Raw genomic sequence first — 60,948 nt, 5'->3', positions numbered from 1 at the left:
AGATCCTCTGGGCTGCTAGCGATAAGTGCGCAGTCGTCTGCATATTGAAATTGAACGGGTTTTTGATCTGAGGCGCTTCAGGTTAAATAGGCCTCCATCAAATCTGAATCTTATTCCAACACCTTTTACAGGCATGTCAGCAATTATCGAGACAGCTATGGCGAAAATATTGAACACTAAAGGCGCTATAACACGCAGCCTTGTTTTATTCCAGAGCTGGTTAAGAGATGGTCGGTTGTAGAGCCATTATGCTGTATTCTATAGGTGTTGTTGATATGAAGGCTTTTACACACTGCTAAGAATTTTTCGGGTACACCAAGGCGTCCCATAATTTTCCATAGCGCTCTCCGATTCACCGAGTCGAATACCTTGCTTAAATCTGCTGCTGCTGCTGACGTAAAATTGCCGGATCAAACCTGAGAATTTACGTTTATAATAGGATAATTGATATACCTCCATCCCGGCATGCAGGAACTATGAGGAAAGCGCATTCCTAACGAACATTTAGTCATGAAATTACCAACAATTAACTTCGTAACTAAATAAGATTCAGTAAGCACCTGTTATATCGAAATCTATATCGTAACTTTCTCGTATACTCATCGAAGCCCGCCACTGAGTTCGAGGTCTTTTTAATGTAATTATTGACTGATCCCAATCGTTTCGTCATTGCGCAGATGTGAGCAGTAAGTAGTGTTTACTTAAGCATACACGACTCAATTTGGATTCCTGATTTTTGTGTTTATATTTTCAAAAGCAAAGTGCGTTTATCCACAAGTGAATAAAAATATGTGAAAACTACCTTACGATTAATTCGGGAAATGTGAATGTTTCAAGTTGGAAATCGATGTGTACAGGTTAATTTATTTGTGTCCGAATATTCCTCCAGCTCTTGTTACTCAAGGTGAGTTCTTTCTACTTCTTGACGTCTGATTCGAATTTAAATCCGGACTCCGATTCCTAGAAAGAGTTTTACCTACTCAAATGTAAAGACTGCAAGTATCAGAATGAACCTAAGGTTTTGTTGAATCTTTTTAGGTCACAAAAAATTGATTGTCCGATCAATCTTCTAACAGCCTTTCCAAACTACATAAAATCATAAAAATGAATATAAATTTATCGACCATAATTCGTCGATGCGACAATACTATTCTAGAGGTTCAAATCTGAATTATCGAGAACTAATCGATAGGTGTAATTGATAATCAAGCTTTTGATCGCCAGGGTAAGACAGGGTATTAGGAATACAAAATAGGTAGAATTCACTGTATTGAATTTTTCCCTTGCAGTCTGAATGCAGAGTAAAACTACTTTTATTGATTTGGATTGTGTAGGTATTATGACATTAAAATTATTTTCACTAAAAGAGAAAGCATTGAACTCTCACAGATGTTGTTGCATAAGTTGAATGTAATGGATACATAAGAACCAAAAAATTCTTCCTTCATTTACAATCCCCATTAGTTCCTTCGAATTTAATGTTTACTGACTCATTTTTAGCTAATTATTTATCAATACGAACTCTTGAGTACAATATGAATGGTCTATTGATTCGATTCCGGACTTTTTCAAATTCTCTGCCATATGCATAAAGGACAAAATAAAGGGCTCGCGACGTGGAGAAACCTTTTCTAACTGAGGGCAGTGAGGGCCTCATCTTAGTGAGTCGAAAAAATGAAATACATAATAAATATCATGAATATGAATTCACAATATTATCATGAAAAAAACAACTTTTGACCACAGTCCCACATATATTCCAACAAAAACTGACTGAGCAGTTGGCACGTACATTAAAAATACAGTGTGTCGCAATGATATTTCACATAGTACAATACAATGATAAGCGAAATTTGATAGAATGAGTTATGAATCTGGGATTTTGAATATGAAAACTATATTTATTTATCATCTCTCATATACATTTGCTCCCAAGATCTCATTCCACTCGACAAGAAAATGGATATGCAACTATAGAGCGGTAAAAAAATTAATAATCACATGAGATTCAGTTTTTAATGAAAAATAGATCACAACGTTTAATTTTCTACATAGGGTCTGAATACAGAATACCACCAATTAAATCATTTCATTTGTTTTATTGATTGAATCTTCTTCTTGTTTTCGAGATATCCTCTCATGTATTTGACGTTTTTTAAATTTATTTGTGTACCGTATATTCCAACTCCTGGATCGAAATGAATGAAATGGAATGAATGAGATTTTTTACCTGTTATTAATGCGGTATTTTTATCTTTTTGGTCTACAAAGGGTTCAGGTTGGTTAGGGAGTTTCTATTGTGTTCGGAGATTCTGCCTTTTATACAGGGTGTCTGTGAAGAAATGCGAAGGACTTAGGGAGATGATTCCTCGCTGGAAATAAGCAGAGGTATAAATTTTTCTCGAAATCGACATCCCCTCCAAGATACAGCCTTTGTATTAACGCGATGAAATGGAATGAACAGTGATCAGAACTGCTTGCAAGTTTCTATTTATTCCGAGAAAAGTATCGATTGTATCGAAATTTTGCAAGAGACTTTTTTTCTTCAGAGTTGAATGGGAAACCATAGGTCGTTTGCATTAAAAGTGTAGCACTTTTCTACACTCGATTTTAGTATTCGTTTGCTGATTGAATTTACACCAGTGTAGAGGAGGTGTAGTTCATCTACATCTCCTTTTGACTATGTGTAGATAAACTATACTTCCTCTACACTGGTGTAAATCAAATCGAGTGTAGAAAAGTGCTACACTTTTTATGCAAACGAAAGGACCTAATAAGTATAAGAGATTTTTATTTTTCGAAAATATATCACACGAAAACAATTTTTGAAGGAAAATTGTAAGGGGTTGTTATTTTCAACCCTTAATAATAAAGTTATGAGATCTGAAAAAATTGTGTGAGTAACATCTACTTAGTGCTTCATATTATGTATAATTTTATGACTCAGTGTTTTTTAGAACCCGTTAAAAAAAAATTAAAAACTGTCAACTCGTCATCGCCTTCCAATATAAGTGTTCCATAGAATGACTACCTCCCGCTAAAATATATGCATCAACTCTCTGCCTCATAGACCTTCGTATACTGCTTGTAAGTTTTTATATATTCCGAGAAAAGCATCTACTGTGTCGAAATTTCGCATGAGACTTTTTTTCCAGAATTGAATGAGAAACCATAAGAGAATTTTATTTTTCGAAAATTCGAAAACAATTTTTGAAGGAATTTTAAGGGGTTGATATTTTCAACCCTTAATAATAAAGTTATGAGATCTGAAAAAATTGTGTGAGTAACATCTACTTAGTGCTTCATATTATGTATAATTTTATGACTCAGTGTTTTTTAGAACCCGTTAAAAAAAAATTAAAAACTGTCAACTCGTCATCGCCTTCCAATATAAGTGTTCCATAGAATGACTACCTCCCGCTAAAATATATGCATCAACTCTCTGCCTCATAGACCTTCGTATACTGCTTGTAAGTTTTTATATATTCCGAGAAAAGCATCACTGTGTCGAAATTTCGCATGAGACTTTTTTTCCAGAATTGAATGAGAAACCATAAGAGAATTTTATTTTTCGAAAATCTTTCACAAGAAAACAATTTTTGGTGGAAATTTTAAGGGGTTGATATTTTCAACCCTTAATAATAAAGTTATGAGATCTAATAAAATTGTGTGAGTAACATGTACTTAGTGCTTCTTATTAAGTGTAGTTTTATGACATTCCCTGGGTTTCATAAAGCTTGATCGGGGAATCAAAGCTTGATTGACGAATGGACGTCAATTTGTTTTCAATCGATAATTCAGTCGTGATCGTTCAAAATATCATTTTTGCATCAAATTATTATGTTCATACGTCCATTCAATCATTCTCAATTGCTTCTTCTTCAATAGATTCAGAAATGAAGTGGATTCAGTGATTTTGTTTTAGTAATCGAGTGAGTGTCCAATCGTTGATCGGACAATCAAAGTTTTATGAAACCCGCTGTCAGTGTTTTTTAGAACCCGTAAAAAATAATTGAAAACTGTCACATCGTCTTTCAGAGGCTGTATCTTGGAAGGGAGGTCGATTTCGAAAAAAATTCATAGGAACTACCCCTGCTTATTTTCATCGAGGAATCATCTCCCTGAGTCCTTCGCATTCGTTTACAGACACCTTGTATATCGATTAGTTTAGCCAATACCTACATGTCGTTTAACAGTGAATGTGAATTATTTTGTGTTTATAATTCCACGGTGAATTTCGAACCTTGATTAAAGCTATTGAATGCTACTAGAATTTTTTTATCTAAATGAAGAGACGTGACGCCTTAAGTTAATTTTTCAATTGCTAAATACTGAATTCCACCACTACTTTGTCGGATGTTTCTGAACATACATACTGAATTATTTCCCATACTTACCTGTTCGGAAAATTTGCTGAAGAAATGTATATTTTATATAGTATGTACAGATATGAATAAATACCATATGTATAACTATGCATGAACTGAAAAGTTGTAAGAAAATCATTAATTGACAAAGATGTGTAAGACTCAATTTTCCATATTTTTTTTTCGATTATTGTTACATATAATTCACTCAATATATAATATATAATTTATATTATAATATTCTGAATAATGTTTGTTAGACTTTTTATTTTTTGTTGTAGTGATGCTATGTCATTTGTGGTCCAACAAATGCCAAACGGGTAGCTTAGTGTTGCATAGGTATATTGATGGCTTCACTCCAATTTTTGCTGTTCGGGCTATAATTTTTGATATTCGTTTCAATGTCCATGGTGAACTCTTCTGTTAATTCTTCTTTAGTTAATGCGTCGTGCCTTGGACGTAGGATCCCCTAATTGAAGCTGCAAAATATCCATTTTTTCAGCCTGAAAAATATAAAGTAATATCATTATAAATAGCCAGGAAAAAGTATATCATGTACATCATCAGTTATAACGCCTCGTACGTTCTGCATTCTTCGAGACAATAATATTTTTGCATCCGTTTCAATATTTCTGTCATTGAATGATGAATGTAGCTGAAGAGTTTTCTATTCCCTGTCAACAGTTTTGGAAGATGTGAAATCACAAAAATTTTATTGAAAACACCAATTTTTTGTTTTGAAAATTTGACTATCCAGTTTACAGACGGAGGTTGGAATGACCTTCGTCAATGCATAAAACTTGAGTATCAGGAACAGGAATTTCAAATTAAATGAATATAACGATAAGTTCATGAATCACATGCTTTTAACAACTAACGTTATTATGGTTATATATAGGTTGTGAGTACTTATAATGAAAATCTGTTCGGCTGGTGTTGAGAGCTTGAGAAGACTTGAAATATATCCCAAAATACCGAATAAAATTATCAAAATTCAAGTGCAACTGGCGAAGTTTGGCACATGCTTGTTTCATTATTTGTTTTTCGATGAGATATCGATTGAAATTCAATCTGGGAGGACTCTGCATCTTCTGAAACTCTTAAGGGTTTTCACTCCAGTCTCTGAAACAAACTTGCAAGAATTTACGCAGGAGAAAATCAATTATTTCAATTTTTTAATTTATTTTGATCTAGAGACTGGGAGTATAAACCGTAAAGAGTTTCAGAAGATGTTTCTGATGATATATATGAAGCTATTTTTCATGGAAAATGATGAGCATATTCCAAAAATAACAAGAAAAATCGCAAGCTTTGCATATAGGTACAACATCCATTAGTTCCCTGCCTTCCACAAAAATGTCAATAATGCTCTTTGTTGAAGATGCAGCAGAATTCAGGAAGTCTCAAAACATTAACATGTCGTGAAGAAACATGGAGTCAAATATGCACTCCTACCGTGATATGATGACTTTTCCACGTTTCCGTTGATAAAATTGAAGCAGCATTAGATTTTTCGGTGGTACCAGGTACCACCACCACCCCCTTAAGTTCTTCAATCCATTTTATTTTCTCAACAATATGCAAATTTGTAAGTAGCTGAGAACTTCATTCGGCTCATTCTCTGAATCCTTGAAATGTTTGTCAACAACTGTGAAAAAACGCTATTTATGGGTTTTTATCTCTGGTACATTCACCGAACTGACGTTTATTTGTCTTCTATACGAGTAACTAGCCTATTCACAAGTTCCGCATTGTAAATACACCGAGTATATTATTGCAACTATGAACCGGGTGATTGTTTATATTTTATTCACTAGCTATCTCAGTTAATATTGGTCTTGCAAAAACGTTTAAATGGGCAAATATGAGGTATTTTTTTATTGGAATTCAGTATTCCTATCAGAATTCAGTATCTGCTAGGAAATACAGAAAAGCTAAAAATTCTATGTAATTTGGTATTCTTTGAATTAAACCCCCTGTTTTTTGTTTTACTAATCGGTAGGATTCTTTCTTCTGATTTCGAATATTTATACTTTATTGGGGTTATCTTTGTCAATTTTCGAACAATATAGATTTTTCATCTCAATCTGAGCTGCAGAAAGCAACACGACTGTAGCCATAGATAATACAACAATTATTGTTTTGTTTGACATTGACTTATTTTTATTCATAATAATACTGAAGTCATCTGTTCTTACGATGTGCCAAACGTTGGTTTCATAAAAAAAAAAATTTATAAAACCTGACACAATATCAACTCTTTCTACCTCAGAATATATCATTGTTTATATATCAACACTCAAATTTTGCATGAAAAGAAGATTTAATAGTTTTATTATCCACAGCTACTGTTGTGTGACGTTCTACAGCCGCCTTAGATGTAGACCAAAAACTCTTATTTTTCGGAAAATGACAACAGAAACTCCCTGACAAAGATAAGCTCGATAAAATGCACATACAGGGTGAATCTTTAACTCGTACAAATATTTAAAAAAAAACACTTTCATCCTTCACAATTTTTTCCAAATCGGATCGGTTCAAGAGATACAGGCTGTTGAAAAACCATAAAAAAATTATTTTTAGTTCTATCTCTCAAACTGTTTTATCGAATGAAATGAATTTCGGAATATAGTGTTTTTCATTTTTTTGATGAATCTTCTTCGAACACAAGATATCCCGCACGTCTCCCAATGTTTTCATTTTCATTATGACCTTTACGTGCCATTAAAATACAAAAAATTCAAAGAACCCAACTCACGAAAATAAGTTAGACGCTATCTAATGAATATGTACTTGACGTTTTAAAATAAAAGATATCTGTGAAATTCGAAAAATTGGCTACTTTGTCCGAATACAACTTTCTTTAAAAGATCTACTAGTTTTTCTGAGCTAATTTTGTTTTTATAGGGGTGGCTTACAGCTCATTATGAAAATTTAAAATGGCATCGGAAAAAATGGTATAGGAAAAAAGTGTTTTTTTTTGACCTCAATAATCTTCTGTTGAAATATTTGTAAGAGCCAAAGACTCACCCTGTATACAGGGTTAGAACTATTTAGAGGGGGACTACAGGGATATCGAAAACCGTTAGAAATACAGGGTAGCTCAAATTACGAAAAAGTTGCGTTATTCCATAAAGTAAGTCAAGATGGGTGTGTTCTGTGCGTTATTCAAGGATGAGTAGGTTGGTGTAAACGGTTCCCAAATATCTCTGACGGTTCCTGAGGTATCTCAAAAAAACTGAAAATCACGATTATCATTTTTTTTTCATAACTCATTTGTTTTTGGAGATAACTACACGAAATTCGGTTTGTAGTCATAATCCTATATAGCGATTATACTGGTGTACTACTTTTTTGTAATTTAAGCCACCCTTTATTTTTAACGGTTTTCGATATTCCTATAGTCAGCCTCTAAATAGTTCTAACCCTGTATATTCGAAAGTAGAAGAGGGAACTTCAACGATTAGGAAAATTAGGTACAGAGTGTCCCATTTGAAAAATACCAGGCTACATAAAATTTATAATGAGTAGGTATTGAATTCTGAATGCCCATAAAGAATACTTAATATTTGCCCTTTTGGACGTTTTTGAAAACCACTATTGACTGAAAATGGTTCTGAGTAAAATACATAAACAATCACCCAGTACATTACAACTATGTATGTTCACTACAAATGTCTCATTCGGTGTGTCATGAATCAATTCGAAAACTTCGTCTCTAGCCAGAACATCGAACGTTTCACCTGATCTCCTTCACTCCTTCTAAACATTGCAATGCATTGCTTCCAATCTTTGACCAACTCATGGTTTTTACAGATGTAAATATTCAGAATATTTATATTCGCCATCGATAAAGAACCCGGAGAAAATATTTCTGAAAGATCGATATTGTATTCAAACAACACAGTTTCATTAATACATTGCACAATTTTGGTACTCCTCCTCGTAGGAGTTTCGCATGGACGTAGATATGTAGGGGCCAGGGCGGGCACGGCCCTTCCATGGTATGAACATAAATTCCTGTCTGTCTTTTCAATTCACGATAAGCAATTGAGTAAGTTCATGAAAAGAAGAAAGTACAGATTAGGTACTGAGAAACATGTGTACCTGTATAGCTCCAGAAACAATTGAGTATCATTCCATTCTCCTTGAATCCGGCTCTGTAAGAAAACAATTTGTGCGTCTATTTAATGACTCACTTTTAGAGTAACTATTTCGGAATATTTGGTTATGACCGTTCATGTGATTGTTATTATCACTATATTTTAAATTCCTATTTTATAGAAATTTCATGGTGTGGATTTTCTGGAGGAATGCCCTTGAAATTGTTGATACAGATGTCAGTAAATTGTAAAAACCGCTGTCACATGTAATATACGTACGATTTCACATCATGAGAAAAATATTCGGCTGAACGCACTTTTGCGCGGGAATCTTTAGATGGGCCTGGCTTGACGTTGGTTGAAGCCGGTGAAGGCCCATATGGGATAAACATTTACGGCCGGTTTCATAATCAAACCTAAAGTCGCTTTAATTTTAAAGCTTCCTTTAAACCTACTAAAAATGACAGTAAAGGAAGCTTTAAGCTTAAAGTGACGTTAAATTCGATTATGAAACTGGACGTTAAATATTTTTAATAGTTCCATTGAAAGGGAGAATGGAATTCAGTAAACATAAAAATGAATCCCTTAGCAACCGAAGCCGTACGCTGAAAACCCTCACTTTTATGGAGAAATTTGACTTTATTTCTGAAACCACGAGGTCTTCGTATGGGAGCATGATATACAGCGAGTTTTCAAAGCTGCTGCTTTTTTTTTGACAGAAGGTAGAACTCATCAAAATAATTCAAATAATTCAACCAAAAATTGTCTATATAAAATATCTAATATGGCTGAGATACAACCCCTAGAAGTTCGACAAAATTTCATTGAATTTCAAGTACGGGACTGTGGAAGATGACTCCAGCTTCTAAAATAAACATATGGCTGGACAATGAATAGTTCAGTACCAAGTTCATCGGATTAGATGCATCAGGTCACTTTTGAGAGAATCATAATTGTTGTATCGTGCAATTCAGGATGAAAAAAAATTTAGAAAATCGAGGCAGTTTCTTGAAAGTGCTTATGTTAGTTATGTTGAAAAAGTGCTATGCTGTTTCCCAATTTCATCCCATTTTTACGACGATTGTTGGAATGTTCGAACAAGAAGATTGTGAAGCTCATTGTGAAAAAAATCGTGAATAATTTAGACGAATTTTATTAGTGAGATTTTGAAGTATTATTCTTTTAATTACACTTGTGTCCTAAGTCTCTTCTATCAGTTGGTATCGAAAAGAGCCATTTCATACAATCGTGTTACTAAAAAATAATGAGAACAATTCAGCGAAATCGTAAGTTTCCATTTTCATTATCACGTAAATATTGAACGAGCCAATATCCTAAACGAAACCACATGGTCGAATCAGGAGATAAGTTTTTTCCCACTGCTTTGCGATAATTCAGCTAACAAACGGTCTAGAGTCGTATTAGGATCTATTTCGGTAATCATTTCCAATTTTTTTTCAACTTTGCCATTTTGAAAGTTTTGTATAGGTGGTTTTTGGTGAAATGCTTCATTTTGACCTTGACCAGTTCTACCTTCTGTTGAAAAAAAAGCCTCACTTTCAAATACACCCTGTATTATTAGAGACATCTTTTGATTTTCTCTGAAAATTTCAGATAAAAAGTAGTGCGTTCCATTTGTAATATCAACTTTATGCTTGCTGAGTGTGCTGCGAGTGAGAAGACGAAGAATTTTGAAACACTCTGTATATCACAAACCCACTTTTTTCTTCTACACGAAACCCATCATCGGGAGCTCAGTGACCCATTTTCAAAATTTCAGCTTCCTTAAATATAAAATGTCCTTTCTATGCCTATCTCATTGGATCCATGTTTTGGGCAATTGTTTTGTGTAGAAAATTAATTATTATAATTTCTCCTAAAGTATCAGGAATAGGGATAGAGAAGTGCTAGTCAAAAACACTCAGATGACGATTCAAAATTTGAAATAACGAAGTTCGTAGTATTTTTTCGTATAAAATACCTATTTTCTTGAACTTTTCAGATTTCTCTTAATTCACTTACTTCTCAGATTTTTTCTTTCAGTTAAATTCGGCCCTGAAATAATGAGATTAACTAGAAATTATAATCTCGGAAATTCGCATGAATTTTGGATCATTATTATAATTATGAACTGTTACAGAAGTTTCCTGATGACTGATGAGGGAATTCCAAAATTTTTCTCATAAATACGATATTATTTACAAACACTTATGACTGCCAGGCCCTTCGAAGATTTCTTTGAAGACTTATCTGACTAATGGATATTCATTTATAATGATGGTCTTGTTCTAGTTCGTGCTTATTGCTCCACTTTCTTCATTCTCTATCTTGGTGTTGAAGTCTTAATGTTTTGCATTCCGAAATAGTTCTGTTTCGAAATATAATCTTCGCAAGTGAGTACCTTATAGTTCTTCTTATAATTTATTGAAAATTAAATCGATTTATGTTATTCAGTCTTGTACTGTTAGGGTATTATTATCACCTCGCATAACAACTTCTTTATTTCAATCTTTCTAATCCATCTTCATGAACTTTAGAAAGTGCACTGGAATAATAAATTAAAAAAATGACTATCATGGGAAACCTTTGATCTAAATAATTTTAGCGCTATTTTTGTAAACGGTGCACAGATTGTTCATGTTCCAGGAAGTGGTACTATAACAGTAAGTTTATACAGAGTGTCTCTAAATTGTATTCAATAAATTAATGCTTTATTGAAAGTCGGAGCATAGAACGAAAACTGAAATTATACATTGTTGTTGTATCTCCCCGATGCAAAAGTCAGGTAATTTCATTGAGCTTTCCTTACATCTTGTCTAGGTAAAATAATTTCATAAGTCTTTACTCATCATGCAATACACCGAAGAATTATTGTAAGTTGGAATCATCTTTACTACCCTATTATTAAGGTAATTTACCCTATATAACGATCGTAACAGTTTCATCAAGAGTTTTTCTTTGAATCAGTTGGCATTTTCATCTTATCACATAATCTCTGATATTTCGAAAACATTGTGGTGTTTTTTCCAAAATAATTTCAGGGAATCCTGGTAACTTTTCTACAAAAACCTCTTTGACAATCGCTGCTCTTGAATCTAGAACGAAGCTGTATCATACGTCGTGAAGCATGCAAGTTTCGATATATGCAAAAGCTGTCATTCACTATTCACACACTCTAATCATACGAGTATACTATCATCCGAGATATGCGATAATAATTTCGAAATGCATTCGATGACAATGAGATTAATAATAATATAAAAATTCGAATATGACAATATCTAATCAAACCCGCATGTTCATTCGTCAAAATATCACAAACCACATAAGACTCATAATCTGAAATTTAAAAAAATTGAGAAGAACTACAATTTTCAAATTACTTGTTGGTAGTATTGAGAATTTGATATTTGAAATTTTTTGACACCACGTATAACTTTCTAGGTTCAATAGAATACATTTTACAGGCTTTTGAATTTGGATACTTTTTGACAGACAAATGCTCATAAGTCAAAAATAATAACTCACAGACCCCCTTTGACCCATATATTTGTAAATGTCCTTTCAAGCTCTATTCAAATATCTAATAATATATTGGATGTTCCATTCAACAAAACAACTTTTTGCCACCACCCTGTATATAATTGATTGTCATTTCAAATTTCATAAAAAAAATAAAGTTCGAAAGGGCGTGAACAACTTCCATATGAAATTTTTTTTGTAGCTATTATAATTTCCTAGATAAGGGGATAGGGAATTTTAAACAGGTCACCCTGTACATATACCTACACAATGCTTCATTTTTCCTTATGATCAAGAATATAGGTCCTTTCGTTTGCATAAAAAGTATAGCACTTTTCTACACTCGATTTGGTTCACACCAGTGTAGAGAAGTGTAGTTTATCTACACATAGTCAAAAGGAGATGTAGATAAATTACACCTCCTCTACACTGGTGTAAATCCAATCAATAAACGAATACTAAAATCGAGTGTAAAAAAGTGCGACACATTTTATGCAAACGAAAGGACCTACTATAAGAAGAGTTGGGAAATGATCATGCTATTGTTAGCTGAAAAAGTATTCAATTGAAATTTTGAAATGTAGATTTGATTTGTTGCAGTGACGTTACTTTTGTTTGAAATAAAGTTATGCTTATTTTTAAATGAGCAGTTTTCCTCATTTTAATTTTTTTTTTCGAATGTGGTTCAATATTTAAGCATGCAAGGTGAAAATTAGTCAACGAAATCACTGAAACCTCTTCATTTCTGGATATATTGAGAACGTAGCAATTGAATGGATGTATATGGATTATAATTTGTACATATAAAATAAGAATTCGATTAATAAGTTTAATAACTTCAGCTTTTTGATGAGAAGAGGGCGATTTAAGATGAAAATTGACCTATTCGAGTTATTTTCTACAAAATAGTGAATACATAAATATGAATTTTGTGCGTTTCTTTCCACTTCCTCTGTATATTATTTATTCTTATCAGGAATAAACCATGTATCCTCACTGACCGGACACCCTGTAGAATGGAAATTCCTAATATATTCCATCCTTTTTTATATTATGAATGTCTTTTCAGGATCCTAGATGTTTTCGAATTACTGGAAGAAAAAATGGGCTTTCTTTCTCGTCTCCATCATATTCCAAACAACATCCAGCGCTGACCAATTTTGCACCAAGACAGATAACTGCCAATGTCTCAACAACACAGAACACTTCGAATATCGATGTTTGGATTCAAAATATAATGAGGATATCATACTTCACATCTACCCCAACTCCCTCATTCTAATTGATTGCAGCGACGATGTGAAAATCCTCAACTCTCGAAAACTACCCAAAGTAAAATTCGAAAACATCGACAAATTAAGAATAAATTATTGCCCCTTACCAGAGAACGGGGTGAGAGAAATAGTGGATCACTTCGGATTGAAAAATCTCGATGCTCTCACATTTGAGTACGGAATTTTCGAAAACTATACCATCCCGACAGAAAAATTTAGAGGCGTCCAGAATGTTACTGAGTTGAAACTGAGAGCAAATGATTTAACCACTTTGGGGGACGGTTTTTTCGAGAATTTTCCAGAATTAATTTCCTTGGAGTTGGACAGAAACAACTTGAGACTGCAAGAAAATTCACTCTCTACACTATCAAAATTAAAATTTATCAGCATATCGGATAATCATCTGGAAACCCTCCAAAGAAATCTTTTTCGAAATCTGAGCAGTCTGCAAAAACTGTACATTTGGAAGAATGAATTGCGTGTAATAGAACGTCATACATTAGAAGGTCTAAAGAATTTGGAAGTATTGGAATTGGCATTCAATAAAATAGAGACAATAGAAGAAGGGGCATTTGATTTTACACCTAACTTAGTGAACATAAGTTTCAGATACAATTCAATACAAAATGTTTCCCGTAGAATGTTCCAATTTAATAAATTATTGGAGCAAGTGGTACTCAGTGGAAACCCTGGACTCGCTATTGAAGATGGGGTTTTTTCAGATCTGAAACATTTGAAGATCGTGGACGTGGGAGGATCAAACTTAACCTCTCTGCCTGAAGATTCCTTCAAGAACTCAACATCTCTAGTTCATATTTCTCTAGAAAGAAACCAAATCAAAAACATCGCTAGAAATATTTTTACAGATTTAGTGAATCTGAGACGACTTTCCTTAGCATATAATAAAATAGAAAAACTGAATGATGAAACGTTCTCATCTTTAGCGAATTTAGAAGTACTGGACCTCCAACACAATGAACTTCAAGAAATAAATTCGGAACTTCTGAAACATGTGACTAAACTGAAAGAGTTGAACTTGAATTCCAATAAAATCAAAGACATCGATCTGGGTGCTTTTTCGCGAAACAAATTACTGCAGAAAATATTATTGAGCCATAATTCGTACAAATATGAATACAAATCGATTTATCAAATAAGCCCCTTCAACAAATGTGGCGATCTGGAAGAAATCGACTTGAGCTACAATGAGGTGATGGATTTTCCAGAGGACCTGGTGTTATTAACATCCATGAAATCTATCAACATTAGTACCAACAATATAAGCTCATTGAGGGTGAGTTTCTAGTACCTTAATTACTTAATTCACGAGGATGTCCCCTTTTCACTGAGTTAAATTTATTATTTATTCAATAAAAACAATAAATCATTGAAAACCATTCTCGAAAGAATTTATCAAATTTTACGCATATAGGTAGTTTTTCATTTTATTTCCGGAAGTATTAAGAGTGAATAACACCCTAGTCAAATATACAAAAATAATGAAATAAATATGAACAGTTAAACCAGCAGAACGACTCTTTGAAATTGAAATTCTCTATTCTTTTGTTGTGTATTCTGTACCTCACGATTATTTCTTCAATCAGAGAAAATCTGCAGTGGTAAAATCAACTAGTTTAATAATTTTCCGTTTTCTGTCCCTGTATTGTGTAAGGGGAATCGGAAAAAGATGTAAGTTCCCTTGAACCGCATCTAAAATCACGTGGTATAATTGTGTAATAAAGTTGGCTCAACACTTTTCGATTCTTGAAAAAAAATTTTTTGGATTTTTCCTAATATCCACCATTTGAAGAAAAAGTTGGGAGCTTTTTCTGAGAATCTCAACAAACAAGTCAGACAAATGTAGCACAACGATATAAAAGCCAGTTAGCTTTTTTTCAATTTCGCGACCAATTTTCGAGAAAATATTTGAGGCACAAGTCAGAACAAATGTAGCACAAATTATCCACTCATTTTTAGGAACAAAAAACAAAAGTGCTGGGTTAACTTCCTTCTTCTTTTTAGATTTTCCGGGCAATGAGGGGAAATCTTGCAAAAATTCAAACGGCACAACTCACTACATACAGGGTGACAATTAAAAAACTTGCCAGGCCAGTTATGTCGCGACATCGCGACAAGGATGTTTCCAGAGAAAATACCAGGTCAAGGTCAATTTCTATTCGTAGCAGAACATATCTTGAGCAGAATTGTGAGCCGAAATCTCCTCAACCCTTAGGTGTAGGAGCTATCGCCCCTAAATTCTCAATAGGTAATAGGGGGTGAGCTATACCTCAATTGAAAGATCACTTGACCCTCTACATGAATACTATGGTTTGCAAATTTTTATTGATTCCTTGAAGTAGTTACAGGAGGTGACTATTTGAAAACTTGCCAGGCCAATTATATCTCAAAAAGGATGTTTTCAAAGAAAAATCCGGAACAGGTCAATTTTCAAAAGTAGGGGGACATATTTTGAGCAAAATTGTAAGACGAAATCTCCTCAAACCTAAATTCTTCAAAGGGAATAAAGGGTGAGCTAAACCTCAATTGGAAGACCATATGTCTCTCTACATAATACCTACTATTGTTTTCCAATTGAGGTATAGCTCACCCTCTATTCCCTATCAAGAATTTAGGGGTGACAACCCCTACAGCTAAGATTGAGGAGATTTTGGCTTTCAATTCTGCTAGTCCCCCTCCGAATAAAAAATGACCTGTTCCGGCATTTTCTCTGAAAACATCCTTGTCGAGACATAATTGGCCTGGCAAGTTTTCAAATTGTCAGCCCCTGTAACTATTTAAAGGACTCAATAAAAATTTGCAAACCATTATAGTATTCATGTAGAGGGACAAGTGATCTTTCAATTGAGGTATAGCTCAACCTTTATTCCCTATTGAGAATTTAGGGGTGATAGCTCCTACACCTAGGGTTGAGGAGATTTCGGTTTACAAATCTGCTCAAAATATGTCCCCCTACGAATAGAAATTGACTCTGAAATCATCCTTGTCGTGACATAATTGGACTGGCAAATTTCCAAATTGTCACTCTATATAAAGCACGCTATATATCAGCTATAAAAACCCATTTTTTTCAAAGTGCTGGGCTGGCCTTTTCCATACATTTTTTGGACTATCTTGAGAACCCCATAGAATAAAAAAATCTCCACGGCATAAAGCAGCACATCTAGCTTAAACTCATACTCAGTATCTTAGTAACCTATTTTCAACATTTCATTATATATTCATAATGTATTGCTACATGTCTTTGTCTTGTAATTGCTTATGCTTCCTGTTCAGACATAAACAAGTTTTTTTTATTATTATTTTTTAATTATCTTGTCAAATAAGCGAGAAAATGTCTGTGTACGAAAACTTGGGACACCCTGTAGACTATAGAAGAAATTTCATACATTTGCGAATAAAAAATGCAATTTTTTTGTTCCAGGTTAATGCCCTGTGGAAGATAACAACAAACGAGCTAATAATCGATTTAGAGAATAACAAGATATCTCACTTGAATTTCGAAAATGTTGAAGTGACAGCCTATCAACAACCGAATCTTGATGCCTATCACAACACTGGCTCTCCCACAGTGGTACGGCTATCACGCAATCCAATAGTTTGTGATTGTTTCGCCATCGATTTCGTGAGATATATACGAAACGAATTGTATCCAGGCATAAAAACTTCAATATACTTCTTGTATGATAACCTAGTTTGTAATTCTCCTGAAATTTTCAAAGGAATTCCCATTGAAAATGTATCACCACAGATGCTAAGTTGTGAGATAGAAGAAGTGATTGGAAATTTCAATTGTACAAACTTTCCTCAATGCGGATGCGCCTGGAGGCCCTTCGATAGCAGCCTTGTGATAAGTTGTGATAAGAAAAATTTAACATCACTACCTAGAATTTATCAACCCAGAAACCTCATCTACAATCAGACGGAACTTAATCTAGAGAATAATCTGTTGGAAAAAGCACCTACAGCGGACGACTTTGGTAACTGGAATGTTACGAAATTGTTTTTGGGAGGTAACAGACTACGATCGATGGATTGGATTCCACCGAAATTGGAGGTGAGTTAATCAAATCCATCAGTAAAAAAAATATCAAATATATTCAGTAGCAAAATGAATTATATTATTTTGTATTAAGAGCTATTTTAATCGCGCGGTCCTTTTTTATACAGGGTGTTAGTGAGTAAGTGCAACAAACTGCAGGGGGTGATTGTATATGAAGAAAAAATGAGAGTTTCTGGAGAAAAGGGGTGATCCTAAAAGCGGTCGAGATATGATATGGAGAATGTGGTGGGTTTTAAGGGGTAGGTGTCGCGTGTTTTTTGGTATACAATTGGGAATTTTGTTTGTTCATCTTTGCAGCAACAAATGAATGGTCAGGTTTTAAGAAAAACTAACACCCCATATCTCGGAAAACGAAGCATTTGTGGACGAAATTATATAGCAAACTGTAATTTTTTTGTCATGCAGAATCAACTCCAGCAGTTTGTGAAGATTTGCACTATACAGGTGACCAATTTCAAAAGCATTTTAAAAGATAGAAGGCTGAAATAACGCCTTGGGAAGAACCTGAATCAAAAAATTTTTAAAATAGTCTTAGTCTTAGTCTTCACGCGAGCATTGAATGTAGACATTTCACCTGATCTTAGAGTTTGATTGCAAAGCCATTTATCAAGTAGATTTATTGAATGGGGAATATAGATTTCTCTTTGCAAAATCTTATTCTTCGTTGAAAACATCCATTCGATCGAATGTTCCCCTGAAAACTAAGCGGGAACTTTTTTGATCCGGAATCTTCACTAGGAGTCATTTCAATGGACCCTTCAGTCACTCTGTATATTGAATTTAATATTACGATTTACAATTTAGCATCCAAATTATTCATAATTATACAGAATGAGTACTGAGTCTTTCACTTGTAGAAATATCTAAACATTATGTAGATTCTTCAGGACTAAAGAAACATTTTTTTCCTATACCATTTTTTCCGATTCGGTCCTGATAAAAACATATAGCCATTTTTAGTTTTTATAATGAGCTGTGCCATCTCTGGAAATCCAAAATTACTTTCAGAATAACTAGCTAAATCTGTGGTACTACACATTTGAGGATCTTTTAAAGATTTGCATTCGGTCGAAGTACCCAATGTTTCAAATTCCACAGATATTTCTTAATTTTTGAGCATCAAATTTTACTCGAGAACGGCGCCTTATACGAGAAAAAAAGTCAAAGACTGACCCTGTATAATTTTTTTAATTATTGAAGAACTTCATTTCGCGTATTATTCACACACACCACAAAAACAGTTCATTATGTAGATATATAAAATACCGTTACTATTACTACTAGCTACTACTAGTATTTCCGTCTGTTCCGATATTCCTGAACAGCAAAGATTATAGAGTCTCCTTCTCTATAATCTTTGCCTGAAACGTACTGTCAGTATTTCAGAGACGATGCCTATTGGCCAAGTCGTTCGAGTTCTATTGTTATTCGATTGCTGGCCAGTAAAACCAGCAATATCGGAACAGGCCCTTTAATTAGGGTACGTCAATTCCAAGCGTTTTCTGTCAGAGAAAGGGTTGTGCTGCTCTGTCTAAGTTAAATGAGATCGAAACCATGGTCAGCATCTACTCTTCTTCGATGGAAAGTTATCCCTTTTTTCATAGTCATGAGGATGACAAATTGGCTAGTTCGATTCAGATTGTAACACTTGATATTCATCATCAGCGGGTTGTATGCATCTGAAATAATTCTTATTATTATTTATTACCGAGTTTATTACCTGTTATATGGGCGTTATCACTCTTTCATAGAAAAGTTCATACAGGTTATTACAGCGCCTATTATATCCCTCATTAGGATATATGTCATATTACGACTCGTTCTGTTCTGTAACAACTTACCGAAAAATTTAATGGAATTATTTGATTGTACAATCCCTTATTGCAGGTGCTCGACATAAGTAATAATCGAATGGAAAATATTGATTATGGAGTTTTGGAACTTATGAATTCGACATCTGTCAAGAAAGTGTTTCTTCATGGGAACCCATGGAAATGTGATTGTTCGGCAGCTAATTTCACAAACTACTTGAGGCAGCATGTTCATCAGGTAAAAATGGAATTGATATAAATTTTGTGTTTGTGTCGACTTACAAATATCAAAGCGTCAACGGAACATATACTAAACTGACTATAATTTTCAAACCTGATATTCATTCATATTCATATTCATATTCATATTATCCTGATTCTCCATAGGTACCGAAGTACCCCTCAGAAAAATAACATTCCCATAGATCATTTATTCATCGACTTGAAGCGCTTAAATGTTCAGGGTGTTTACTTAGGATGTGGCAAAATTGCAGAAGGTGACTCCTTTTTCAAAAACAATGATAATTTTGGTTTGGATTGATGAAAATCTACATATTGACACACCGAAATTTTCAACTAAATATCTTTCGACTTTTCGATTCTATCAGAGAAAAATGGGGGAACTTTCTATTTTTATTTCCGAATGCAAACATGTTTAAAATCGCAGTTCTTCCTGGTTCATCGAAATAAACTTTAAATATCTCAGTCAATTTTAAGCTTTTTTGGTGTTAGTTTCAATAAAAATGTTATCTTTGAATCTAAAGTGCGATTCTACAATTCGGAATAAATTTAGTAAGTCAAGGACAGGTCAATTATATGTAGTATATCAAATTGCGCTTTTTTCGATGTATGCTATAGGGCGTGTCCCAAATTCAAGATATGGACGTCGTTGTTAATTTTTTTAAATGGCAATGCTGATTTTTTTATGACTATTCTTACAGAGTATATCAAGTCACACATGTGCGTACCAAATCGAATTCTTATTCTTCAATCCTCATCGTTGGGAATATATCATTCTAGCTCCAAGCATTTTTCGAAAAAAAAAATATAAAATGCTCATTTTCATTTCAATGTGATGGGATCATTTGAAAATGCACTGAAAATATGCCTCAACTTACTTATTGAAGACCTGTTATAAGGGCTAATAAGGCCTAAATGAAAATAAATAGGAGGATTCAAGGATCACAGGAATCTTTTGTTAATATATATATATATATAAAGCAAAGAACCATAGTGTATTCATTGCAATTAATAAGATTTATGATAATATAATCAATTCTTTATATCTTTAGGGGAGAAATATGTTCTTCGATGTCACCTGAAATGACTACGATGTTTCGAATATTATTAATATGTTATAAGGAAGAAAATTTTAATTTCTTACCAGAAGTTCGTCTGAATACAATACAATATATCAAAATAAATTATTAGTGGGGGACATAAAATTGCAATTTTTATAATAATTAGTTATCTGAAACCAACGCACTCTTAGGAATGGTTTATGCTGGCCGGTAACTTATTCCCTAATCTCTAACTGTAGAAGTAAACTTGAAATAAATATTCATGGTTTTGATCGTAAAACTGCAAGAATGAGCCCTCTTACAAACTTTGGACGTTACGGGCATCATAAACTATCCTTAATATCTGAAATTTTTAAATTTTTCGAGTAGTCAAAAACCGTTTAACGGATTATGGAATAAGTTACCAGCCAGTATAAACCAAACCTAAGCCTAACAAAGTGCAGTATTTATAGCGATACAAATATAGGTATATGGTGTTTCTCTCAAAAATACCATAATATATTATTAAATTTTTTCCACATGCATTGACTTGTTCGTAGGCCAATTGAGGAATCATCACATTCATTATATTGAGAGTTGGTCCATTTTTTTAAATACTTGAATCATTCATGCTCATGTTGTTTTATTGATTGAGAAAATATAAAATAAAAATTGTCTTCAACAATTTCCACTGATAGCTGAGAATATTCTTCCTAATATAATATAGAGATTTCTGAGTGAAGATTTTTTTTTCAGATTGATACAAGCCACATCTTTTGCGATGGAAGCTCAAATCTGCTTATCAACCTGAACGAAAAAGATTTATGTCCCACAAATCCCATTATTCTGGCTATGGCAGCAGTTCTCATATTATGTTTATGCGTATTAAGTTCGTTCGCAGCTTTTTACTATAAATTTCAACAAGAAATCAAGGTTTGGATGTACGCCCATAATATTTGTCTGTTCCTCATTGAAGAAGAAGAATTGGATAAAGATAAAATTTATGACGCATTTATCAGCTACTCTCATAAAGATGAGGATTTCGTCATAGAGAATTTGATATCGATCTTAGAAAGTGGCCCTAAACCATATAAATTATGTTTGCACTTCAGAAACTGGATTCCTGGTGAATTTATAGCGAAACAGGTAACGACATCAGTGAAGGACTCTAGGAGAACTTTAGTTATTTTATCCCCGAACTTTTTGGAGAGTGTATGGGGTAAAATGGAGTTCAGGACTGCCCACACCGAAGCAATGAGAGAAGGAAGAGCCAGAGTCATAATTGTTCTCTATGGAGATATTAATATGGAACTGCTCGATGATGAACTAAGGGCCTATCTGAAAACTAACACTTATATAAAGTGGGGAGACCCATGGTTTTGGGACAAACTGAAATACGCTTTACCTCATTCAAGGATCAAAGGATTGAAAAACAAATCGCAGAAGCATGCGAATATGATGAAATTCATCGATGATAAATTCGCACTCGTGGATGATAAAACTAGTTCCAAGAGGGAAAGTGATAGCACGATTTCTTTTTCCAATGAATGTTTAAAAGAGGTGAATGTCGATCTCAAGAACGATGATGATATAATTCTGGGAAAAGATATTGCTTGAACAGTATTTGGATTTTTCGATGGGCAAGTATTTATCGAAACAATCGATCTGTGATAAAAATTATGCAGCATCATTAGATCAGTTTTTTGAAATAGATTCTGAGCTGAATGTAATAAAACCAATAATTAGAACAAAATATCTATATTTTTTGAAAAATGTATTGATCTGGTAATTTCCTTGGAAGGAAATCAGAGAATTCATTGGAAATTTTGTATATCTACAACTAATGTTCGAAGAAAATTTCTACACTTGAATGAACAATCCGACCATACTTTGAAAACAGTGAGAACGAATAGAATGTAAGCAAAAAAAATGAGGCCATATGAATACAGATAGAGTTTTCATCATGTGATGAAAGATGCGTCTTAATAATTATTTTGTATAATAGATTCCTGCCAGAGAGGCACACATCAGCGATTTGTGCATAAGAAAACCTAGGGCATCTAATGATTTTATGATGTATTATATACAATATACACAACTATATAGAAATATGGTAATTATAAACTATTGGCTGGAATATACATATACCAACAACCAATTTATATTAAATATTATTGGTTCTTACAAATTATATTGTTGTGGGAAAAAATATCGAAAACATGTTGAAGAAAAAAAACTGAAAAGTGATCTAGAACAACATATCGTATAAGTTTAGATGAATGAATTTTTTATTTCTGCCTCTTGAGTAAGCTGATTACTGTGATTTTTTTGTACAATTAAATGTTGCTAAATTATCAAGTGTTTATTATTTCAATTCGAGAAATCTTAAAACTTAGGTACCCCTACTGTTCTTGTGAAACAAAACGCTTCACTGGCTTCTCTAGCCTAAGAGAATCAAGTAGGTACCATAGACTCAAAACCCCGATTATTATTATTTTAATGTCCCTATGAAAGATAAGGTAGGTGCGGGTAAAAAGGCCTATCTAAGGTGCTAAGGATGATTCCCAACAAGCACAACATACAGCAACTGTACAGATACTGCACTAACAAGTGCCACGTGAATGCAGCACACAAATTACTGTATTGAAACTGCATACTTTCTGTATTGATAATACTGCGTTTTAAAAATGCAGTAATTGATATACAGTTGCTGTACAGTGTTTCTGTATTGATAATTCTGCATTCAACAAATGCAGTATTAAATATACAGTTACTGTACAGTTTCTGTATTGATACAGTTACTTTACAGTTATTGATAATTCTGCATTTTGAAAATACAGTTATTCAAACAAAGTGACTGCACAGTTTCTATATTGATAATTCGGCATTAAAAAAATGCAGTATTTGATATACAGTCACAGTATACTTTCTGTATCGATAATTCTGCATTTTAAAAACGCAGTTATTCGAATAAAGTGACTGCACAGTTTCTGCATTGATAATTCTGCATTTTGAAAATGCAGTTTTTAAAATACAGTGACTGCACAGTTTCTGTATTGATAATTCGGCATTTAAAAAATACAGTATTTGATATACATTTACTGCACACTTTCTGTATTAATAATTCTGCCTTGAAAAATGCATTATTTGATATACAGTTACAGCACAGTTTCTGTGTATCAATAATTCTGCATTAAAAAAATGCAGTATTTGATATACAGTTACTCTACAGTTTATGTATCGATAATACTGCATTAAACAAATGCAGTATATGCAATTATGAATGACTCGAAAACTATGAACTCTAATCTCCAAATTTCATTGTTTATTGAACTTAAACGTCAAATAAGTAAAACAAAGAATGGCAACTTCGGCTGTAAAGAAAGACAAAGTTGAACATTTTCAAAAACCTTGGCAGAAGGCATTATTATACTGCAGTAGGATAATAAGGCCTATAAGACATTTACATCCATAAATAATCAAAATAGTCTTATTATATTTAGCTCGATGCACCTTTCGAGTGGATTATCTCTCAATAACAATAACCGTAGATGGAAATGTGATACATATTCTGAAAGAGCAACTCTTCTAGTAATGAATCTGAAAATTTTATGGAGCTCGAAGCAGCCGTTCGGTCTTGACGATTATTCAATTGTTTCCATCTTTTTGGAAATTTTTACGTATAATCAAAATTATTGAAGTTTGCAAATAAAAGCTCGAAGGTTATCTTCAAAAATATATTTGCGACGTCCTCAAATTTTTCAGCAAGTTTGTATTGACTGTACTACTGATTCTATTCACTAACGCCATCTATTAAACAGTTTGGTCTGAGAGCAGCGGTTAAATTTTCCATGTTCTAAGTTCGCGTATCATATTTAGGCTTTTGTACAACAATTGAGACTCAAGTAACGAGGGCCCGACTCAGATGGAGCGGCCACATTCTGAGGATGCAAGACTCCCCAGAAGAGCTCTGTATGGCGAATTCAGAGAGGGAGCCCGGAAACCAGGAGGCCAGTATAAGCGGTTTAGGGATGCACTACATCAATCCCCAAAATCACAAGTTGGCTACTCCTGAATATAAAAAAAAATTCAACTCTGGAATATATTTAGAGTGATCATAATTAATTCTCAAACATCAACTACAAATGATCGTCAAAAACTGCTAAGAAACTATCAGGTTTAGGTGTAGAAAAACCTTATAAAGATAGTTTCGAAATCAATTTTTATGTTCAACGAAATATAGAAATACCGGGTGTGCGATTTGAAATGAGCATGTTTCTGACGATTATTTTTTTATGTGTAGGAGGAGTAGCCAACTACCCGAAAAAATACTGTTTGTGTAGCTGCACATAAAATAGTTAAGTATAAAAAAGCATATATCGTTGAATACACATGATATGGACGTCACAAGTCAATCTTTCATTCTTCATGCTGAGTAAAGAATAATAGGAAAGAATAACCTAATTTTGGCGATCGATTATGGCTGAACCACTTGGATGATTTGAATCATTTTGTCATTTAAAGAATTGTTTTCTTTCTACAAATGAAGTCGGAAACAAATGTTTGTCCTTAAATCTCGAAAACCCATAGTGCAAATATATATTCTGAACAGTTCAGAATATATAGTGTATAAGATTATTTCTTCCCTCCTAAAATTTTTGTCTGATGTTCTCTTCTGGGTGGAAATAGGAAAAAACAAAAAAAGAGCGAAAATTTCGAGGTTAGTCGGTCCCCAACAGTTAAGCCCTGACAGAAAATATTTGCAAACTTCACTTTACTAATATTTGAGATGCCCCCTGTCGTTTGAAACCATTTCCAGCTTGTAAGCAGTTTTTGGGAACCAAAACCTGGGCTGGGCTATGAAGAATTTATAGAAAAATCATTATTTTTGTTCCATCGAATAGTTATTTCATCAAGGAATTTTTTTCGATACTGATGTATTTGCACAACTGTACTATTTACGATACGATATAATTTAGCTCATCCATTTCAAATCAGCTTATTCATAAAATAAATAAATAATATCTCTCTCGCCATAATGATCCTTAGGGGGCAATAGATAATGAAATTGACAACAAAATATTGAGAAATATATACAAATGGAATGTTATTTACGTGTGGTTTAACTAAGTGTATCCTTGAACGGAATAATACCAACCTATTCGTAAAGTAATGCTCATATGTCACTATAGTGATTTGGAGTGATCATGACTGAATTATCGATTGAAAACAAGTTGACGTACATTCGTCAATCAAGCTTTGATTCCCCGATCAAGCTTTATGAAACCCTGGGTTAATCTGATTACTTCGTTTTAATCATTTTTTATACAGAATCACAGTTTGATTTGAATGATAGTATAATATATTATCTTGCTTTCTTAAGATCGTGTGCAAAATTAGAAAACAGAAAGCAAGATAATATATTATACTATCATTCAAATCAAACTGTGATTCTGTATAAAAAATTATTAAAACGAAGTAATATCAGATTAACCCAGGGTTTCATAAAGCTTGATCGGGGAATCAAAGCTTGATTGACGAATGTACGTCAACTTGTTTTCAATCGATAATTCAGTCATGATCACTCCAAATATCATTCTCGCATAAAATTATCATGCTCATACGTCCATTCAATTGTTCTCAATTACTCAATCGCTTCTTCTTCAATATATTCAGAAATGAAAATGTTTCAGTGTTTCGTTTTAGAAATCGAGTGACTGTCAAATCGTTGATAGGACAATCAAAAATCAAAGTTTTATGAAACCCGCAGTCAATCTCGCTTATATGCAAAAATTATAATCTTCGCTTATATGTTGCTCATGAGCGGTTGGACTACCCGGATAACGGCAAAATTCACATAGAATAGGGACGTCCTTTTATGTAAGTACCTTAAACTGTCAAAATATTAATAAAAAGTCAAGTTACCCGAAAACCATTGAGATTTCAGACATAGTTGTGTTAGCAAACTCATATGAGTTTGCTATTCAAATTTGACAAGGAATTCAAAAATTTAAAATAACGAAGTTGATAGCTGTGCAGAAGAAACGAAACACTTTGTATAGTTCTAAATAATTTTAGGAGATGCTCTACTTAAAAAGAGGAAAGTTTTATTTGAAATTATTTTTTGTAAAGTTGAAACAATGGGGAATTCCCCTCAATTTGGGTTATCACTGCATATGCAAGTTTAAACTGAATAATTATGAGTTTCATTCATGATTCACCGCGAAAACTATTCAAAATCATCCTTCAAATATGGGGTTTTAAAATTTAAATCGCTTTGTGCGGAGTTTACGATTTGGCAACATCGCATACAAGACAATGAAAAGAACAATGTCCGATCAGCTTGTTTATTAAAATCAGCTGTTGATCTACAGGCGCGTACTTACTAGCGAGCTTCAACTGCAACCGGCCATAAAAATCCCATAAAATTTTACGACCTTCCTCGTTCGTCGCAGACTTCATAGACAGCCATCTTTGTCTATCTCATCAAGATAATGTATTTTTTCTCCTTTATTATCAAGGCATATTTCAGTGGATGTTGCCAACTTGTGCAATCCACTTCAAATCCGCTAATTTTAAATACACATTTTTATTTTTCATTATTTTTTTTGGGAAACCGTTGAAATGGTTATTTCAAAATGTGACGTTTCAAATATATCTCATAAAAAATACATCATTTTAGCCCCTTGTTTTGAAAACGTAGAAATTTGATGAAATTCAATTCAATTCATAATTATTCTGAAATTGATCAAGTCAAACGGCTATCTAGCAGATTCTCGCGAAAATCCAAAAGACAAACTGGTAGTTTTATCAAATTTGAAAGATAACAACAGAAAGTTTATCACAACCTTTAAAATTCCATAGCCCACTTGACGAATTTTTTTGATCGGATGACACGATGACACCTCATCTGATCACTCCGCCTTTTGGTACTCCCTAATGAAATTATGTTGTTTCATCATTCCCCACAAAAAATGTTTACCTATCACTCATCCCAACATTGCAACAAATTCAGGGGAATCATTATATTTTTGCGGAGGTTCTCAAAATTACAAAGAATTTAACGATATAGGTACCGCAAAAACTGAAGATAAGGTGATATCGAAGATTATAGAGCGTTATAGAGTTAGATCTCTGATCTCTCTATTCTTTGGCTGATATAACTTATATTAATACAGACACTTAATCATCTATGTATTATAATATCAAAATGTTTGCCGCAGTTAATACGAGTTTAACACTCTGTAACGATATATCACCTGATCTTCAGTTTTCGGTATTGTATAACCAGCTTTCAAAAATTTAGTTTTTTTTTTATTGTAGAATTTTGAATTTTTTTGTACAATTTGTTTGCTTCTACTTTATATACATACCTATATTTTGTATCAAATGGCCATTTACACATTATGCAATGCATAATAAATGAATAAAGGACACACCTATCTATATGAGAATATTACGCGGAAAAATTACGTAATAAAAATACCAATCGACGAAATACTCACTTCTTAACTTCGTTACAAATTATTATCATATTCAGACATTTCTGAAGGTTTCAAAAATAGTTTTGAACCTATGAAATTACTTTCTCAACTGCACTTTGAGGGACACTTTTTGCATTATGATAAAAGAGAGGAAGAATAGGAAGATAACAAGATAGGTAGGTACTGTAATTTTTTGAAACAGGAAACTTTTTACATTATCACATTACATTATTTCTATGGAATTGAATAAAATAGATTCGTTTTGTAAAAGATTTAATTACCAAAAATTCCTTATTTTAATAAGGTCGGAAGAGTTGCATCTTTCAATCTCAAATCAAATTTCAACAAATAGGTACTGTTTTATCCTGAAACTTGTGGAATCAGATCTTTGGTAGGACTTCTCGTTCAATATTTTGGAGAGTTTTTCAATACTTTGTAGATTGAAATAAGGAACTAGACATACCTAGAAGCACTCTAAAAAGTATGTCTAGAGGAAAGCACTAACCAAAAACTCATCAACAGCTATACATTATATTTATTGACTTATGAATTACAAAACAGAGTATTATTCACAGATTTATTTAATCAATTAAAACTCAATGATCTTGATCAGCTTTCAAAAATTCAGTATACTGTTCTTCAGTCATAAGTTTCTTGATTTCCGCTTCATCCGATAATTCAACTTTAAATAACCAACCTTTATCATAGCAAGATGTGTTGATGAGCGAAGGTGTTTCTTCTACTTCTGTGTTCTTTGCTACTATTTTACCAGATACTGGACTGAATATTTCACTTGCTGCTTTCACACTTTCTAGTGCCCCACATTCGTCTTTTTGTTTAACAACCAAATCTATATCAGGTAACTGTGCGTAAACAACATCTCCAAGTGCTTCTTGAGCATATTTGGATATTCCTATTGTTCCCACCTTTCCCTCAACATCCACCCACTCATGCTTATCAGTAAACCTCCGTTCTCCAAGTAATACAGTTGTCGAATGTAAAAGTTTTTTTATACTTCTATCAAGTGGAGAGGACACTTTTATTTTATTGAACAAATTGAAAGATTTCGCTAAAACTCGTGGCACCAACATGTTGCTGATGTATGAAACTATGTACTATTTTCTTATCGTGTTATAATTACGAACCGGAGAAACTTATTTTCAGAATGCTTATCAGAATCATTACAAAACCAGCTGAAGATTTGTTAATAAATCCAATTCCGATTCGACCCAATCAGTAAAAGTCAAATTCGTCATTTTAGAGGTTAATTTGTTAATCAGTCAAGTTTGACATGATCACAGAATACAGAATTATGCAAAGAGTTCCTCTTCGATTATAAAGACTAATCTTTGGAATGTATCGAGTTTTGTATGAATGAAAATCTCAGAAAACTGTGTTTTTTATGAGGAGTAGGAGCTCGTCAAAATTCTTAGCCGTACAACAGGCCCAGGGTGTAAACTGCCAATTATTAGTCTTTTCACTTCTTCGGTAGTAATGATAGGGGAAGATAAACTAAATATTCAATGTGGATGGAGAAAGATGTATAAATATTCTCAGGTGGAATAACTGATATCGCTACTTCATAAAAACTTTAACTTGGGTTCAATGTGCAAAAACGACCTACTTGCCCTTTTTTATCCTAAGAAAACTCACAGTAATTCATGCTAGAAAGTGACCCCTATCGAAAATCTATCTGGATACAATTCTTCAACTAAATACTGAACTGAAAATATAATAACAGAGATATTTTTATCGAAATTACTTTCGGAAAAAAATATTTGAACCCAAAAAGTTGAAGATATATGTGGTGCGCTTACAAATTGGCAAATTGTACGTTGTACCATAGCTTTCAGTCCATATTTTAAAACTCGAGACAAAAGAATTAAGAAATTAATATTTTTTAACTGAACTAACCGCACCTGATAATTTCAAGTAGAACGTGCGTGAAATTTTGAGATTTGTCGTTAGATCCTGAAATTTCATATAAAAAACTTTAACTCTCAAAATTTCATAGTCTACTTGAGGGCGTTTTTGGAACAGGTTGCATTTTTCTGAAGCTTTATTTAACTGCTTCTTCGTTAGAAATTATACACGTACACTATTTGTCAGAATAAGCAATGTTCGAGCTTGATATATTCAAATTTTATGAGTGTAGCCACGCACATAAATTCCTTAGATGTATGTTGATGATTATTTACTTCCACATTCTACATTTCTTCTTGTTAAGTTGAAGCCGAACAATATCAAAATTCAGACTTCGAAAAATCTCAAGTCCAAACGACATCGAGGAAAAAAGTGGTGGATGCGCAACAACGGATAATGAAAAATAATATTAGGCACGTAACATAATCTATTATGTGCGTTCATGTTATATTCCTTGAAGAAAACTGAAAATAAAGATCTGAAATTATAATTGACAATTAATGTCACATAAAAGATAAAATTCAAGAGATTTTCGAAAATTGATTTTCGTCTGATATAGACTCCGAAACGTTACAATATAAAATTATAATTTCAGTACATTGTCAGGCAACAATTTTTTCCAATTACTCCTGACAAATTAGTGCTAGAATTAACGCAGGAGCAAATCGTTTATTCCATTTTTCAATTGATTTTGTTTTAGAGATTGGGAGTGAAAACCCTAAAAAGATTAAGAAAATATATTATGTTCAAGCGCAGAATATGAATCTTCAAAATTCCATCGCATATTTGATTACGAATTATTTCAACACTCGTTATAACAAAAATTAGTCCGTGAATTTCCTTTAAAACAGTGGCAGATTAGATCTGTCACCACTACAACATATTTCTTATCTCATTTTAAAACATTGAACTCTAAAAGAAAAAAAAGAAGTTCTTGTAGAGTTCACTATTGTAAAATGAGATAAGAAATATGTTGTAGTGGTGGCAGATCTGGTGGATACGCCCAACAAGATATATATTCAAGTATTCCAAATTAAATGAAATAATTCTATTATTTATGATGAAATGGTCAAATGAATCGGCAGTTTCTATAAAAATACATTTATTATTATTATATACAAATAGTTCTTTTAGAAAACCTAAGCGAAAAGGTTAAACATAATAGATACAACACCTTTATCGATCAATATGTCAAATGAATAAAATCAAGTTTTTTTTGTTGCTCTTTATAATCACCCATTGGTTATCAAAGAAAACAGCTTGATCTTGCATTTTTCCATAGCGAAGTTATATATGTAGAAAGCAGAAGATCTAGTGCATTATGCAGTGAACTCATTACAAAATTGAAAGAATCTAATTATTTATACAAAAGTGTTCGTTCATATCACCTGTGATAACCAGAAAAATCCCATATATGTACTAAGGAATTTGGGTAATTTGTACTGATAATTACATATGAAGAATACTAACAGTTTCACTTCAGTGATTTCGAAAGAAGGTGACTAGAATTTAAGAAGAGATTGAATATTACGAAAGGAATGCTCGTACTGTGGCCTGAATGTTTTTACGACACACTGCACATTCTTTTAAGGCTGATGCACAATCTATGCAAGCCACCATATGTCCACAAGGCAAGAAAACAACACCTAGTTCATTTTTGAAGCAAATTTTGCACAACGTAGAGCTTTCCTCAGATTTTCTCTCTTCTGTATTTGAACTCAGTTTGCTAGAAGATTCTTTGGTGTCACTATTAGAGCTACAACTTGCTTCAATTTCAGTTTCGTCTTTCTTAATCGACAATAAACCTTTGTGTTTCCTTTGAACAGCTTCAACAAAAGCAGGAGTCTTCTTTAACAATAGGAAATTACATTTAGGAAACCACAACGCGTGCTGTTCCCAAGGATCATCATCCTCGTCCCAATCTTTAAGGCCACCTCCACAAAAGAAACAAAGTGTTTGGTCGCCAACGCCAAGATAATAGAAACCGGCATTTGCTAGTTCTGGAGGTTTTTGTTTCATTGACTTAGGCCAATTCTCGAATGTTGCGAGCCTTGTATCATATATAATTTGATCAGGGTGGCTGGGACCTTTGGTCTTCTGTATACCTAATTTTTCCAGGCTAGTTTCTGACTCAGTCACGTCTTCCGGTCTAGAATTTGGTAGGATTTCTACACCTAAATTACCACAGATGTCTTGGCCTTGTCTGACCCGTATATTGTCGTGTTCGGTCGTGTTTTCTCTCACGAATGGGCAATCTTTGTTCCACCTTGTATGATCTTCCATTGGTTTATCATTCTCCACCCAGTTGTGACCCTTAATTCCGCACTTGAAGCACTCAACGATATCTGCTCTGCCACAGTAAAAGAAACCTGCTTCTGCGAGCTTTTTAGGATCAATACGTTTATTTGGCCAATTCTTAAAGGTTTTCAGTCGATCTTTTGTCGTATGTACTTGTAACTTCGTGTTGAGGATTGAGATGCCGTTGTCCAGTACGTCTTTTCCCAATGAATGATTGTTGAACTGCAGAAGTGACGTCATATTTTCTTTATCTTTTATCTTACCTAGAAAAAAGAAATGAATGAATATAACGATCCATTTCTTATTTTCAATTTACATTGCAATCGATCAAGTAAAACAAGTGGGAGATTTAGACAACAATATTAAAGCAACGAAATGTAGAACAAGATAATATAATTCGAAAATGGACTAAGGAAACCTGGAAACTAGAATTTAACTTATATATATATATATATATAGAGGTAAAAGTTTCCAAAATTTTATCATTTTATTGTTTGATCGAATCAGATATACCTATCATGATTCTAGGAGGTGAATTTACACTATTAATAATACTGTTCATTCAAAATCCTAGATAAATCAGCAAACAGACATTCTAATCGGTATTTCTAGGAAACAGAAACATTCCTATTTACATTCAGACCAGTCATCGCAATCAACTGATTATCTCTTTCTCAGGAAACGATTTCTGCTTGTCAGAAACGTGTATATTCCGATGACCGCCATTTCATAAAAAGTGCAGTAAGAGTTGGTCGAATTAGAATGAGAAAATCAGCCTTGAAAATATCAAATTAATGCGAAATTTTCGAGTGGAATAATTGGCTATTCCGCTGGATTTTTCCATTTCACGGTTGTGAAATACTTAATGGGCTTTTTAAGTATCACACAATGATAACTCCGTTTAGGAATTTTGTCAAAATGTGTAATGATAGTGGACACCAATTAAAAACAAACATCTGTCCTCCTTATCATAATCGATCCCAAATATTCTGGAGGTGATTGCTTCAGATGTTTGTTATATATTATATATCAGGTTTTTCAGCCTAATTTTAAAAAGATAACTTCAAAGGCCATCTCCAACGAAAAATTGATTCAAAATGTTCCTAAATCAAATAATCCTGAACGATAGCTTGATTAAGTACTGAATTTAAACTACAAGCTACAAACCAATTTTACCATTTTTCTTATACGAATTTAGTAGTAAAATTAGTGTACAGGGTGGGCAAAATTCGTTGTTTACTGAGGGGATCTCGAGAACTAGCTAGCTAGCTAGCAGAAAACGGATGACACATTTCTTAGCTCTTTTTCAGAGAAACGAAGAATGTTGAAAACCGTAGCCTCCTACGATTCTTCGTTTTTGAGTTATTAGGAAAAAATGAGATTTTGACGATTTCGAAAAGTTCTCACAACTTTTTTTTCTTTGAAGTTACAGATCTGAAACTTGAACCTTCTTAGGCACTTTCATACGTAGTATCTACTGACGAAAGATTTTTTTCGAATTAAAAAATAACAAATTCAATAAAAGTGTGCTTTTAAAAGAAAGATTCGAATTGAAAAAATATTTTGAGCTCATCAGTGGATTCTACGCAAAAAAGTGCCAGTAGAGGGTTCAAGTTTCAGATTTGTAACTTCAAGGACAAAAAGTCATGAGAACTTTACGAAATCGTCAAAATCTCATTTTTTGGTAATAACTCAAAAACGAAGAAACGTAGGAGTCTCCGGTTTTCACAATTCTTTGTTTCTCTTTAAAAGAGCTCGGAAATGTGTTATTCGTTTTCTTCTAGCTCTCATATTTCTCGAGATCCCCTCAGTGGACAACGAATTTTACCCACCCTGTATACCGACTAAAATGGACGAGTCACCCTGCATCAAAGATCTCTACGTATTTATTTTATGAGCATAAAGCATAACGAAATATAAAATTACAAAGTACTATACAATAAAATGTTGGAAAAAACTTCCTTTCCTGATAAGATTTTGAGTTTATACAAAGTGATTCAAAACCGAAAGAAGTCCTCTAATAGGAGATACTAAATGAAATTATAAAAAGCTTTTATATAAATGTTGTGAGTTCACTCATAATAGTAATATGTAATTTATTCTTAATCGTTTTCTGAAAATTTGTCAAAGTGTTACCAAGTTTATTAGAATTGCAATTCATGCATCTTGAAATATCAGCGGCCAGTTTCATAACCAATTTTTCCCTTCAATTTTGAACTTTGAAATTTCTTCTTATCCTTTTTGACAGGACCAAAAGAAGCTTTGAAATTGAAGGCACTTCTTGCAACATTCGAATAAGGCAAATTAGACCTAATCGTCATATAATCACAAGTAGTATCCCAGTCTCTGAATTTTCCTTTCGTTTTGGATGACCTTGCATTTTTTAATTAATTCAACATAATTCCTAATGGATTAGTGAAAATCTAAATTAAGAAGTGAACTGCACTGGAACGTGCCGTCATCGATCGAAACAGTAGGACGAAGACCGGTTTCTGAGTTGTTAGTCTTCATCAGTTCCGCACAACCGGCATTACTTAGTCGACGATGACAAACAAAATGAAGTGCTTCTTAATTAAGATTTTCAAGGTTTGCGATATTCATATCCTTATGGAATTAAACCTTTCCTGTTATAATTTCACATCCCTAACTGTATTTTGAAGATTTATTGGTACAATTATACTAGGTGATAGTAAGAGAAAATTGATAAATTATGGTCCTCCAAATAACGACCTTCAGAACTTAAAGTTTAGAGAAACAAAACTGGAGCGTCAATTCCTTTTTTGTCCCAATGGAAAAATCATGTTTATGTAATGAATACGACCAATAACTGACTATCCATAAATGGCACGGTGGTTTGGTCCCGATTTCTTCTGCAACCGTTGAAGTTTCACCATTCTCTTGGAAAGGAGACGAAACGCAAGTACGGGTATTGGAAACGGATAAGCTTTCTCTCGCAAGATACAACCTACAGCGAAGAATTTCTTTTTTCCGTTTATATGCCGCTTCTTAGGAGGTTCACACACCAATATTCATTAAAACATCGTGGCAACTACGCTGGGATAGTAGCCCATTCACGATTCCCAGCATTCCGATCTTCCTCTCGCCTCTCGATCCCCTGAAACTTTACAGAACCTAGCCCTACCACATTCCACCGAGATCACATCAATGACCGAGCGCCGGATAAACGAAAAAAATATACCGTAGGAGTAAGAACGGAGAGATATACGACAGAGATAGAAAGAGTCTTAAGGCAGCATTCCAGACGATTCTCAGAATCGCCAATCCGGCCTTTCCGTCTCTGTCAGACTAAGCCGGGAGATCACGTTTTCGAAATTCCCAACGTTCAAATGCTAGAAATACTAACACGAAAAGCCCATATACAATATGAAAACAATTCTTTTCTACATCACATAAAGCTCTGAAGTAGAACAAGGCGAACCGATCTATAATTTGACATATGGCTAACAATCACTACCACTTCGACTTTTTCTACCTCTTTCTTGCAACCGAAATGTTAAAAAGTGATAAATTATACATTTACTAACCTTGATTGTGTAGTAGAATTAGGTTCGGGCCTGGCGGATCATATTTTTGATGAATTTTTTGAGTTTTAACCGAACTAAATATGACAACTCAACCCGCGCAAGAACACACAACCACGACAGTCTGTGGACGAGAATACTTCGAAATCGACAAAGTCTGAAGTCTGCAGCGTTGCCTGATTTACGGCATATTTCTTGTTACAGTGGAAAGGGGACTGAACTCTGAAATTCAATGAGGTATCGATCGACAGAAATATATTCGCATTACAAAATAGCATGATAATCGAAATCTTCTGATTTGTGTGAGGTTAAAACCAAATATTTTCATAAGAAATGTGATGGTACTGGGAATATGCTTCTCAAATAAATGGATATGAATAATGATAAAAAGTAAGTATCGCAGTACAAAAAGCTCACGGAAAGCTTACGAAATTAAGCATCGAAGTTATAACCGAATAATTTTGATGAAGAATGTGATGTTACTGAAAATAGGTTCGGCAAATGAATTAATTTAAAAAGTTTGATTAATCTGCGAAAATTTAGTTGTTAATTTACGTCATCCTGGAAGATTTCTGGAATTTGTGCCGAAAATTCGAATGAAAAATTGAAATGCAATACTGAAAACTAGTAATTATAGGTATCTGATAGATTCCTATATAAAAGTTCACTAAAACGATTAGATTACATTACCTATACTTACTTCATTTGCGTATCTAGGTATATCGTATACCTAGGTGTAACTCTCGAGATTTATCAAGGATGAAATGATTAAGAAATTATATCATGAGACAAATAAAAACACTAGGAAATAAAGAATTTTTTCACAACGGAACCCTATGCGCCAATAAAATTCGCCTCTTTCTACAGAAATTTAAGTTATTGCTGGCATCGTGGCTGAGGAAATGGCGCAGACGTAGCAAGGTTGCCATGTCATATAGAAAGGCAGGGATCGAGTATCCAGTTTTTGTTACAGCTGAGAAGGCCGCGAATGGTAAACTTATTATGGGATATAAATATGTTGCTATATTTCGTATTTAAAAATAACATGTAGACTTTGTTCTGATATTTAGAGAACAGGCCCACGGCGTAACAAAGAATGAAGAGACATTGGTTGAAAGATGATACTTGATTCGAAAATGATGGGGGTCATGTCTCCTTCCTCCCTTGAAGAATATTTTTTTCGTATACCTAACGAAAGATGATTTTATTTTCTTCTTCATATAAGTATAAGTTTCAAAATAGTTTTCTCTCAAACATACCTATAGCTTATACATGGTTAGAACCATTTAGAGGGGTACTACAGGGATATCGAAAACCGTTAGAAATACAGGGTGGCTTGAATTACAAAAAAGTTGCGTTATTCAAGGATGAGTGTATTGGTGTAAACAGTTCCAAAATATCTCTGATGGTTCCTGAGATATCTCGAAAAAACTAAAAATCAAGATTACCTTTTTTTCTTTATCTCATTTGTTTTTGGAGATAAGTAGGTACACGAAATTCGGTTTATAGTCATAATTCTATATAGCGATTATATTGGTGTATTACTTTTTTGTAATCTAAGCCAACCTGTATTTTAAACAGTTTTCAATAAATAGTTTTAACCCTTTATACTAAAATATCCACTTTATATCCTACCTACTTATCAACAAATACCTAACAACCTAAAAGAATCTCAAATATAAAATTATTCCCCAAAAATCACTTCTGGTGCCACCACTGCTTTCGCCTTAGATCAGTATCTCCAGAAAAGCGTTTAACTAATCTGCATCATGCTTCAAAAAGCTTGATTGACCGAATTCGGATTAGATAGATTGTAATATAGATAATAGATTTTTATCTTTCATTATCGGGAAATTCAATGTCAGGTCAAATGTTGATCGATGAACCTCAATGGGGGAAAGTGATCAGTTTTTTATCTGATCTGAATTAAAATTTCTCAGACGAAAAATAATTAGGCTTTTTGAATTATGAAGCGCATTTCGAATTTCGAATTTTTCGCGATTCTTTTTCAATGCAGTTAGTTGAAATGGCGAAGAACAACAAAAACAATGGTAATGAAAATAAACCGCTGCAGAAAAAGATCTGTTAATCACCTTCTGCTTAGATTTTCGTGCAAATAAAAGCATGTAATTTTTTACTACTAGAATTTCGTGAAATTTGAACGAATTTAGGAGCAAATTTTACGATATACGTACCTACGTAGGTTTTCTTTCTTCTTCGACGCAAGTCGAAAATCCTTATTGCATCACGAAAAAAAATCGAGATATATTAAAGAATTGAAGTTGGGACAATGGGACGAATTGGCAAAATGGGTTACTATTCGTGTTTTTAAAATGTTTAAACATTATAACAACTACCTACGTCCAAAACGAAATGGAATTGGAACACGAATAAAAGAGACTCCTTGACTGAATTCACCTTGAATTTAATTCACTGCGACGGGCAAAAATCATGTGTGTGAGTAATTCTATAGCCTTCTTTCCACGTGGCTGCCGAATGGTTTTAATTTCAAACGCGAAAATCGATCGAGGGCGTAAAGGACGATATAAGGTTGGTATACATGTACTGAATTTTCACGTCCTCTGCAGCGTTAGCCACATTGCGTAAGATTCTAATAATTCAAAATGGTTATAATTTCTGTTATAGGACCTCATTAGCCATCAGCTCATATGAGTGAGATTTGAAGAGAGGATACAAATGATGAACGAGAGAGATTTTTTATTGGATATTTTCGGTGGTTGGCCTCGGAAAATTGAAAAATTTGTTTCCTTTCTCAAAATCAATTTCTACAAACTACTTTTTTGAAAAGGCAACTCTAACTTTTTGTGTCAGAAATGGATAGATCTTTTGTTATTTAATCATCCACACTGGCGCAGCTAGAAGGGGGGCTGCAGCCCCAAGTCCCCCTCAGTTGCCTTGCCTTCGTTGATTTTTCACTTTTTTGAAATGGCAACTCCAACTTTTTGTGTAAAAAATGGATAGAACTCTTGTTTTTGGGGTTATTTATTAATCATCCAGATCATCCTCAACACAAGGTTTTTTTTTATCAACCCTTGTTTTATTATAGAGATTAAATGGTTGAATTTATTGAATTGGAATTTTCACTTTTTTATGTATTTTGAGATCAATGACATGCACTTTAGGAGTGACTGATGTTTTGAGTTGTTATCGAGAACATCTCTTTTTGTAAGGAAGTAATTGATGGAATATGGGCTTTCTAACAGTTCCAGGATTGCCAAATATTATACCGGGTTAATAGTAATTCCCGAGGTAATTCCAAATACATTGTGACGCAGTAAAAAGTACCTTAAAGAGGTCCTTCCACAAAATAGGTAGCATTACAAGATTTCGTAAAGAATAAAACTAGGGAGGAAAACAAATTCAGTGGACTCTGAGGATGAGAGTTTTAAATACTAGAGTAGGAATATACCGGGTGGTACGGATCTTAACCAAGAAATTTTAACCACGTATTCTATGTCAAAAATAAGCCATTGTTTGTTACATAAAAATATGTCGTGCAATGCATCCTCTCCGAAATACAGGGTGTTAAAATATAGAAGTAAGAAATCGAAATTCAGCTTCTTTAAATTCGTATTTGAGTGTGTCTGTTAACGCTTATTTTTTTAATTACCCGTTTCGTTCACGAAGATAGTCTTATTTTATTATTATGTACCTTGTGAAATTTTAGCGATTTCTAGAAAATGTGTTTAATTTTTTTACTCGGAAACGGTACCTCTTACGTCGAAATGTCAAGAGACCGAATTTGCTCCAAATCAAATAAGGATTTCAGAGTAATTTTTACTGTTGGAAAAACCAGTGGCGTATCACTTTTTTATCTGAAAATATTCAGTCTCGATGCAGTACAGACGCCACTGGTTGAATGAAAAATAATAATTTTATGCAAAAAGTGCACCCTTACGTTTAAAATCTATGTCCCAAATTTCATAAAAATACTTCGAGCACTGTAAAAGTTATTAATAAAAAACATTTTTTTCCATAAATTCAACACCCTGTACCTCGGATAAGAAGCATTTGTCGACATATGTTTGTATGACATATTAGGGCTTATTTTTGACGTAGAATACGTGGAATTTGAATATTCATCAATAATATCCTCGATGATATCTAATATTTTTCTGCAGCAGAGTCCAAATAATTACGCCCGATGTTCGAAATTGCGTCATATGCAAGGGCGAAATCTATTCTTTATATCGTGTAATACGAGAGGGGCCTTGCCTGGTCAATCCCTCCAATTCTTAAACCTGTTCCTCATTCATGAATGAAATCTCAGTGGGAATGAAAGGGTGGTTAACGGGAACAGTATTCGAAGGCTTTTGGGTAAGCAAATCGTTATCGAGACCCGGTTCTATCAGGGGTATAAAGTGTGGCAAATCGATTCGAAGTTCACATAATATTTTACTCAAATGATTTTTTTTATATTATAAACGAGAAATTTTCTCCCATGGTGGAAAAACAATTGGAATAAGGGATGAGTTGATTCATATATTTACAGGGTGAGTCTTTGACTCGTACGAATATTTCAACAGTTTATTCTCCAGGTCAAAACAAACACTGTTTTCCTATACATTTTTTTTCGTTCGGCCATTTTCAGTTTTCATAAGGAGCTGTGCCTGCCCTGGAAAATCAAAAATACCTTCAGAATAACTAGCTAAGTCTGTGACATCTTCTAAAAAAAGTTGCATTCGGTCAAAGTACCCAATTTTTCGAATATCACAGATATTTTTATTTTTGAACATCGAAATACTCGAAAACTGCTCATTATACGAGAAAATATGAAGAATACTTTTATTATACAAAACGTTCAAATGTTCATCAGATAGAGTCCAACTTAGTTCTAAGAGTTGGATTCTTTGAATTTTTGGTATTTTTGTGGTACGTAATGGCCATAATGAGAAAATTGGAAGACGTGGGTGATATATTGTGAATGACCTCAAGAATCTACTGTTAAAATATTTGTACGAGTCAAAGACTCAAACTGTATACTCTATAAGTACTTTTTTGATGAAAATTGCCTGTAGAATCACCCTGTCAAATTTGGCCCGAGATAACTTGCACAACCTGTATGCTCGAATGAACTACCGACGAAACAGGATGCATTTTGCGGCATTTTGTTTCAATTTAAAGTGAATTCAAAATATTCCACAAATCCTTTCATTTGTAGCTAAAGATAAATGATGAAGGTTTTTTTTTTATATGAATAATAGATATATCATCATATCTGTATTATTCCTATGCCTGCTCATTATTTAATTTGCTGATCCATTTGTTTATTTGCCCATTAGTTGTTCCATTTTAGCTATTTGAACATTGATAATTAATTATTTCGGACATCCATCAATTTATCAGCACCATGTTTCATATTATTTCCATAATCGAAATATAACATTCGTTTATTTGAACACTATACAGGGTGTATTTAAAGGTGAGCTTTTTTTTGAACTGAAGGTAGAACTGGTAAAAATAACGCGTTTCTCCATAAATCACCTACACAAAACTTTTAAAATGACAAAGTTGCAGAAAAATTGAAAATGATTACTGAAATAGATTCTAATACAAATGATCACAGATTCAGAATTATCGCAAAGCAATGGGAAAAAAACTTCTTGTGATGACTGACTCAACCATATGGTTTCGTTCAGGACATTTGACCGTTGTATTTTTACGTGGGAATAAAAACGGAAATTTAAACGATTTTATGAAAAGGCTAATTTCGATACCAAGTGGCAGAAAAATACTCAGGACCAAGTGTAAAAAATAGAATATTAATTCAGAAGATCATCAATAAAATTCGTCTAAATTATTCACGATCTTCTTCTTGTTCAAATCCTCTAGAACAATCGTCGTAAAAATGGGATGACTTAAAGCAACAATAATAGTAATTGTCAACATAAGCACTTTCAATAAACTGCTTCAACTTTCTACACTTTTTTCACCCTAAATCGCTCAATACAACAATTTTTTCAAGTGGCCTGATGCAACTAATCAGATATACTCGGAAGTACCTACTTAACTAATCATTGTCCAGCCATATGTTTATGTTTTGTTTCGTTTTTCGATGCCGAAGTCATAAACCACAGTCCCGTACTTATAATGAAATTTTGTCGAACTTCCAGGGGTTGTAGCTCAGCCATCTTGAATATTTTATATGTTTGGTGAAGTGACTCATTTTGATGACTTCTACCTTCTATCAAAAAAGCCTCACCTTTGAAAACACTCTGTATATTTCAAAACATACACAGAGAACGTTCCTCAATCGACATAATTGTCGATAACCTTACGTCACACCTAAACTTCAATGACATGAATTAAATAAGGAAATCTTCCTGAGTCCGTCTGTCTGACTCTTACTAGAAATACGGATTGCGGCGACTAGATAATTCGAAATGTCTCGGTTATAAGTATAATTAGGAGAATACATTCAGATTTGTGACGCTGTTAGCTATTTATAAGGCCCTCTACAAGTATCTTATATATTTTATTCGGTCGACCACATATTAGAAGTCACTAAAATTTATAGAGAATCCTAAAGAACCTGAAGAAATTCTTCCTTTTTGTCTATATATACAGGGCGACCGGATTTAAATATCACATATTTCAAGGTGTGATTCTACAGGGCAAAAGATGAAGAATCCCCCAAAATCCTAACTGGTGAAAACAAATTTACTGATTCTCACCAGTTGTGGAGATAAAAGGCTTTTAGAAAATTGGAAGTAATTCAGTTTATTCGCAATTTTTCTAGATTTTTGGTTTTGTTGTTGAAGAGGCTATAGCTCATTTTTGGATCTAAGTTGAGATGAAGTTTTCTTCATATTTTGACCTATAGAATTACCCCGCAAAAAATATGGACGTTAAATCCTGTAGAATGAAATTGAAGTTCCTAAATGTTTATTGAATAAGTTCTACTGTATAATAAAAAATAAAATGTGACAAAATTCGAGCAAATGTTAGAGATCGAAATTGTTATTCATCAACTAGGTATCCCATCGATGTGAATAGACAGTAGAATAGTGATAAGTCATGTTATGCAGTCATATTATAAATACGCGATAGGAAAATTTTGATAGAGAAATGTGGTGTCCAATCCTTGCTCGAATCACATACCAGTCTTCTCAGAATTTCTTATATAAAATGATACCCAGTATTTCCAATAAGATGTTTCTCCCTCAACATGGCGCAGTGTATATTATCTATTGTGTAATAAGCTTCATCCGTAAAACTAATATTATTAAATGAAAAAGTAAACTCTGAAACTCTGTCGATGATGAAATTTTCTTGTGATTCTATGTCTTGGATTGGTTTTAAAAATCATATTTTACTAAAGCGACGAAAAGAATTCTTTTAAATGATCTATTTCTATGATATACCCTACCAATAATTTAGTTACCCCTAGACTAAGCTAAAGGCTCATATCTATGGATATATACCCTAGTATGAATCGAAGAATTGGAAAACGTATTAATAATAATGAACCAGTCATATTTTCTCGGGGGTTTATTGAAAACTTTTCCATAGTAATTGTCCATTTTCAGGCAGTTTTAACATAATGATACGCTAAATGATATACATGGATGAGAATAATTTTGATGATTCGTTCATTTATGCAACTCATTGATTTGTCGAACGCCGTACATTGGAAGGGCATGAATGAGACCCTAGAATATTTTCGAGGGTGATTTTTCTATAACTGGAATAAAATGGAAGTTCACCCTTTAGGGTAACATCAAATGATGAATCAATAAATATGAGGCACTTCAGATTGTTTTGGAAATGAATTTTTAAAAAGTTCGATATTCAGCACCCCCATAATGAATTCTATTGATCGAGAAAATGCTGTTTCTTGTTCGAGAGACAGTCGAAACATTATCCATGCAAATGATGTAATTCGAATATAGAGGTTCGTAGGAGGACAGAAATTAATTATGTATTCTGAATGTTGTTCACGACAGCAACGGAAAGGTACCCTAATGTTGAAATAACGAAATCTAACACTATCAATTCCAAGGCCAACCTCAAATATACGTTCTTTCAATGCCGAAAACGTAAACATAAACAAACAAGTTGGCCATGAAATTCGGTGAAGTGTGAATTTGCCTGTGCCAATTCGAAAGTTTTTCCAGGAAATTATATATAATTGATGAGGAGGAATATAACTTACAATAACACAGTTGCTTTGTCGACTGGTTAGCATTTTCGGCAATTTTCGAAAACTCGTCTCGTCAAAGGTAGGAATCACTCGATTCACGATCACTTCACTGCGAACGATCAAACCGTACTTTTAACTCTTGTTTGCAGGCTGGCTATCTGTAGAATAGTGGTGTGTTACGTTGCTGCGTGACACGATACTCGTTTTCGCTGCTTACTACTACTGCGCGGTATCCATTGGATAGAACCAAATAAACAATTATTGAGAAAGAGAGGGTGATAGAGGAAACAAACAATTTTCAAATGAATAAGAATTCCTTTGAAGTTTATTGAGCAGTGGAGGTGGAAGGAAACATGGAAACGTCCTGTTCTAATTCGGGCAGGTATTACTTCCACCCACACAACGAAAGCTATTGGCATGGGCGTAGATGAAACCTGGGTTTTAACTGTACACTTCTGGACTAGCAGTTTTGTAATCATATTTGGTTTATTCTCTCGTATTATAGCCTTTGCACCAATTCTATGAAATAAACTTGGTTGAAGAATTCAATCCATATTAACTGCGCGAATGTAGAAATTAATACTAATTCTCCTGATAGTGTCTCTTGTGATTTTTCTGAGGTATATTTGCTTCAAATCTTTCAACAGTTATATCCTAGAGTATTATAGACGATGAAACTAGCTCTGAAGAAGATTTTAGAATTCAAATACCTGACGTTCAACCTGTCAACTAAATCAATCAAAGAATTATCAAAGTTGACGTCTAAACGTGATTTTTAGCTTGTGCTGGGAGTTCCAAAATGGTCGTCACGGTGAGATGATTACTTTTTCTCACGTTTTGGAGCTCCCCGAGTAAAAAAGAGCCTCAAAGAAATGATATATTCTGAGTTGTGGACGTTTGTGAAGTAAATATTGTAAAAGTGTAGGTATGGTGATTGTTAAGCAATAAATCAACCGTATTTGAAAGTCCGCGTGTTTCATGTGTAACTGGCGATCAGACTGATGAATGAGAATAGCAATTAAGAGCTTCTGTACCAGCTTTGGTACCAGATTCCAGGTTAAGGTTGATTCTGACTATAACCTCCATGTCCATACCATAATCCTTCCTTCAAGTTTCTTGCGTATTCTCACCATAGACTTATTATATTTTAATATGTCTATGATTCTCACTATACCTTCCATCTACTCTGCATACCTACAGGGTGTCGCATGGGACACGGATTGACTATAAAAATTAATTACTGGCTTTCCATAGAAAGGTACAGGGTGATTTTCGAAATTAGTGGAACTACTGAGACCATCATGAAGGCTAACTTATCGACGGAATTTATTGATACTTAGTACGTTATTGACATACGCCGAGATCGAGTCAGAGAGATATCGATTATTATTTCAATTCCAGTACCGGACTCCATTGATCCTAATAGTGTTTAGGGTAAAATTATCACTTTGTACTTCGAATTTCGAATGATTTTTCCGCTTTTTAGGAACAAACTAAATTTAGTTTGTTGGTAATTCTTTTTTTATGAATTTTTGAAATTGGACAAAGTTAGAAAATAGTTATTTGTGCAACCAGTTGGGAAAAACATTATTTCTCGTAATGAGCGTGTTTCTGCGTAACGAGCAAAGCGAGAACGCGAAATACGAAAAATAGTGTTTCTCAACCTGTTTCACAAAATATTTTTCCTAATTTTGAATAGGATGTTGCTATGACTTCAAATTAAAAGTACCAAAAACGGTTTTAAAAGCTTCTCTCGGATTTTTCACTCGGTTACTATGAAAGCGAAATATTTTACTTTTTAAACGTTTAAAAACGTCAATGAGTTTTAAAAAGTGTCACTTTATATATCAAAATTAGAAAAATTTAATTTTCTCACCTAAAAAGGACATAGACATGATTGAATATGAAACGTGGAAGTATTCGTGAAAAATCATATGCAGGTAGTCGGAGCTTTAATGAACACATTTAGTAATGAAACAAAAACAAATGAAAAATACTGAAATGCATTAGTAAGCAATAAAAATAAAGAGGGGACGAATGAATTCCTCATATTCAGTCAATGTTATTTCAAGTGTTGCACGAAATGAAATGAAAGCCATTCGCTTGAACAGGTTATCCAAAATTGATTTTGGGTGTTTCTGGTTCTTCTAGACTAAATAGTCGAAAATTTTGAGAGGAAGCCTGGGCTCGATTTCCGTGAAAATTCCATATGTGGAAATCGTTCCAAGATATCTTCATTTGTTTTGAAGATATAACTATATTTTGTCGATTTCGAAAATGTGCCATATATAATTTCTTTAATTTCAAAAATATCTAAAAACGATAAAATCTTTCTAGTGGCACTTTTTCACTGGGAATACGACACTTTATTCATTTTGTTTAAATCTGTTGCACTAATAAGGGTGGAAATTTTTTTTAAGACGAATGCATTATTTTTTGATCTCATATCATACAAAAAATTGTTCTTCAAAAATATATATGTATGTAGATATATAACTTACAATCTTACATCTTCTAGACAAAATCACTAACTGTTGAGTTTCACATAGATCATTGTATTTGAGATTCACTTCCATATCAACCAAGTTTTTTTCTATACGATCTTCATCCTGAGGATCTCAATTGTACCGATTTTAAAAATTTCAGCTTCCTAAACTCTGAAATGTCTTTTCCATGTCTATTTAATTGGATCCAAGTTTTTGGAATAATTTTGTGGAAAACTCTTATTTTCTCTGAAAGTATTACAAATAGGAAAGACAAAAATACTCAGATGGGGAAGAAAAAAAGTTATAATATAGTGCCCCATTTGAAATAACGAAGTTTGCAGTATTTTTTCGTATGAACAGTAACAGCGGAACATTGATAATATTTTAGTCATCTGGATCAGAAGCATAAACCCAAGTACCCAAATTTTCAGAACAATCCTATGATCCGTTCTCCGTAAACGTCTAATAGGCCACCTAGCGTGGGACACCCTGTATATTATGCAGGAAAATTACAAGCATCCATCGATATCAGTACGTTGTTTTTTATGAAATTATTTATTCGGATATGCATTGAATGAACATTTTCTGATTTTACAGTGTGCATACCTACTCCCAATTATTCACAATAAACAATGAATAATATATTATTTTTCACCATCCAAGAAGAGCGTTCTCGAGCAAACTTATTAATATTGACCCAACAATACAAAAAATAAAATTCATGTCACAAATTTTGGAAAGGGTACCTACTAGAGGAAGTATAACTTATATACCAGGAGATCTACCTTTACTTGTAGATTTGCCTTAAAGGAACATAATGAAGTGAATTTCATAAATACCGAGGCATTGTACCTCACTTTTGTCAAACTGACGTTAACCTGTCAGAGACAGAAAGGAGTTTATTCTGCGATCGTGGATTTGTTTACATTTACGTTTGGAAACGTCAAAAATCTTGAAATTCCCAAGTTTTTTCTCTTATTTCCGAACTGACTCCAGGTCTGAGATTGCTACCTTGGCACCTTCGACTTTTGGTCGATTTGTCTTGCGGCCGGCGAGACGCAGCGGTTTGGACAAATATACCATTTACCGAACTCTCTAAATCAGCTGATTTCATACTCACATTCGTTGCTTACGAAATAAGTATATATTGATAAGTATATACAGACTGGTGTATGCTGATAATACGCTTGTTTGTGTTGTTTATCTGTATTACAGTTGAGTTTAATGATAATATCTACTGCCATTGATTGACAATAGCCGTTTTGATCAACAAGTTTAGAATCTCCTTTGGCGTCGAATAATGATTCACACACTTTCAATTTCAGATTGATTTCAAATTCAGAAATATTCATATGAGTACATATATGTATTCAATTTTATTTATTCTACCAAATGCTTGATCGAGCAATCGAAAGATCGAAAGAAAATAATACTTGAACAAATTATATACTAACCTTCCGAATGGAGGACTGTATTTTTATTCTTTCCTTCTCTGCTGAAACTGTGTTTCCAGTTCTTCCTGTTCGATGAATCTCCAACTGGAATAAAAAAAAAAAGTTGAATTAGGTACACGTGAACGTGTGAAATCTGTATCAGATTTTTTGGTCAGGTTTGTGTTTTTCGTGTTGTGCGTCACAAATCCCCCAATCCCCATAAAAGTGTTAAAATCACTGTAGTTATCCACTTTTTAGGTTAGTCTCAGTTCCCAGTATCAATCTGATGCTGATACAGAATCTAAACAAAAAAGCTTCGTGGAGAGATCAGGATTCAGGATGTATAAAAAAAATGAATAAAAATATATTTCCAATAATCTCTATAAAAATCCATTCAGAAAAATTTATTTCCTCTCAAATCAACCGAGTCTTATTAGGTCGATTCATTCAGAATTGAATCCGCCTTTGCTCTGCCGAATTCAAAAATCATTGTTACAAAGACAGCTATCAATGCAGGCTTCAAACTTTTAAATTAATCCTCGTAAATGCATATACGGGGTAAACATTCCAAACTGAAAATGAAAATCCAATGTTTCTCGTTACGTGCTATCTATTTAATATCGTTTGAGCTGTACAAAATTTAATTGAAAAACAATAACTCAATCAGAAGATATCGACAAGTATATTTTCAGCAGAAACACATTAGTTGTTGAGTGCAAAACAGTTGCGAATTCAAAGTCCACGAGATCACATCAATGAGGAATGGCCAACTAGTTGCTGAGAACCTTGTATAATTTGAATCTCCAAAAAGGAGAAATAAATGAAAGAACCAACCGCAATAGCATCGAAAAGACTGAAAAGATTACATAGTTGCTGGTTCCAGCATCGAAAAAACCCAGTGATATTTCGAAAGATTCATACACACGCAATGCTAACCCTGCATGAGTTATTTATGCAAAAATTGGTCAGAATATTCGTAGATAAGAAAATTCCCATTGCGGTTACGATTGGAATATTTATCGCTCAGTGATTAAATGTAGTAATATTTTTGTGCCATCCCTTGACCTAATGATGATTCAACTATACAACTTTGAACTGGTAAATAAATACACTGGTTCCATGAACATTGAACTCATGTTGTTCTGAAATGATCATGTGATTCTGCATCATATAACAGGCCAGCAGTTATCTGAACTTTATCGGGGAAAACTGGGATAAAAAGAAGCCAGTCAATACCAATCTGCAAAAGTCCAACTCTTCAAATATGAATTTATACACTTTTACATAAGCGTGGAATTTCGGAAGTCTTCTATACAAATCTTGAGATGAAGGAAATATCAGTAATAAATGCTAATTTTGAATGGAATATTTACTTGTGCTATGCAGAAATATTTAAATCTTGAAATCAATGGACCAAACTTGTTTCAGCAAGCCGAAATAATAAAAATTGGCCATAAAGGTCACAAAAACCAGTTTTTTTGAATTATCTGCTCTCCTGGGCTTTGAATTGTTTTCGCATTCATTATTAAAGTTGTAGAGCATATCATTTTCTACAAATTTTGTCCGCAGCAATTTTTTCTACGTTTTAACGTTTTTGAGATATATGGCGATGAATGTACATTAGACAGGGTTTCCACATTGACCTTGGCCTTCGCATCTGTGGCTAAGCTCCTCGCCCATATCACCCTCTAGCTCAGACAATAGTTGTAGAAAATGTTATGCTCTACAACTTTCATAATGAATACAGAAACGATTAGATGTAAAGGAAGGGAGATTTAAAAAAAAATGCCCTGTAATACTCTTCAAGCTGTCAGATGAAGAAAACCACCCCTGATTAGTTTCAAATTAAAGGGCCAACACGTCTGCAACACCGAGATTAACCATCTGTATGAAAATCTGACACGCTCGAGTACAAGTAACGATTTTTTTGCATTTTCAAAGGACCTCTGTGACCTTGTGTGTACGTCCGAATTGTCAGTCTCTTGAAAAGTAACTTTCTTTGGGTCCTATTAACATATCTTCTAAAAATCTGACACTCCCGAAATTTTTTTTTCACCATTTTCAACTCTTCCGTACGGCCAGCCCCACCACGCAGACTGTCACATTAACATAAATTAATTATCAGAGACACATAGGGCATATACAGTATCTTAATCTGACATGCTCGAGAACGTACACCTGACGATTTTTTTCTACATCTTTGAAAACCCGCTGAATATTTCAAGGTAACTTCTAGAGTAAGGGATTAGGGAATGAGTTACCGGCCAGGCAAAGCAACCCCAACTTGATTTTTTTCAAAATTAGGTAGGGGAATATCATAATGATTGTATAAAATGATCAATGGTATAAGAACTGCATCATTACCATATTTCAAATATGGGGTTTTAAAATTTAAATCGCACTGTTTCAAGTTCACGATTTGGCAACAGCGCCTACTAGAAAATAAAAAGAACAATGTCCGATCAGCTTGTTTATAAAATAATAGCTGTTTATTTACAGCAATCATAAGGCGTGTACTTACTGGCAAGCCTCAACAGCAACCGGCCATAAAAATCCCATAAAATTTTTTATGACCTTCTTCGTTCGTCGCAGACTTCATAGACAAACATCTTTGTCTATCTCATCAAGATAGTGTATTTGTTGTCTTTTATTATCAACGCATATTTCAGTCGACGTTGCCAACTTGTGCAATTGACACAAAACGCTTTAACCCATTTTTATTTTTCATTTTTAAGAACTTAAAATAATTTTTTTTGGGAAACGGTTGAAATGGTTTATTTCAAAATGTGACATTTCAAACATATTCAATAAAAAATACATCATTTTTGTCAGAAGGATTTCTTATTCATTCCTTTGATTTCGATCATTGTCTTCTTCTTCTTCTTTTATTGTGCTCATTATCCTTGGAGTAATTTTTGAGTTTTACTTGTAGAAACATTTGTGATTTTGTTATGAATGGATTACCTACTTCAGAAACGTAGAATTTCTCTTGAATATCTCGGTGAATTTTAGACATATGGTTACATCATTTATTATTTGTTTAAGCCTAAAAGGCAACGAAACTTTCAATTGAAAACTGACAAAAATGCAACATTCAATAAAAACTGTAACTGTAATAATCCTGAAAACTTTTTATTGAATGTGAAATTTCATTGTCTTTCAGCTTTGAGAATATATTGTAAACCAACAAGCTTCTGCGACATTCAGGAATATTTTATTTAACATCAATCAACTCTCTGTTATTCGTTTCAAGCTTTCAGGAAACGTTTAGATCTCGGGCTTCAAGCATTTGAAGTGGGCCAAATGAGTTCATTACAATTTACTGATACTTGGTACCTAACTCCCAAGACAACACAATTTTGAGTACAAACGAACATTTACCGATTTTTCAAACCTTGATTTGGTGGCTCCCTTGTGATAATGAAACCATGTAAATTTCAAATTAAACTCATAAACTCGCTATTAACATTGTCTATCTACAATTCATATGTGGTGACTAATTTGTTCATCATATGACTGAAAAAAATAATAATTGTTTCTTCGATATCACATTTATATCCGGTGTCTTCTCATACTTTCCGTTATTCGTCATTTTCATTTAGGAAACAATAAAACGATATACCTTCTTATCTAGTTATAGTAATACTGTTTCATTAAGTGATTAAGTTAGTGATTCACGTTTTTCTTCCATTCAATAATACGATCACAAGTATTTGTTAGGGCGCCGACTTTTAGGCAGCGAAAAACCTTAAAGATGCTCATCCGACCATGCGCATTAGACTGACATCCTTTGTCCAATCCAATGCAGAAGTAGATTGAACTCTCACTAATAAATATTTGATCATTTTTGAGAATGAAAGTACTCTTCATAGTTTTTCGTAATGCAAGTAGGTCATTTCATATTCAAAAATAAAAAATATCTGCAAAATTCGACAAATTGGGTATTTGGGCGAATTAAATTTTGTTTAAAAGATCCACAGATGTGTATAGGGCCATAGATTTACCTGGTAATTCTAAAGGGGATTTTGTTTTTCCAGGGGTGGCATAGCTCATTATAATAACTTGAAATCGTTTTATCTAAATGGAAAATAACTGTGAAAACTGTTTCTTTTGACCTCAAGAATCTAATATGTACAAGTTACTCGGTATAGTACGCCTTTGCAAAACTTTCGGCTCACAGACGTAAATATCCAGGGCCAAAAAGATTGGAAATCCTCAAGTTTTTAATCATGATGTTCCAAGGGCTGATTATTTTTGAACTATGACCCTCGAAATACTTCCATTGTTCGAAAGATTGCGAATCGATAAATCCATAAACGTTGATCCCGACTGTATTAATGAATTGTTGCCGATATGTTATCAACTCGGTGATGAAACTGAAATTCCAATAATGTACTGGCGCCATCACTCATTCATTGAGAAAAAGCATCAGATATCGAAGGGCATAAGCAGGATTGAAGCTTTCTGCTGGAGTTTATCAGTGCTTGAAATAGAGATAACGGATATCGGCAACTGTTTATTCAGGTTTTGCACGTGTTTCCACTTCCCTAGTTATTTTCCATCATACAAGGGTGCGGTTACAGGCACAGAACAGACCCACTTACTTTATGGTTACAGGGTGATTCTGATTATCTGATTTACTATTCGAAATGAGGTGGGATGCATATCGAGGTATATTTCAAAACACATAACCTCTGAGATATTGAGTGCCCAATCAGTTATTCTCCACTTAATTAAACAACTGGATAAAAAAAATTAACACTGCTCTAACCTTAACCCGACCACAGACACAAAAGACGGCGAGCAACATATCCATGGTTGTTTGGTATTCTGGTGCAGCTAGCTAGGATTTATTACACCTCATGATTATGTAGTACATAATCATGAGGAGCCAAACATCAGAGTTTTTCATGTTTTCGCATATATACTTTATGCCTTTGAAACTGTCTGCCACCGGACGTATTCTGGGTAGCTTTGACCTTTTAGACCTGCCGTATGCATAAATGTTTAAATGCCGTATGATGGAACGAATAAACTTTTTCTTCCTACATTTGATTTACTTGTAATTGAAATGTTTAATCAAATTTGCTCCGAAACAAGATTTCAAGGAGATCAATGAGATGCAAAATAAGTCAATTTTCACATAACTGACCTCGAAAACGAGATGTGTAAGAGAAGCCTTACGGACAAAACCTGATAAATAATCCTTCGCGGGTTGACTACGGTAAAAACCGAATAGTGGGAGAGCGCCTCAGGTTTCGTTTATTGATCTTCCGAGAAGAGTTTATACATGACTGCGGCCTAATTCAAGGATTGTAGATCATATTATAGTGTTTTCTATAATCCTTAGCATCTTCAGGTTCGGCGACAGAGGATAGGCTTACCCAATTTCTTACTTTTTGAAAATAAGTATCTGATTTGCGGGTTATGTAGAAATAGCCTCGGAATAAAGGAAAAAGCGTTTTTTTCGTCTTCCTGGAGGTTTTATAGTAACATTGAAAGGGATAAACAATTTCACATCAAGAATTTGTGAAACTCTATATGAAATAATTGTATTCTGTCCATTTCATATTGAAAAAATTGATAAGACTGTATCGTATTCTTCATTACAAACCAGCACCAATAATTCTTGGTTATATAATATAAATGAATATAAAGATAATAATAAGAAATGATTGTAAGTCGAAACGAATTTCGTGAATTTTTGGATAATACACAACTAGATTCTTTCAGATATCGATTGAAATTCATTCTGGAAGGATTCTGCATTTTCTGAAACTTTTTATTAAGTAATGAGGATAAATTCAGATGCATACCACCCGACGATGGTGTTACGGTCTGAATTGAGCTAGCCAATTTGCCATCGTCAAGGCCCCAAATGGAGTACGCTCCACCGAAGGAAAGCAGATGCTGACCATGGGTTCGGTTTCGTCGGGTGGTATGCATCTGAATTTATCCTCATTATTTTATTCATTGCCGTTAAGGCGCTATCACTTTTCATTCTTTTTATTAAGGTTTTCACAAAATCAATTATAAAATTGAAATAAACGATTTGCCTCTGCGTAAATTAATTTTCGTCTGATGAAGGAGTCTGATATAGACTCCGAAACGTTACTATATATAATTATAATTTCAAAGTTCTTTTTTCAGTCCATTGTCAGGCAACAATTTTTTCTACTTGATTTGCTCCTGACAAATTTTTCAATTGATTTTGTTCCAGAGATTGGGAGTGAAAACCCTAAAAAGTTTCAGGAAACGAGATTCTTTTCTTGATTTTTTTTCTAGGTTTTATATCTCTAGGTAGGTAAATTTTACATATAAAATTTCTCTCTTTATAAAGAGAGATGGAACTCTTCAATAGTGTGTTTTGGAATTAGTTGTTTCGGAGAAAAAAGGATTTTTTTTTTAAATTTACGCATTTTGTATCTTTTCAACGGAACCGAATAGGTCGATATGAGAAAAAATTACAAATTTTTACTATTTCAGGAGAGGAGCCTGATGCCTAGTAATTGTTGTTCTGTGGATATAGGAGCAGGAAATATGGGTTCCTCAGACTGATAATGTAGGGCAAAATTGAGTGTAAAAGAGGGCCTGGGAGGAGACAGTATTTCTGGTTAAAGAATTTAATAGATTGGACTGATGGTGTAGGTTCTGAAGCATTGCTAAGAATGACTCAAGATCGAGAACGATTTGTCGAAATTGTAGCCAACCATCTATAAGAAGATGGCACCCTAAGAAGAAGGGTTCCAAGAAACCAAACAGTTGGCGATTCAATAGACAATTCAACTACGTGTTCCAAAGTGAACCGAAAATAAGGAATGCAAAAACAGAAAAATTAGACATTTCCGAAAACATGGTCAGTGATTTGAAAGTTTGGTATGAAAATATTACAATCACCAAAAATAAAAGAGGTATTATTAAACTCGAAATGATTTAAGACCTATACTTACGAAAACTAAACCATTGAATGAAAAATCAAAAAATTGTGTTTACAACATTCACTGTATTTGTAGTAAAACTTATACAGGTGAGACGTCTAGACCTCTAGAAAAAGAAAGCGCGAAAAATCACATTAAAAATAGAGAAATTAATAGATCACAGATTGCAGATCGTGTGTGTTCTAATACAGGAGACCGTATGATGGATTTGAATAACAGTAACATTTTAAGGACAGAACCGAAATCATAAACGAAAAATTAAAGAGTCCACTTGTGTTTTGTTGAATAAAAATAATAATTTGGCCAATTGTTCAATAGGAATAGATCGTATTTGGATTGATGCCAAAATTAAATGAATCAACAATCAACTGTGTGTTGACAAATGTCGATTGACAAACTACAATTCTAAAGTTTTTCAAGAATTCGACTGATGAAGGAGTGTGATATAGACTCCGAAACGTTACAAAGTTTTACCATGAAGTTTAATTTTTCGTTCATTGACAGGCAACAATTTTTTCCATCTTACTTGCACCAGGGAGAATATCGATTATTTCAATTTTTTAATTTATTTTGTTTCAGAGACTGAAAGAGTGAAAACCCCAAAAAATTTCAGAATGTGCAGAGTACTCCCAGATTGAATTTATCTCTTGTTGTATTTATCCTATCCAAATTGATTCATAATAATATATGGGCATAATAATACTGGCATAAGTAATGGAATTACTTATGCCAGTATTCGGGGCATACAGAAATTCTTTTGTGTATCTCAAAATAGAAAACAGTTGATGATTCAATGCACAATTGCATCCAAAGAGAGTTTTGAAGTGAAAATAAAATGAAAATCCAATGGGATTCTTTCCAGAATATTGAAATTCCATTTCGATTTTCGTACTTATTATGGACCAAAACGAATTTTTGTTATTGAGTGAGAAAATGAAATTCCCTATGTATCGATCACCTTCTATTAATACTCTGAAATATCATCCCGATGAAAGTAAAGTATCGATAAATTTCGACACGATTGCAACGTGTGCACGCGTTTGAGGGGATAACCTATTTCCTGTTTAACTTTCCGGGAACCTATCAATCGAAATCAATACGCTACGAGAATAATAAATCTTTTGTTATTTCTCCAGACCTATAAAGATGTTTACTTATTCAAGAAGTGAATCACGGCTTATTTTTAGCATTTCTACGCAGAGGCGTATCGAAATATCAATTCGCGGTACTCGACCTTCAAATTTCGCATGAAAAGGAAAACAGATCTACAGGGTGTTGCTGATTTGAATGACACTTGGTATATGGGAACCAAAAATGAGGGATATTTAAGTCGAAAATAAATGATTCGTTTCCTTTCTGGAAGTTTCACTTGAACTGCCTCGCTGAAACGTGTACAGGGTGGGCAAAATTCGTTGTCTACGTCTCAGTTTTAATGAAGCTGGAATAACTCGCTTATTCGAACTCGTATTCGAAATCTGTTGTTACATTATATAGGCACTTTTTCATGAGGAATTTCAATATGATATTATTGTATTTTTTGATCCAGTCATTTTCGAGATACCACAGAGAATTTAAATTTTTCAAATGTGAACTATAGTGGAAAGTTCTTTAATCTTGCTGCAATTTTTTTGCTGATTTCAAAAATGTATCATATGTCGCATTTCACATGAATATCACAAGAGAAAAAAAATTTAAACGGTGTAGACCCCCTTCGTAGAGAATTTTCCCAATATTTGTTAGTTTCATCAAATTTAAGAGGTAACTACAAAATTTTATCGTAGAAGCTGACATAGAAAACAGAACACCCAGTATCAATGAATTTACTTGAAAGAATTTCTATAGAGAGGAGAAAATTTCAACAGCTTAGCGAGATTGATAAGGTATAAAGTATAAAGTGGCCTTACACGAGGCTGGTTTGTCCTTTAGAGAAATAGATAAAAGAAAACTACTATAAATGTAATTTTATAGCATGGCTATATACTACGATGTCCAAGGAACTTTACACCCTTTGTTAATTATCGAGATCTCCTTCCAATTCTATCTTATCGATAGGAGTGGAATATAATCCAACAAATCCAGCATATCAATATAATTCCTATGAATGGCACTTCAGAATAGTAACGCTAAGTATACGGAAGTCTCGTTCTCTCGTTCTCGAGAGTCCTGTCTCGTCTTGAAAACGAAGTCTTCAATCCCTTTTGAAATATTCAGTTCGAATATTTTCTAGGAGAAGTAGTTATATTTCAAAATATAATCTCATGTGAATAAAGCTCTTGCAAAGTGCCATTTTTATATTCCGAAAACGAAAGTTCGATGAAATCCCATTTCTCATTTTCAAGTTCAACACCATCTTTTTTCGGCAGTTCATATTTTATAGAAAATTTCGTAGCATTTTTTTCGAACCCGGAATTTATTTCAAACACCCTGTATAATAAATAGGTTTCCATGTTTTCTGAAACAACTTTAGGCGCAAAAAAGTAAACCAGAGTTACACACTAAATTAAAAGAAAGAAGATGTCCAGCGAAATTGTGAAAATCGAAAAATTGGAGTATCGAGCCATCATCAAGTACCTGTATTTAAAAGGGTTAAGAGGTAAGCAGATTTACGAAGATATGCTTTATACCCTTGGTGATCAATGTCCTTCGTATGCGACCGTGAAAAATTGGACTTCAAGCTTCAAAAGAGGTAAATTTTCCATTGAAGATGAAGACTGATCGGAAAGGCCAGTTTCTGTGTCAGTCCCCGAAAATATCGATGCAGTTCACGACATGATTTTATCAGATCGTCGAATTGGACTAAAACGGATATCTGAAGCACTGAATATTTCATACGAACGCGTTCATCATATAGTTCACGTCAATTTGGACATGAGCAAAATTGCTGCAAAATGGATCCCAAAATGCTTGATTGTTGACCAAAAGTGTGCAAGGGTATATAGACTTCCTTCTTGAACCGAATTGTTACTATGGATGAACGGTTCCGCGCAAAATCCTAGGTTAGATTTTTGAATCATGCCCACTATGACTTGAGCCCACACGTCACGTCAGAGTAATCTGTACCTAGGCACCTTTACACTTGTTTGTAAACCTACAACTCTAACGATTTGTCAAAATCAGTCGTTCGTTGTCGTGGGGCACACAAGCTTTTCCCTCCATTGAATCGCGTGCTGTTTTGGTCGAGTATTGTGTTTTGTGCATGTTTTTGGAAAAAATATTCTTCCTGTCGTTAGATTAGAGTGATTAGACTATAAATTTCTCAGAAATGCCTCTTTACAGTGATAATAAAAAGCTTTGTGTGCCTCAGGGCAACGAACGTTCAGCTGATTTTAACAAATCGTTAGAGTACCCTATTCACCCACTGAACTAACCTTTTGCACGCGTATCAAGGCCATGATACTCGGATCGATGTTTTTTATTCACTGAGTCATGATACCATAGGCCCTACTGCGATTTTGCATTTTGATCTTGAACAAGGCTGTGCTAAGAACCAAGACCTAAGAAAGGAACAATCTACATGATTGGCAGATGGAACTTATGCGCCTTTTCGCATATTTTCATTAGAGAAAGCAATTTTCAAAGAATCTCTGTTGAACAACGATGCCAATCTTTAAGACAATTCACAAATGCTGTTTAAGTTGTCCGTTTAATGGGGTTTGTAATCTCTCTGATAATTTTTCGTATGATTCGAATGGTTGGATGAAAGTTTTTATGAAAAAATTCAAACTCACCATCTGTGCTGCTTGAAGCAGTTTCAGTAGGATTAATGTGCCCCACTTCATCGATCGAATTCTCGCTGTTAAAATCTTGGATTCGTATCTGTGAAACATTCTTATACTTTGGAATGGCTCCTTTCGAACTGCCGGCCATACTGAAGTAGTTCTCATCATTTGACCTCTCAATGTGAGATGTGAAATTGGATTCGATACAAGCTATGTCATCATGTGTTATAATTGGAGGTAACACAAGATGTTCATTGCTGTCACTTGATTCTGATATGATGTCGGATCTTTGGCCTTCTTCATTAGAGGGCAGCTCCTTTCTTCCAGAATTTACGTGTTCTTCATCTAGGCTCCTACTCCGACTTAAAACTTCTGGACACGTTTCCTTTGCATCAGATGAACTTTTAGTTTCAGGATTTGCATGTCCCTCATTTCTTGAAAATGTTCTCCATTTTCGAATATTCTTTTTACCTTTGGACAATTTATTTATCAGAGTTTCACTCTTTTTCACATTCAACTCCGGATAACTATACACAAACTCCCAAGATCTCCAAAATCCTGCAGATCGATGCCTGTCAGCGTATGTTTGACCAGTCGAGGGGCTTGATCTTCGAGTGGTGTGTTTTGACCTTGGTGTCATACTCTGAACATAGGCACTATCATCGGTCTCTGATGATGGAAGGTTTGAATTTATCCCGGGAATGCATCTATTGCATATAATAGACAGACCCGGCATTTCCGCGAACTATGTAATATAAATACTGGGTGGAATACGCCTACACTATCGTGTTCTGGGCTAGCCTAGCACTCAACCGACTGTCGGTATATGAAAAATTGTTTCAACTTTTCCGATAATCACAGGAAATTACGCTGTTCTATTTGGATTCTTACGAGATTGTGGTGATAAATGCCGATAAAGAAATATAGTACATATATCGATAACTCATTGAATATTTTGCACTTATAAGCGAGATAAAATATGGATTGAAAGAATTTTAATTGAAAAATTTTTGGTACCTTGAAAATAGATGCTGTAGTGTTCATTCTTGAAATTGCATGTGGATGATGGGAAAATTCTAGACAGTTTGAATGGAACCAATAAGACGTTGATTTGAAAGGGTTTAACTCACCTGTTCAGTTTATATCAATTGCAGTATTGATTACTTTCAATCTGCTTACAAACTTCTGTAATGTATCGATAATAACTATACTGCATTCACATTTATTTCAGCAGTCGGTTGGCCATGAAATAATTTTCTCAAGTTTTTGTAACTAGAACGGTAAGGTTGGCACTCATGAAATGTCGTTAATGTCATATCGCCGTTGCCACAACTAATATCAATTTTTATTACGAAAATGCCGAAAGTGATTGAAAAAAGAAACAGGGTTTCAGGAAGTGCTATTTAGAATTCAGGTCCGCTCATTCAAATAGTTATACCCTGATATTCTAAAATCCACAATACGTCAGACGGTAGCGAACATATTCAATGTAAGAGAATTTATATAATGTTTCATCTGAATCTAAACGACATATATTTCAGCTGGATATTTCCACAATCAGAAAGATTGTGAATAAAAGGATGACAAAGAATTTCCTCTATTGGGAGACCCGAAAAAGTGATGGCATTTGAGAATTTTATGTTTGAGTGAATTAATGCGAAAAGTTTACTACAGAATTTTCGATGAATGTCATCGTAGAATAAGTTCCCGAAAATTTATTTTTCTATTTTTCATAACCCCTAACCCCACACTTTCGTACTATACAGAGTGGAAATGTGTCAAATTTCCATGGCCAACCGACTGCTAAAATAAAATTGAATGGAATATATGTATTCATATAATATTTTCTTGACACAATACAATACAAATATGAATGAAGAAACCACATAATTTTTTCAGTAATTACACAATTAAAAAACTTTATGATGAATTGATTAAACTGATGGTCAGTAATGAAATCAACCTTCGTAATAATCATGCATAAAGAATAAAATAAAAAATCTATCTTGAAATATGATGAACTTTTGAAAAGAAGTAGAATGAATAAATTGAAAGTTATACTTGAAAAAACTGAAAACTTCATCATCAATGTGAATTAAAAATTAGTTTATGAAGAAATTCCTAGTGTATTTAGGTACTCGAACAAGGAAAAGTATGGGTATTCTTGACCTATATCCTAATTTTAACTTATGTTCTTCAACACAAATTTTAATTTTTGAGAAAATACAATTTGGATTATCATTTTATATGCAACTCGCAATGCATTCAACCGTATTTTTTACTCTTAAAAACTTGTTTCTTTTGAATAGGGATACCTCATTGTAGAGGCCTTCCTATTCTGAGTTCAGCATATTTTTTCTTCAATCCATTCTTTTTCGAAATATTTAGGCACATTTGAATTTCAAACATCGTCGGTTATTTTTCAAGCAAGTTGGGTAAATATCAATCGAATTTTTACTCATTTATTGTGTAATTTTGATGGTAAATCTCCTGTACGGTTCACGCACTGCTCATCTTTGAAAA

General features: G+C 33.7%; 3 protein-coding genes across 3 annotated transcripts; 1 reads left to right on the top strand and 2 right to left on the bottom strand.

Annotated features, from left to right (window-relative positions):
* Positions 1-678: 678 nt before the first annotated feature.
* LOC123318630 (protein toll-like) lies at positions 679-22,790 on the top strand. Its single transcript, XM_044905302.1, has 5 exons — positions 679-904; positions 13,062-14,560; positions 16,709-17,341; positions 19,235-19,396; positions 21,195-22,790. Exons 2-5 carry the CDS (start codon positions 13,070-13,072, stop codon positions 22,053-22,055), a joined length of 3,147 nt encoding a protein of 1,048 aa, XP_044761237.1. The 5' UTR covers positions 679-904; positions 13,062-13,069; the 3' UTR covers positions 22,056-22,790.
* A 5,649-nt stretch (positions 22,791-28,439) lies between these two features.
* Positions 28,440-29,203, bottom strand: LOC123318631 (glycine cleavage system H protein, mitochondrial). The gene has a single exon (XM_044905304.1). It carries the CDS (start codon positions 29,011-29,013, stop codon positions 28,519-28,521), a length of 495 nt encoding a protein of 164 aa, XP_044761239.1. The 5' UTR covers positions 29,014-29,203; the 3' UTR covers positions 28,440-28,518.
* Positions 29,204-30,934: 1,731 nt separating this feature from the next.
* On the bottom strand, positions 30,935-59,227 carry LOC123318628 (death-associated inhibitor of apoptosis 1-like). Its single transcript, XM_044905300.1, has 3 exons — positions 58,435-59,227; positions 47,790-47,873; positions 30,935-32,406 (listed from the first exon to the last, which is right to left on the bottom strand). Exons 1-3 carry the CDS (start codon positions 59,159-59,161, stop codon positions 31,373-31,375), a joined length of 1,845 nt encoding a protein of 614 aa, XP_044761235.1. The 5' UTR covers positions 59,162-59,227; the 3' UTR covers positions 30,935-31,372.
* Positions 59,228-60,948: the final 1,721 nt, after the last annotated feature.

The sequence above is a fragment of the Coccinella septempunctata genome, chromosome 8 (assembly GCF_907165205.1).
Source record: "Coccinella septempunctata chromosome 8, icCocSept1.1, whole genome shotgun sequence".
Lineage (NCBI taxonomy): Eukaryota > Metazoa > Arthropoda > Insecta > Coleoptera > Coccinellidae > Coccinella > Coccinella septempunctata.
The sequence above is the reverse complement of the archived record's forward strand: the minus strand, read 5'-3'. Positions and strand labels throughout refer to the sequence as shown.

Coding starts and splice junctions, on each gene's coding strand:
- LOC123318630 (XM_044905302.1), top strand. CDS start 13,070: ATGTTTTCGAATTACTGGAAGAAAAAATGGGCTTTCTTTCTCGTCTCC. Junction 14,561..16,708: donor ACAATATAAGCTCATTGAGG/GTGAGTTTCTAG, acceptor TTTTTGTTCCAG/GTTAATGCCCTGTGGAAGAT. Junction 19,397..21,194: donor TGAGGCAGCATGTTCATCAG/GTAAAAATGGAA, acceptor TTTTTTTTTCAG/ATTGATACAAGCCACATCTT.
- LOC123318631 (XM_044905304.1), bottom strand. CDS start 29,013: ATGTTGGTGCCACGAGTTTTAGCGAAATCTTTCAATTTGTTCAATAAA.
- LOC123318628 (XM_044905300.1), bottom strand. CDS start 59,161: ATGCCGGGTCTGTCTATTATATGCAATAGATGCATTCCCGGGATAAAT. Junction 47,874..58,434: donor TGCTTCAAGCAGCACAGATG/GTGAGTTTGAAT, acceptor TTTTTATTCCAG/TTGGAGATTCATCGAACAGG. Junction 32,407..47,789: donor TACAGTCCTCCATTCGGAAG/GTTAGTATATAA, acceptor TCTTTTTTCTAG/GTAAGATAAAAGATAAAGAA.